We start from the raw sequence: 58,756 nt of genomic DNA on the forward strand, positions 1-58,756 counted from the left end.
AGGCATTGCAGAAGTTGTTTGGAGTCACAACTGCACAGAAGGTTCGTATCAAGACGCACAGCTAATAAATTTTACAGCAGCACGTAGGACTGCACTCTCAGCGGCTGTCGATGAGGGGACATGAGTTCATCGTCGTATAAATCGCGACATACCTCACTAGCATGACCACGTGCACATGCGGAGCTGCTGGAGGAATCAGGAGCTCTGCCCTCGCGGAAAAATTCACCCCACGGCCTGAAGTTAAGAATGGGGAGCTGGCCTGACGATGACAGAAGGATTAACGATGACTACTCGAAGATGACAGACATCTGTCGTTGTCAGCGTTGTCGGCGGTGAGGACGCATGGCACCAATATTAAAAAAATGGCGCAGTTACCTTCATCCCTCGCCAGGCGTTCCGGTCTAACTGTGTGGGGTTGCGTGCGTGCGAGGAGGAAGTCGTAGTCAGTTTGCTACTCAGTGCGCATTTTCTGCTTTCATTTAAAGGACGACTACGCACGTTCGCACAACCATGCGGCATTTCGCGAGTCGCGAGTTCCGTCCGGCGCCATTTAAAAAGTCTGCATCCAACCATCTTTATCAGCGTCGCGCACTTCTGGCGATGCTGAAGGACCTAGATAAAATCATTTGATAGTGTACGCGTTCTATAGGACAGGCCAGTGATTGGCGCTCTCGTGCAGTGAAAAGAAAGTGACCGGGCCATGTATGCCTTACCCCTACGCCCGCTCAGTCATATCTGTGTGCCCATTCCAAATTAATTTATTTTGTGAGCATTCATGGAGCGTCGTCTCTTCTGTAATGGTCGAGTATGCGGCCAAATTTCACGCCACTGCAGGCCGAGAAGCATCCACGTGCGGTGCCTTCGGTCCCGACCGAGTGCAGCGCCCACTGGCGATTAATTCGTCCGCGAAAGGCGCGCACACGGGCGTGCGCGTGGCTCGCTGACAGCTGCGCCCCCCCCCCCCGCCCCTGCTTCGTGACACACAATTTGGGGCGTCATTTTTCCTCTGCTCGTTTTACTTCTTCGGCACGCTTCGCGCTATTGCGCATAACACCAAGGATATAATGAAGCATCCTTCCATATTGTCATCGAAAGGTTATAACGCCCGTCGCCCTTCCGACCAAGGGATAGCCTGCCGGGGAACGGGAAGGCGAAAATGAAAGTTCATGTCCTTCGGAAAAACGGTTTGCAAGATTTCATTTCATGGCCAGGCAAAGGCACTGGCGCTCACCTCTACCTCCCCCCCTCCCCCCTCTCGGCCCGAGGCCGAGAAGAATAAATCCGGCGTTCGCATGCGCCGAGTTAATATCCCCGAGAGCCGTCTCTCTCGCTGTGGAATTTCAAGGGAGGCACGACAAAGGCGCGCAGCGGGCGCGTACCTGTTGGACGTGCGCGCGCGCGAGCGCTTGTTGCTTCTTTTCTTTGCCCTCTCGCCGTCGGCTTTCTGTTATTTGTGCCAAAATTCTGACGATATTTAGCGCGCCAGCCTTTGAGACTTCTGGATCTCTCGCTTCTCTCACCTTCGCACGGCTCACCTCCGCAGCACCTTTGCCTTGTATACAACTCGAGATTAATAAACCGTTCCGAGGTTCCGAGTCGATATGGCCCAGTAGCGCGGGCAATGGTCGTCGGGTCCTGGTATGCGAGCGATTCTTTTGTCTTGGGGCGGCGCAGCAGCGCAAACACGACTAATGCAGGCGGCCTCCGCCGCCCCGCGACTCCGGAGTGCGGCTGTGAAACGTAATGGCGGAGGGCACATGGGAGAGGACCGCCGAAGGAGCGGTCAGGGGCCATCCAGCATCACGCGGAATGTGCACCACCTCGCCTCCCACCGCACTTCAACTCTGCTATATCGCCATCATGCACGCAAGCAGTAATAATCGAAGAGAAAGTCCTTTTTGCGTGCGTGCGTGCGTGCGTGCGTGCGTGCGTGCGTGCGTGCGTGCGTGCGTGCGTGCGTGCGTGCGTGCGTTGATTCTGTTGCCGCATGGACGGCGAGCTTAGCTAAAGAGCCTTCGCTTTCCAACTTCACGAGTGATTTCCAGTTTACGAAGTTCACGCTCCTTTTTTATGTTGTTCTTTGTTTTTCTCGATTGCAAGTGGATGATATGCCAGATGGTGCGCTTGAAAGGGAACCCTTATTTTTGACAGCATAGAGATGTATAACGTATTTATTGATTAGAAAGACCCAGAAGTAACTACAATGAACTCTTCACGCCAATTGCACCCCGACGTAACAGTATACCATCAAGTAGCAGGCATACAGCATATCGTGCGCTGCCATTTTCATTGCCCTAACAATGCAGAAAAAACAACGGCAATATTTTTCATCTTCGCTCAGAGCGTTAAACTGGGCCTCCTCACGCCTGTCCATATAAAGCCAAAGGTCGGAGCCAGAAAGGTTGCTGCGTTTGGTGTTCCTTTGTGAGACGGTCAGTGAAAAACAGCCCTAGAGTGTATGTTGGCTCTTTGATTTCCTTATAACTGAATTATTACGAAAAGTTCTTGTGAGCCTCGGGCTCCTCACTTCGTTTATAGAGAAGCACTCGTCACCTTCACAAGAGCCTCTCTTCTCCAACTCGGTACTTCTGGAAAACATTCAAAGAACTCCTGTAACACATGAACAAACTTCTGGATAACGCTCAGAGGCTTCCTCCGCAGTCTGAAGAATCACACAATTTGCATTACATGCGTGCTGTCTGCAGGACCATCCATTTTCTTACAGGATGTGCAAGACCCGCCAGATTAGCGAGACATCTGCGAAGTTGCCTTTACTGACTTCACCTTTACTCGATCTCGGCGCTTTTTCTCCTATTTCCTGTTTTTATTTTATTTTTTAGAGTTGCTTCACAAAGCCGCGAATGTCGCAGATAATCCGCCGTGGTTGTTTAGTGGCTCTGGCGTTGCGCTGCTAAGCACGAGGTGGCGGGATCACATCTCGGCCGTGGCAGCCGCATTTCAATGGGGGTTAAATGCAGAAACGCCCATGTATCTTGCATTGGGTACACGTTAAAGAACCCCAGGTGGTCAAAATTAATCCGAAGTCCCCCGCTATACACTCGTAATCTGGTTCTATAGAAGTTTCAGTCAAAAAGCTGATCCACATTTTTTATCTAGATCCGAACTGTTATTAAGTGCGGCGTGTCTCATTATCAGATCGTGGCTTTGGCCCGTAAAACCCCAGAATTTATTGAAATTATTAAATAGGCTTAAATCAGGACGATAGTTCTTTCGACCCACGTCGAATATATTCTTTACTATACGTGCAACCACGACTGAACGAAAATGCGATGAACAAATGAACGCACGAACGAATACAATCGACCCTATTTCAGCTGACAATGGCTTCTTGCAGCAAAAAAAAAAAGAACAATTGACACACCATACTGGCCCTGCGAAAGTGGACGTCCAGCGAAGCTGTGGGGAGTTTATCGCATTGTAATAATGGTAATTTATAGTAATAGTAGTAATGCGAGTAATGGTAATTTTCGCAACACGTCGCCTCTGGTCGTATTGCCCTTCGCCACTTCTCGCATTCACGCGGCTCCTGAGGAATCCTAACTAAGCGCATGCCAGCCCATGGAAGTGCTGGAACAACAATGAAATCAATTGCTAAGCTAGTTCTTTTATATACGAAAGGCTAGTGACGTCACCTCCATCGCAAGCTGCCGTCGCCGCGGCAGCTTGCGCAGCAGTAATCTTTACCGCGAAACATATCGGGGGAGCGCTACGTGCTTCGCATTGTTATCAGGAGCGTCTTATCATCAATGATGTGGTTTGGATGCTTGTTTTGTGCATGTTCTTTATTGAAACGAATGCCGTGCTCTATGTTGTACACGTGATACCAAAGAATATGCGCTCTTTTCGCTTTAATCGCTGACGGTTTCCTGTCTCTTTTAACAGTAGAGCTGTTTATTTATTTTATTTCATTTTTATTTTCAAATACTGTTGGCCGTCTTGGCCGTAACAGGGTGGGTACAGCTGGTTTGCACATAGCGTAAAAAAATGTACACACTTTACAAACGTAAATTGGACATGAAGCAATGAATGTTGGAAATACAATGCGAAACAAATAATGAAATACAAAAACAATAGTTTGGCTAAGAAATAGATGTTTCTAACATTGTGACAGTGATATTGGAAGCAGCATGAAAGAAAGACTATTGTATGGATTTCTAGAATAGTGTGACAATGTTTGCACGGCACCACGAAAAATAAATTTCATAAAAGGTTTTTAACGTGTTCTTCAAAGATTTCCATGCTACTCGACTGCAAAACAGAGGTTTAGTTTAGTTCCGCCGTGGAGCGTGACCAGAAAACTCAGCCCAGCTGTGCGCCGCCTCGCGGTTGCCTATCAGCCACCTGCGAGAGCACCGAGCCACGTAACCTCCTCGCACCCCACGCGCGAAGGGCGGATTCGTGACGTCACAGGCGAGTAAAAACTCGGAACAGCCGGCGCGGCGACACACCTCCATGAGTACGTGCTGCTGCTGCCATGGGAAGACAGAAGAAAGTCCAGACGCCTGAAGAAGTGGCTTATCAGGAAGAGCGCTGTACTGCCAAGCGAGAAGCGATGCGTCGCCTCCGAGCTGATTCGAAACACCGTATCGAAGCTGCGGCTGATAAGAGGCAACGCCGAGTCGAGGATCCCGAGTTTCAGTCTAGGCAAAGAGAGAGTCGGCGCCTGAACGCTCGACGTCGCCGAGAAAGCGATCCCGGCCTCCGACTGCTCGAAAACTTCAAGCGTCAAGCCCGCTTAGACAACAACTTTGCCAAGCCTACCATAACCTTGCAAAACCTAGAAACGACTTAGCCAAGCCTACCAACAACTTAGCAAAATCTAGCATAACCTCGCAAAACCTACAAACAACTTAGGCAAGCCACGTAAAAGCTAAATGATCACAAGCTCCACTGTTGACTCCAGCCTTGCACCACTAGTACAAGCTGCGCACGTTTTTTTGTAAGCACCGAAGAAGGTCATACTTATCTAAATTATAGCTACCGCGGCGCCCCCTAGGAAGGTGTACTTAGCCCTGTGTTGTTTAATCTAACACTAATTGCTCTCCTTGAGCACGTGCCAAGCACAGTTAGGCTCTCAATGTACCCAGATGACATCTGCATATGGACGTCTGCAGTAACACGCCTAAAATCGCGAGCGAGAATTCAGAGAGCTGCCACCCAAACTGCTATCTACCTCCGTAATTGAGGCCTGGAAATTTCCTCCGAGAAATGCGCACTCGTGCCATTTACGCGCAAAGCCATGACAAACTACAGCGTAACAATAAATGGCCAAGTAATACCATACGTTCGATTTTACAAGTTTCTAGATGTCATAAGTGACAGGGACTGGTCAAGGAGCCCTCACGTATCATACTTGAATGAACAGTTGACAGGCATCTGCCACCTGTTCAAGTTTGACACTGGCAAGGCTTGGAGAATGTCGACAAGTGCTATGCTGCAACTATACAGGGTGCTTTTTATCGGCTTTCTGCGATACAGCTTGCCAGCAATAGCCAACACAGGCAAAATGAATCTACGCACAATACAAAGTCTTCAGGCTCAAGTGCTCCGGATCTGTCTAGGCCTTCCTCAGAGTGCTTCAAAAGTGACTACGATAGCAATCGCTACAGACCACTTTGCCAAGACCCACATTGAAATTGAAGTACTCAGGACCCATATAAGGCATCTTGCAAGAACTCGTCGCCACCACCTAGCCTCGCTACCAGCGAACAGACCATGCACCTATTTCAGTCAAACGATTACCGCACATGGTGAATCATTGCCAGCTTGTTTCCCTCCTGCTGCGAGACCTTCGATTCCTCCATGGTGCTTGGCTCAGCCAAAAATCAACCTGACAATAACAAAAAAAGCTGATCTAGTATCACCAGCCCTTAAACAGCTCACGTTACTACTTTTGTGCGAGAACTACCATGACTCTGCGCATATTTACACTGATGGATCTGTCCTGACAAACAGCTCCGCTGCGGCAGTCATGATACCAGCGAAAGTTGCAACCATCAAATTTAAGAAGACTCACGCGACATCACCGACGGCAGCAGAGCTCGCAGCGATCCTTACCGCCCCTCGTTACATCGGTGATGAACCGCCACACAAGTGGACAATCTTCTGCGATTCAAAGGCGGCATTGCAATCTCTACTGTCACATTTACAACGCGGACCGCATGAACACTTAGTATTTCAGATTACAGAGACGATGCACCATGTAAGTGATGCAGGCCATGAAATAACTTTCCAATGGCTTCCAAGTCACAGCGGGATTATCGGCAATGAATGGGCCGATCAAGCTGCCCGTTCAGCCCATACTGAAGACCACCGCGTACCAATACCACTTTCTAGAACTGACGCAGCAATGAAACTCCTTGTTGCTCGCCAGTTCATGACGTTGCAAGGGAATGCGCCACATTTCAGGAAGTCTCGACTATATTCGTTTGATCCCGCATTGAGCCTTCGAGTCCTATCAAAGCTAGGAATTCTCGACTATATTCCTTTGATCCCGCATTAAGCCTTCGAGTCCTATCAAAGCTAGGAATTCTCGACTATATTCCTTTGATCCCGCATTAAGCCTTCGAGTCCTATCAAAGCTAGGAATTCTCGACTATATTCCTTTGATCCCGCATTAAGCCTTCGAGTCCTATCAAAGCTTCGTCGTGGAAGACGTCACGCTTTTCTATCGACTGTGGTTGGGCGTTGCTTTTGCCAAAGCCTATGCGTTCCGCATAGGGATGGCCGACACCGCAAACTGTGACCACTGCGGCCGTGAAGAATCGATCGGCCATATTTTCTGCGACTGCCCGCAGTACAGTCCAGAGGGAATCCCTTAATTCGTCACGAACTCAATCAGCTCGACGATCGACCACTATGGGAAGAAGGAATTCTGCACCATCGACAGGAGCTAACGTCACAGAAGAGTGCCGTGCAAGCGCTATTGCGCTTCTTGCGATCTACCGGCCTTTGTGAACGTCTCTAACAGGAACGCCCTTCATGTGTGTCTCTGTGGGTACATTTTTTAACCATTTCCTCTCTGCCCTCTTTCTATCCCCTGTCTCCCAACCCCAGTGTAGGGTGGCAAACCGGAGACTAATATCTGGTTAACCTCCCTGCATTTCCTCTTCATCTCTCTCTCTCTCTCTCTCTCTCTCTCTCTCTCTCTCTCTCTCTCTCTCTCTCTCTAGCGGCAACTGCAGCGTATGCAACCGCATGCGGCGAACGTTACGTGCTTCGCATTGTTCGAACGCGCCTTATCATCTGTTATGTGGTTTTGACGCTTGTTTTGTGCTTTTATTTATTGAAACGAATACTGGGGTGTGTCCTGCACGCATTTTTTCAATCGAGATTTTCGCTTCAGTTCGTGGAACGGTTTTGTGTGGACGGAGACGAAGAAATCCCGGGATTCGAGTCATACAGCTTCGCCGTAAGAATGTTCGCAGCGAACGTCGGTGCGGCTCGTCTCTAGGGTGCCTCGCTACCTCGTCTCTGCCTCACCCCTATCAACGCTACAGGGATGATCCGATCGAACACGCCTGCGTTAGCCAGGCGCGATGAACGCAGACACGCGACCCGCCGGAAACGCGCCTTCCACAACTGCTGCGTCTGCCACCTACGAACTTCGGGTGGAGCTCCCACTGCTCCCAACCGTCCGACCCACCGATCATGGCCTGTGGTTCTTGCAGACGGAAGCGCGTTTTTCTGCGTAGCGGATTACTTCTGACCAACGCGTAACTTTCACATTGTCTCCAATCTGTCTGCGGACGTCATCACCGAAGTTCGTGAGCTTATTGCCACGCCACCGCTCGAGTCTCCTCATATAACGCTCAATGATGCGGTGATTCGGCGGATTTCACTTTAAAAGCAGAAGCGCCCGCAGCAACTTCAGGCGGCCAAAGAGCTCGGCGACCGCATGCCCACGCAATGCTGGATGGATGGACGCTATGAGCGTCCCCTCTGGAACGGGGTGGTGCGCTGCGCCACCAAGCTTTTGTTATTATATTGCGTAATGTCCTAACTATGTTAAAAAAGAAAAAGAAAAAAATACACGATGAATTCCCGTAACCAAACTTTCTAAACCCCTATTGTTAACTTTGTTTCTATATGCCTCCGTTTTGTCGTTTCCCTACTTTTGTTCCACCAATCTTATGATCGCCTCTTACTAATCTCTATTGCAGGCATGTTTACTTTCTCTCAGCTTTCGCTGAACCCAAGGGTTTCAAGAAGGCCAGAGGTGCGTAAATCGACCGCTGGGCAGATATCTTCACATTCTAATGAAACATGTTCCATCGTTTCCCTAGCTTTGCTGTAGCAAGAGCATGCTTCTTCCTCGTATCTCGCTTGTTCTAAGGCATCCTGATCTCGCTTCGAAAAGTAATTAAAAATAATTATGGGATTTTACGTGCCATAACCACGATCTGATTATGAGGCACGCCGTAGTGGGGGACTCCGGAAATATGGACCACCTGCAGTTATTTAACGTGCACCTAAATATAAGTATACAGGTGTTTTCGCATTTCGCCCCCATCAAAATGCGGCCGCCGTTGCCGGGATTCCATCCCGCCACCTCGTGCTTAGCAGCCCAACAACATAGGAAGGGAGGAAAAAGTGGAGAAGGAAGGCATGGAGGTTAACCAGTTTAGCCTAACCGGTTTGCTACCCTATACATGGGAGCGGGATGGGGGGGTGAAAGATGGGAGGAGAGAGAGAGAGAGCACATAACACAGCAAACACATCGTCAGTTACAGTCCGTCACTCTTGCGTGGTACGCGACATCACTGTCACAGCCGCTTGTCCAAGCCCCTATCCTTCATAAACCGAAGTAGTCCCTTCGTCGCCTTCAGCTGCGATGTCTTATGATAATTCCCCAACAACATAGCTACTAAGCAACCACGGCGGGTACTTCGAAGACTAAAGAGCTTCTCTTTGAATTATCATAAGTTGTTTAATCCCTGGGGTGGTATTCTGTAAGAGTCCACCTAGTGGACTGTCCATTTCGGCCGCTGCTGATTGGCTAGCGCCGCTCGTCTCCCCCTCTCTCGTAGAGCCGCATCCAATAAACAGTGTCCGAAATGGACAGTCCACTAGGTGGACTCTTACAGAATACCACCCCAGATTTCGTTTTTTTTTCCTCTTGAGTAACTACAGATGGCAAGTTTCTTTTCCATCGCCGCTATCCATAAGAATAGAGACATTTAGCGTGTCCGCTATTCCGGCAAACCGGGGCGGTTTGGGCGGATTACCGGATGGTTGGGGGCGTAAACGTGAGCGGCCAGATTGGTGGCGCCAGCTGGTGGTGCAAAAGCTCAACCACCTAAACACAGATCCAATTACTATATTCTTCTTAGCTGAGGTGTAAGTTTTCGACAGCGGCGTAATTGTGAACATAATTACGCCGCTGCCAAAATTTGCACCAGCAGCGAAGCATAGTAAAGTAAGTTACTGCAATTTTAGTTCTGTGTTTGCCTGATTGAGCTCTACGACACCAGGCGGCTGCACTAATCCGGCCGCTCACGTTTACGCCCCTGACCATCCGGTAATCCGCCCAAACCGTCCCGGTTTGCCGGAATAGCGGACACGCTAAAGGTCTCTATTGTCTCAGCCTCTCTGACTTTGCGTTAGACATTCTTTGTTGCCATGTTAGTATACCGATCGCGTACTTGCTGGTAAGCTTTCTAGTTTTTTTCCTCTACTGTGAACCAGTGTTTTTCCTGTACGAATACCTGACCACTCTCCCAGCCCCTTTACTTTCTTCCATATTCCTCAGTCGTTCTCCATGCCTTCGCCGCATGCAGCGCACTGCTGGTTGAAAAGGCAAGCACCACCGACGCCTCCCTTCTTCGTAAGCTCTTACAATGGAGCTGTTATGCGTTAAGTTCTGGTGGTTTATGCAGTTTGTGTGCGTAGGCAAAAAAGATGGCGGCCACCCCGGAGCTAAAAGCGCTAAAGCATACACCAAAAACGTATCGCCGGGTGGGCCTCAGCTGCGTTTAATCGCGGGAAGTGTCAAAACGTATAGTTATAAAAAAATATCGTATTAAAAAAGTTAAACTGGAACAGACACTGTTTAGTATGAATTGCGCTTAGACGTCACGGACGCTATAGGCAGACCACGTAACCTTATCTTAGTTCCCTTCCAACCGCGCAATGGGTAGGCCGCGTGCGGTGATGACTGCGGAAGAACAGCTCGCCTACGAAGAACACCGTCGTGAACAGAAGGGGGAACGTGCGCGGCAACGGCGGGCGGCACGTAATACGGACGAAGATTGTGCCACAAACGCCAAGAGGAAGCACCTTCGGTTGGATCACCCCTACCGTCTCCACTCCCATCGTAATTGTGGGTGATTTCAACATAGGCGTGTCTCGGCCAGACGGAAAGTGGTTCGTGACGTTCCTCATGGAAATAGACCTCACACTGGCCAAGAACCTTTCTAGTGGCGCCACAGAACCACTGGCCGTATATCATGACGGCCATAAATCGATAGTCACCTTGGTGATCAAACAATAAATCCAAAAAAGCAAACAGAAGAAGGTTAAAAATCAAAAAAGCATTGGCTATGCAATTTAATCAAACAATAAAAGAACGGTGAAAAAAAAGAAATTTATTGTAGTATGTGTCTTTTATTTTCAATCAACATACTTATTATCAACATATTTATCAGCATATATACAGCTCCACTGGTCATCCACCTTCGCAGAGTGGAATGGCTCTGAATTTTTCTCTGCTGGCCGCTTGCACGGCAACGTTCGTCTGATACTCGCCACCGCAGGGGATCTTGGCATCAGCAAGATTGCAGAATTAGCGGATGAAATCATGCAAATTCCAACATTTCCCATATAAGCCGTCAACGCACAAGCCAGTGAACCGGTAGCCGAGCTGCGCGCAGAAGTGTCAGAAATGTCCCGCCTTGCTGACGCCGTGGCAAATCAGCAAACCCGTCCCCATCGAGCAGCACGTCGGGCGACCGTCGTCGCCGCCGTCCCGGTCCATCACAATATGTTGTTACCATCCTCGTTTCCGTGACGATGCCCGTAACTGCGTTCCCCCGCGCTCTCGGGCTGGATAGGACAACGGCTGTAAGTGCCTCAGCCCCTCCTGCGAGCCGCCCATTTCTATGCTTTGTTACCGCCCGGGGTAACTGGTGCTCGTTTCCTTGTTGGCGCAGGTGGCGATGTTAGCGTCGTACCGGCCACACTCACCAACGTCCACCGACTTCACCACTCTAGGCTGTCAACAACAGCAGTATAGCACATACGGTGAGAGGTGACTGGAAACCGTGCGGGGACTACCGAGCGCTCAACCAGGTAATCGTGCCCGACCGTTATGTCAGGCACGGCAGGTTTACACGGCGCAACAATTTTCTCGAAGATCGACCTTATCCTCGCTACCATTAGGTTACTGCGGCACCAGAAGCTATTACGAAGAGCGCAATTGTGACACCTTTCGGGCTGTACGGACGCCGTCCGGCCTCCAGAACGCCGCGCCGACACTTCAACGCTTTATAAACGAAGTGCTCCGCGGTCTGCACTTCTGCCATGCGTGCCTCGACGACCTTTTCATCCCGAGCAGCACGCCACAGGAACATCGCGATCCCTTCGTGCTTATCTTGGAGCGTTTAGACTACCACGGACTCGTCATCAATGCTGCGAAGTGCGAATTTGGCGTGTCGACCCTGCATTTCCTGGGCCATAGAATCGACGCTTCACGCATTCGCCCACTACCAACTAAGGTTCGGGCAGTCAGAGACTTTCCACAGCTATCCACGTGACACCAACTGCGAGAATTACTCGGCTTGGTAACGTTTTACCGACGTTTCATACCGCACAGTGCGCACATCTTGCAGCCTTTGCACGACCTACTGGTCTCATCTTTGAAGCCAGCGGAGCTGACGTGGACAAATGAGTCACTGCCTGTTTCCAGAAGATCAAGGACGCGCTCAGTCGAGATAAGCTCTTGGTCTACCCGAAAATGAACTCGCGCTTTTGCCTTGCGGTGGACACGTACGACTCCGCTGTGGGGGCGCGCTACAGCAGTGCCGTGAACGAGGTTTGCAACCCATTGCGTTCTACTCCCGCAAGCTAACATCCTACAGAACAGCGCTACAGCAAGTTTGGCCGGGAGCTCTTGGCCGCCTATCAAGCCGTTCGTCATTTTCGCCATTTCTTCGAAGGAGCCGCCTTCTACATCACAAACCTCTCATATTTGCTCTTCAATCCCTTAAGTCAGACTGAAGTGCGCACACAGCCAGAGAACAGCGCCAAATGTCGTAAATATCAGAGTTTACCACAAGTATCCGCCACACTGCGGTTCCAGCATCGTTGTCGCCGATGCACTTTCCCGATCAGCTGTCATGACACTCCAGACGTCTCAGTGTGACAGTGTAGACTTCACGGCCTTTTCCCAGACCACGGAGGGTAAAGCATTTACCACAACGATAAAGCCCAAATAAACGAGAGTTTTGCGTTGGCTCTTAAAATTAACTGTTAGGATTTAACGTCCCGAAATTGCACAAGGGACGTCATAACGAAGAGCTCCGGACTAATTTTGAGCACCTGAGGTTCTTTCACGTGCATTCACCTAATCTAAGTACTCGAATGTTTTTTTCAGCGTTTCGCCGCCGTCGACATGCTGCCGCCGTGGCCGGGAACCGTAAACGGGCGTTCAGGTTACGCGCCGGGTATTCAGCATTCAGCTCCTCTTTCAGGACACACCTGCCCGTTTTGCGATTCCTTTTCACGCTGTTTGTTTCGAGCGGCTCCGTGTGTGACTCACAATGCTATGACAGACTTCTTTCGGGGTGGTTTCTTTTATGACAGTCAACGACCTCATAGCATTGCTTCAGCGTATGTCAGTATAGCCGTTTTCCTCAATGAAACAGATGTTACACACGGAGCCATCTTTGAAGCATAATTTCTCTGGGTACACAACTGTATGCATCCACCGAAGAAAACAGCGCTAAACACACCGACGAGACGGGAAGAAGGCAGGACGAGCACTGTCCAACATACATGTCCAAGGGGTTCTTTCGCGTGCTCGGCGCGATTTCAAACTAACGACCATTACATTACGTTGTCTTGTAAGAAGGTTTCTGAGCTTACTTTGTTCAACTTAGTAACTACTTGTCATCCGCAAAGTGTAAACCTTTACGTGTTACGCTAACGACACGTACTTGCGCGTGGGCCTCTTCGGTGACACGTCTCAAGGTCTGTGCAAAGCTTAGGCGGGCCTTGACATCTCGGTACCTCAGTGCATCGACATACAAGTGTGCGTCAGTGCAATTTACACGCAAGTTGATGGCGTGGTATTCTGTTTGGATCCATGGCCAAACTGTTCCATTAGAAAAACTCGCTGTTTCTTTTTTTTTTTTTTTGACGTCATCGATGGAAGTCTTTCTTGAAACTCGTGTTACGCTCACTCGAAAAATTACTGCGACCTTTTCGCACAACATGGTGCGAAAGAACCGCTGACTGTTTTCGTCGAGGATTGAAATCCACCTGCTTGCTGCAGCTGCATTTAGCCCTGTCCCGCGAGCCGAGCCAGCCGAGTAAACAAGTGCGCGAGCCGATCGAACAAGTCTCCGGATCTGCGTAAATAAAAAGTTCCGAGAAATCGGTCGTTCGTTGACCCAAGGTAAGTGCAGTACGCCCTGAGGGGACCAATGAATACACATGTGTCTGAAGACGCCAGAATAGGTTAATGCGTCTAAGTGTGACTCGACATGTCATGCATCTTAATTTAATCCTGGTTTTTACGTGCCAGAAACAAGATACAATTATGAGCACGTCGTAGTGGGGGTGTCCGGGTTAATTTTAACTACCTGGGGTTCTTTGCCACGCACCCAATGCGTGGTACACGGGCGTTTTGCATTTCGCCCCCCATCGAAATGCGGCCGCCGTGGCCAGAATTGGAACCCGCGTCCTCGGGCTTAGCAGTGATACGATCCCGACCGGGTGAGGTGGGTCGTCACCGCAAGAATCAGGAAACGACGACGAAGCTGGGCATCGTGATGATGAAAAAAAAAGTAGAAAAGAATCTATTCACTTCATTGGTACATGGTTGTGACTCTTACCCGAGTCTCGAGTGGTTCTAATTAACACGGAGTCAGGACGGCCTTAAATAACCCCTTGCGGTCTTGTGATCGTCGACGTCTTTTTGGGGAGCCTTTGGATGTATTAGTGCTTTCGTCAGGTTCTGCCGTCGACGAGCTTCTGCCCTTCGATTTTTCTTCCCTTCGTCCTTCTCTTTGTGTCTGCTCAGGGAACAAAGGCACGACGCTTTTTCCGGAAAGAGGGCAATTATGTCGACATGGGGACGCCCGCTTGAACGCTTCTCACACTTGACAGGTCGATGTCCAGGCCTATCGTAACAGCTTTTTCTGGGACGAGGCAAATCATCTTGTCATGGGAACGTACGCCACCTCGGCGAGTCATGCACATTACGACTCGGCTACGTTCTTTCTAAGCGACTCATGCTAGGGTATGTCAATGCGATTAGAATATTGTTTCGTAACATAAAGAGAGGATAGACTAGGACGAAGGAAAATATTTACCTAATTTACAATGTGTTAATAAATAAATAAATAAATAAATAAATAAATAAATGTGACTATGTCAACATGAAAAAAACATAGTTTACTTGTACTGTCACTTCGGCGAAGCATACTTCTGGAATTGGGAATAAGCCATTTATAGCACGAAAGCAGGGTTCGTAGAAAACACGCAGGGACAATAGGCAGCTGGCAATGCCACCTTCGAAGATCCGCACCAACCGTCTCCTTGAGCTCATACTTTTTTTGCATTGTCTGCTCAGGGCTAGTAATTGTTCGTAGGTAGACTAAAAATATGTAGATACATTGTTTTCGAATGTAACCAAAGACACAACGTAGTGCTTATTGTATACCACGACTGCAGAAAAATAGCCCTGAAACTAGCACTTGCGTAACATAAAATTCGTGACGTCACGTTTGCCTCATTAATGCAGTGGTTCAGTCACGAAATCCAGTGAGTGAAGTTCAGGGTTCATTTTTCCATATTATAATGTCTTCCACAAAACAAACACCCCCCGTGGTTGCCTAGTGGCTACGCTGCCAGGCTGCTGAGCACGAGGTCGCGGGATCGAATCCCGGCCACCGAGGCCGCATATCGATGGGGGCGAAATGCGAGAACACTCGTGTACTTGGATTTAGGAGGAGGAGTAGATTTTAATGAAGAGAGGAGAAGTCGGGCCTCTAGCCTGCTACTTACTTAGATTTAGGTGCACGTTAAAGAACCCCAGGTGGTCGAAATATCCGGAGTCCACCACTACGGCGTGCCTCATAATCAGATCATGGTCCTGGCACGTAAAACCCCATAATTTAATTTTTTAACCAATGCAAACGTTGTTTCCAACGAATAATTTTTAAGTGTTCTCTAAACAATGCAAGTGCAGTATGTGCTATCTCAGCACTATCTTCACATTTAAAAGGCAGATAAAACAGCGGTACACAACGGCGCAGATTGTTTTCCACAGGGAGCGAGGAGAAAATGTGATCAGCAACGTGGTAGCGAGATAAATACATGGTAAGGTAAAACATGTGGGATGTTACGCAAACTGGACAGCAACGTAGACATGTTTCATAATGAGTGTTCTCTGTGTACTTATGGAGAGTAACTCGGAACGCACTCAAGCTACACTATGTTTATTAAGGCTGGCGTTTCTATGCCCACCCCGATGCTTCATCTCTTGTCGGAAAGGAATTGCTTCCTTATATAGCACGGTCGGGCTTGTACTCAGTGGGCAAAGTTTGCAGCCATATCACAAGCTACGATTGCTTCAAATAATAGACAGAATGGCGTAAGTGGCTGTGCTGAGTTACGCATGAAAAAGTTTATCCTGAGAACCCTGCGTCGAGGGCGTGTGGAGCGTTTGACGAAGACATACAGTCCACGTGTTGCTGGACTGCCCACCCCCCCCCCCGAACTTAGGGCGCTGGGCAACCGTGCACTATCATTTGAAACGATACTTGAACTATGGCGTATTAGTGGCCCTCAAATAATAGATTTCATTTCAATGAAATACTTGTTGATTAGTACCGATGTGTGCTCAAAGTATTAGGGAGAATGTGACGTACAGCGACTCGCGTTTGTTGTTATTTCATCTTTTTCAGCCTCCTTTATGTTAGAGCTGCGCGTGCTAAACTGCCCTTTCTATTATTCTTTATTAACTAATTTATTGTTAAGCGAATTTATATTTTTGCTATAAGCGAAATGCAGTACCCCGAGGCTTCCAATCTCTTCAGTTGGAGCCCATTTATTCTACACGTACGTACCTACATAGCTTAAACGAAGCAATGCCGAGTGAATCTTTCAAAAGCATCTCTGTGCAAGTCGCGAACCGCATAAGTCTCCACACGTGGCAGTGCTCGTATGACCCGCACTGTCGTTCCCTCTCAGATAACGCTGAAACATCCAGGCGCGTTTATCACGAGACATGCATACTTTGGAAGGAAAAACATTTCACTCAAAGGGGTTGCTGGCTGTAACGTGAAGCAGCAAGGGAGGTTAAATCACTTCTACGCGCTAGAAACGAACGGCACAGGCGTTGCAGAGAGGACACGATATTTCGCTGCATTAGCGATCCCCTCGGCTGTTAAATTCTGGGGTTTTGCGTGCCCAAACCACGATCTGTTAATGAGGCAGGCCGCAGGGGCGACTCCGAGTTAATTTTGACCATCTGGGGTTCTTTAACGCGCCCCCTCAACTACCAACTCTGTAGCAAGGTTTATCCTGTCCGCTGAAGCCCACAAATTTCCCACACAATCCGCATCGCATGCAGCGAGCAAAGTGGGCGGCGAAGCTGTCTATACTGATCGGCCTTTCAAAGAGCGAACCTTTCCCGCGTTCTTTCTGCGAATCAACTAGGAAATTAATGACGTTGTGCAGCCAGCACTTCCACACATTCTCACATGGCACACTGGAATCACCTATTTTGATTAAATTACAGTAAATAATTACTTTCTATCGAAATCAACAATTAACGTAGGGAATTCCTCCCCATCTTACGAGGATATTACACGTTCATTTAGTAATATCCTTCGTTCAGTATACTCATCGCAAACAAAGGACATTTATTTCGAAATTTTGCAAGCCGACTGCTATGCCCACATTTCAGCTGCAACAACAAATAATATTTATAAAAGAAAAACATCGGTGTGCAAATTACACTTCTGCCATCATTCGAGCTTCGCGCCTCCGGAATGCGCTTTGCAAGCATTGTTTCTTTTTTTCGATTTTTCAACAATAACGACTATATTAGAGATAGACATAAATAACTAATCCCTCTCTTGTTCATTATTTAGAATGAAAAATTCTGCTTCAGAAATGTGTTTTGTTTTTTAACACGAAGGACAGGCACCAGTGTTCTCCTTTAACTCATCCATCACTTTCATGAATGCGATAGATCACTCAATTGAACGTGCGCCAGGTTATTTCTTGTGGCTATGCCGTCTGCGCCATCTCGTTGGCTGAATACTGCTGATGCCCACTGAAGTCGCTGAAATACTCTCTCTCTCTCTCTCTCTCTCTCTCTCTCTCTCTCTCTCTCTGCTTAAAACTTCCGCGACGGAGAACGCGCTGCGAAGAAAAAAAAGAACAACGGAGGACGTGAAGCCAATACCATGAGTCCAGTGCAGTCTAGCTACAGCACCAAATTGTTATTTCATATGCAACAACAGACGATTGCCTTAGGAATGCCAGCACCAGCCTTCAGCCTGCGCCGCACAGGAGGGCGCGTGCACTGTGTTTATCGTGTCTCCTGAACATAGCTAGCTTATCAATGTGCGTTATCAGAGCCCTGGCGAGCTCGAGCGTGGTCTCCGCGGTATGTAGCGTGCATTATATTGCACCGCGTCCAAACATGCGCGCCGAACATTCCGCCCCGCCGCCCTAAAGCGGGCGCCTGTCCAGCTGGTAGACGCCGTCGCTTGGCGGCGTGCGACGCAGGCGGCGAGGGCGAGGAGCGGCATCACGCCAGGCGCCGTTTACGTTGCCGTTCGCGCGCATCGCCAACGTACACGAGCGTTGCGCGCGCTCTCACGCAGGTTTGGCGATGCAGCAACAACAGCCGGTGAAACGCGCGATGCGGGCCCTGCTGCTGGTTCGGCGACTGGCCGGCCACCTGCGAGACAGGCCGGGGCGACGCCACGGGTCCAACCTGAACCAGCCGCTGTCGGGCAACGACTGCCCGCGACCAGGCGGCATAGCCACCTTCATGCGCCTCCCGTACGCGGCGTCGGCGCGCGGTGAGTGAAGGCGGCTCCCCTTTCCGGCCGGAAAACAACCGGAGCCGCGAAATGCGCGCCCTTCGTCCTCACGCGCAGCTGCCTACTGATACGCCACCTTGCCCGTTGTTGTTTTTTTCTTACCCGCCACTTCCTTGCACGATTGTTTACGTGACAGTTCCTTGTGACATGCATGCGCTGAGAAGCGCGGTATTTCTTACGCAAGGAGAATGTTATTGAGAGTATACCCACCTCGGGAGACTAGAAAAGGAGCGTGAACTAAGATTTTGTTCTAATACCGCTGCCGCGTTGTTTAATCGCGTACGTTTTTGTTTACTGCGTAAGTAGAAAAAACAATGACTGATACATACACACATACATACATACATACATACATACATACATACATACATACATACATACATACATACATACATACATACATACATACATACATACATACATACATACATACATACATACATACATACATACATACAATTCAATGATTAAAACTACAAATAGGAGCATCTGGTTAATGCATTTAATTACGGCTTTTCTCGTTGAATTTTTCTCCTAATTTCTTACAATTTGCGAACTTTCCCACTTTGCCCATAACACCGCAATTCACCCGTGCGTTTCTACTGTTACCATCTGATGATAGGTGTGGAATATGGCGCGTGATAAGTGCACGACTTGCGGAAAGCGATGTAAGTGCGTGAAAATTGCACGTGGCTAAAGTATCTAGAGCACAGGTTTGAAATCAAGGCCACAAGCATTTTGTCCACTACGTAGAACTGGAATAGCAGCAGTATATGTATCGCAAAACTCTGTAAAGCAGACAAGGCAAGACCACTGCGGGAAGGTTGGGCACACGCTTTTTCCGACAAGCTAAAGTACGTGCGCATAGCATTCAAACTGCAGAGTATATGTACTTGTAGCCTAAAGGCCTAACTACTAAAATAAAATTACGAGAGATGAGGAAGGCGCGACATTGCCGCATGTATGTGTACTTTTCTCATATGCCTTTCTGAAAGCTTGCCTCCGTTCTTCGTTGAAACAGACATCGTACAAAAGAATCAAATAAAATGAATAGATATAAAAAGATCACCCGAGAACGCTGAAAAACGACGACGAAATGTAAATCATTATAAGTGCCGACACCATCCGGCGTTGAGTTCTCCTACATACTGTGTATTTGAATTTGAACAAAGAAATAATCCAAAGAGCAGAGGCTGGTGTACTGTTTCCCTCTTTCAGAAAAAATCAAGAACATAAGGATCACCGCCCAAGCACTCCGTACAGATGGTTAAATAGCGAAGCTGAAACGTGCGACCCCGGTGGTTATCACTGGGTTAATCACGACGGTTCATTAAACGACTGCTTGGTAGGCTGCCGATTATATATATATACGCAGCTGCTGCTTGCGCTCGGCTGCACGAACCTGTTCTTGTGCCAGGGCTGCAGCATCGGCACGGCGTAGACGAGCTCATTCCCAGTTCTGCTCGCGGCGTTGCTGATCAAAAGCTGCCTGCTCCTCAGGAGTGCGAATGACGCAAGGAATCCTTTCGGAGCTGGAGAGAAACTGCTGTGCTCGCGCTCGGCTGCGACGGAAAGCAACGACGTCACTACTGGAGCAGCTAATCCAACACCACTTAGACAGCACAACACTCTAAAAATAGCTTACACCCTTTGGGGTGTATATGTGCCACACAACAATAATCGTCATTTGCCTTGCTTACGGTTCCTTTCTTGAAAACGCCGCGCCCTCTACTTTCCTGTCGGTATTGCTATATGTCATGCTGATAACGCGCATGCCGTTCGTTACTGGGAAGTATCAGGCTCGCAGCGTTAAAGAAAGGAAATGCGGACCAGACAGATGACGTTTATTGTTGTGTGGCAAGATACGACTCAAAGGATGGAAACTTTTCTTAGAGTGAAGGCCATGACATCATGTTACCTGGCCCGACTGCCATAGAATGTAATGTGGATGCTCCCGAGTAGGCAACATGTTGGACCTCACCGCCTTCATCACGCCAGCTTTGTCAATGGAAATTTCGGGCCAGGTAGCGTGACGTCATTGATCGGAGTAAACAAGCCTTGTGCTGTTGAGGTGGTGTTGGCTAATCGCGCGTCTCTCTTTCCTTTCTCTCTTTTTTTCACGCATGCGCATGAGGTAGTGCCGAAGCAGTTTTCGGCGTATAGGCGACCGACAGACGGACGGACGGACGTACGAATCGGCTAGCCATATACAGCTTCACTGTACAAAGCATCATGCGGAAATCAGGATGCGATGCAGACAACTAGCTATATTGTGCAAGCTTTTCACGGAATTTTTTTTTCAGAAATATTTGTTATAAGAACTTCCTGAGCTGCATCCGCGGCGCTATCGCCGTGTTGTCCTAGAAACTCCGTGACGTCAGTTTCCAAACCCTATTTCCTATTCAAGCATAATCTTCATTTGAGAGAGCTGGTGAGTCATATACTTGAGGAAATCAAAGGCGCAAAGAAAGATGCCGACAAACAACACATACGACGCCCGTCCTGTGGTATGTGTTCTGGGGTCCTATTATTGTATTGCAATATGTTTTCATTCCTAACTCCTGACCTCAAATTTGCGTAACCACCGACGCAAGCATCGGGCGCTGACCCGCAGCGTTGCATGAACAGCCCAATCAAAAGCTCATTCGTTTATAGGCGATCACCTTTGTTTGCTTTCAAAACGAATAACATTGACTACATTGAGCGGTTTTTCTTATTTAATTGACTCACAAGAGGCAAGGAGCGCGCTCAAGTGGAGAGGGTTTCGATGGGGCCGAGCCAGCGCACTGAAAATAGATAACCGGATGAAGAGGGAGGTGCCGGCGCCTGCGATTGGTCCGCTTTCCCTTCTTAGCTTGACGTGGCTTGTCTAACATTGCGGCGGCGTGCAACGGACAGTTAAAAATGCCGCTAAAACGGATGCTCAGCAGAGTTGGCAAAGCAATGTAGTATACGTGCCGAAAGGGCTCGATAACGTTATACGGCCGCGCAAAAAGTTTTGTCAGACAGTTTTAGTTCAGCGTGTGCAACCAAACGGAAACGCATTACGTACGTAAATAATAGCGTTGTCATCACTGCGCATGCTCTCAATGTTATTGGGTTTCTGCGGTTTACGTCCGCTATGATAACGTTTGTTATTTGGCGAGTTTAGCGTTCGAATATTTACGTACGTTAACAAATAGCGTTGTCGAACATGGCGGCACCCATGGCTCCCGCTTCAGCGTGAATTTTCGCGATGGCTGCGCTCTGACTCGCGTTGATGGCCAGTAACTATTGAAATGAGCTTTCGCATTCTCTAAACTCACCTGAAACGTTAGTTATGAGCGCATAGCGTGTTATTTCTGAAATCGTTCAGCGATTCCGGCGCCCGTAGGCCTAACGAGACGCGTCAGCATAGCTATAACAGGATGGTAGCTAATGGATTGTCTTGACTTAAATACCCCCGAAGGTTACGCGGAGCAAAACGTCATTGCTACACAGGATTCGGCTGGGCGTTGCTTTCACCCGTCGCTACGCGCAACTCATCGGCCAATCGAACAGCCCTGATTGTGAAAAAGCCTGAAACACTGAAACACATACTGTGCGATTGCCTAGCATATATATGCTGAAGCGAAGGACATTAGAAAGTTTCCTAGCCAGCGTTGGCAGGCAGCCACTGTCGGAGGAATATATCCTCGGCCCATGGCCTGACACTGCAACTTCAATGCGTGCAACTAAAGTGTTGTTGAAGTTTCTGCAGGACACCAGGCTCGACGAGCGGCTCTAGCAAGGCAACTGTCTCATATACATAAGCATCCACCACTTCTCTTATCATCATCATCCATCAAAGTACTTTCACTCCCCTTCCCTCTTCCCCAGTGCAGAGTAGCAGACTAGAGCGCACTAGCTCAGGTCGACCTCTCTGTCATTCCTATCAATAAATTCTATTCTATATTGAAAGGACACGCACCATAACATACCACACAGGTGATTACGTTTAAGGTACGTAAGGCGACAAACGCTATTCTAAAACTGTCTATTATACGCAAATAAACCCATGCTCTCCGGCAGGTTCGAGTAGCCAGTGCCTGAGCGATCGGTGGCAGCCATGTTTTATTCTTTTCTGAACGGGGCAACCTGCGGCTATTCAGAAAAAAATTCAGTTTTGTTCGGCATAATGCATCTTTAACGTGTACATGTCACCTTGACGCGGTAAGTTCTCGCGGTTTTATGACGTCGCGTGACAGGCAGGTGAAGTGGGTGCACCTTGAAACATTTTGACCAATGCGTTCAAACAACCCACAGGGTTGTTTGAACAGACCAATCTAACGCTCTCCTCGATCATAGCAGGTCACTTTTGTTTGCTTGAAAAACGAATAACATTGCCTACATTGAGCGGCTTGACGTATCTAATTGGCTGACGAGAGGCGAGGAGCACACTCAAGTGGAGAGGGATTCGATGGGGCCGAGCGACTGCACTGAATATCGATAACCGGATGAAGAGGGTGGTGCCGGCGTCTGCGATTGCTCCGCTTTCCCTCACTTAGCTTGCGGTGGCTGGTCGAAAATCGCGGCAGCATGCAACGAAAGCTTCAGAATGACACTACAACGGATCCTAAACTAAGAAGCGTTGGTATAACGATTTCGTAAACGTGCCGAAAGTGCTCGAAAACGTTACACGGCCACGCAGAAAGCTTTATTATGTGCAAATAAACCTATACTTTCCGGTAGGTGCGAGTAGCCAGTGCCTGAGTGATTGGCGGCAGCCATCTTTCAATCCTTTCGGAACAGGGCAGCCTGCGGCTATTCAGAAGAATATTCATTTTTGTTCGGCATATTAATGCATCTTTAACACGTACACGTAACTTTGACGCGGTGAGTTTTCGCAGTTTTGTGACGTCGCGTGACAGGCTCATGGAGTGGGTGCAGCCTGAAAACTCTTGGGCAATAGCCGGGGCCTAATGTTGAAAAGGCGTCGAATCAGAAATAATTATTTTTCTTTCGTTCGGCCGAACCATGCATAATCAGTGTGTACATGTCATGTCAGATTTGGAGCGATCGTGGTTTTCGTGACGTCGCATGACGGGCGTAGTTGGCGTGGTAGAAAAAAGTTATTTTATAGATCGCGGAGGGCTGATTGCAGAATTGGAATAGAAAACTTCGGAATAGCTTTACGTTATAGTGCCCCTTGTTTGATCTCCCAACTTGGGGCGCTATAACGTAAAGCTATACCAAACTTTTCTATTACAATTCTGCAATCAGCCCTGCGCGATTGGTCAAAAACATTTTGGGCCACCCCCCCACTTCGCCTGTCTTTCACGCGACGTCACGAAAACCGCGATAGCTCCCCATCTGATATGAGGCGTGCACACTGATTATGCGTGAGCGGACCGAACAAAAGAAAAACTGTTATTTCTGATTCGACGCCTTTTCGCCATTAGCCATCGGCTATTGGTCAAAAGTTTTCGAGCTGCACCCACTTCACCTGCCTGTCACACGACGTCACAAAACCGCGAAAACTCACCGCGTCAAAGTGACGTGTACGCGTTAAAGATGCATTACTATGCCGAACAAAACTGACTTTTCTTCTGATAGCCGCAGGCTGCCCCGTTCTAAAAGGAATAAAAGATGGCTGCCGCCGATCGCTCAGGCACTGGCTACTTGCACCTGCCGTAGAGCTTGGGTTTATTTGCGTACAATAAAGCTTTTTGCGTGGCAGTGTAACGTTTTCGAGCACTTTCGGCATGTTTACGACCTCGTTCTGTCAGCCCTTTTTTGCTGAAGATTCGCTTTAGCGGCATTATTTCCTTCCGTCGCATTCCGCCGCGATTTTCGACGAGCCACCGCAAGATAAGTATGGGAAAGCGGACCAATCGCAGACTCCGGCACTACCCTCTTCATGCGGTTATCGATTTTCAGTGCACTGGATCAGCTTTATCGAATCCCTCTCCACTTGAGCGAGCTCCTCGCCTCTTGTCAGCCAATTAGATAAAACAAGCTGCTCGGTGTAGGCAATGTTATCCGTTTTTAAAGCAAAGAAAAGTGACCTCCCAAAACGAGGAGAGAGTTAGATTGGTCAGTTCAGACAACCCTGCGGGTCACCGCCCGATGCTTGCGTCGGTGGTTACGCAAATTTAACGTCAGGAAATTGGAATAAAAACATATTGGAATAGTTTTACGTTATACGGCCATTGTATTCTTCGGTCATCTGCACTATCAATGCTAGAGTACAAGGCATGTGTCTTTCGGGAAATTCTTCTTCCGTGTTACAAATCATTTTATTGCGATAGCAATTATATGGACACTCCAAGCGCATTTCCACCGTCGGGGTCGCCGTCGCCGTGAGGTTCCGTATAGAGCCCAAGGGCGATAACAGCATCGCCGCGCGCCCTACGCTGTATGTGCGAGTGAAGGCGTGCGAGGGAAGCCGACGATGACGACTCAATCTCGACCGCGCGAAAGAGAACAAAGCAGTACAAAGCCGGCAGGTAGCGCGCCGTCTCCCGTCTTGCGCAAGCCACCCAACTTTGCGAGGCACCGGGTGGAGGGGCGAAAGAGAGGAGGGGGGCGTTCTACTCCGACTGCAATTACGCATGTGGCGGCTACGCGCGGTCGCCCAGCCGTATCTTGAGAGCGATCTGCGTTGGGGGCAGAGTCTAGGTGCGTCAGCGGCTCGTAGCTTTGTGCGTGCTGTGTGTTCTCGGCGCTCACTTTTAGTTAAAGCGATATATACAGCACGAATGTCACTTCACTCGCTGCTGCTGCCGCGTTTCCTCCCGCCAACGTTTTGACAGCGAGTTTGCGCGGTCATCGAGTCACATGCGTTCATGTTTTCTTGTGCGCGCGTGACACCATGCTTGGTAATTTAGTTAGTGTGCCCCTGTTTACAAGTTTACACAACCCATAAAACTACTATCCTTACTTCATATTGCTATCCACTAATTTGCTATCGCAATCGATGCTTCACCTTTCGGGAGAAACTGCGACTTTTTTGCGTATCCTGAATAGATATTTTGACAAAAATTGCAGAAGAAACTTGCGGGACAGTCTGGCAAGTTATCACATCAAAAACAGGCTCCTGCACCATGGTTAAGCGTATATGCTGAGTCTGTGAGCTCTCTGATCGAGTTCTTGACACGGGCCTCACTTCGAATGTCTACGTTCAAAGTGAATCTTGAATATTCCAGCCCGACAGTATTGTGCACAATACAAATTGATCACGCGCCACTGCGAACGCTTATTGCAAGTGATACTGGCAATAATGCGCGAAACACCGCGGGCCTTGCTGTGTGTGATATTGACTTGCTGTCATTGCTTAGAACATTGGATAAAACAGCGAATTATATTGCATAATTATGGTAACGGTAGCTTTTGCTAGAAACTTCCGTTTCTATAATTTTCCTCCGCCTTGAATAAAAAATTTGAGTATATTTCATCTACGATGCAAGTATGCAAATAGCCGAAAGTCGTCTGTATGACGCGTGTACTGCAGCTAGGCTCCTCTCTCGCGCTTCGATGATGATGATTTATTGGCATCGCCTTTAAAGCTGGGCGTTGACAAATGGTAACCTAGTCTGCTCGAGTGAATCAGGTATGCTTATATCCTTTTCATTCTAGTATTTTTGTATACATCTCCTTAATCTTTTCTCTCTTCGTCAAAACTTCTCTATCTACCTGGTACCACTACCTACGCCTGTAGTGAATCCCATCGAACCGATCTCTTCCCTGCTTTTTTACAACTATACTATAAACCTCTCTTGCTCATCTCGACTGCTGACGGGTTGATGCTTCCGTCCACTTTTAAGTTCAAGCGTTTCTGGAAGGCGTGCGTTACCTATGGGCCTCACGGGGGGAACCTTGGCATTCCATTCGGATGTGCTGAGTGGTCTCCGGATTTTTGCTGCAGCAGACACATGCCTCATCTCGTTGCGAATATTTGCTCCGGCATATTTTGTCCTTATAGGCGACCAGCTCGAGCCTCAAATATCAAGGCAGCGCCCTTTGTGCTATCGTACAGGTTTTCCCTTCCGATTTCTTTCTTCCCACGGCCTGTCCCTCTGGACACGCCACGCCATCCAGCGGCGCCGCCACGAAGTCCTCTACGTGGGCTCCGAGACTGCACCGGTGGAGCGCCGGTGCGTATGAGCCGCACTGCAGCCGGGCTCCTCTCTTGCGTGTCCCTCTGGACATACTGCGCCATCTAACGGCGCACCTCACCTGCAGAGTGCTGGCGTTGCCTCCGAAATGCGTGGCGCTCGGGAGCATGTGAAAACTAAATATTACTACCCCCTCGCCGCGGGCATTCGTAGATCAGCGCGCTAAAGCGTTGGTTTGCAACGTGCGAGGAACCGTGCGGCGCCGGCGCGATTCTGCCCAGCGCCCAAGGAATTTGAAGAGTTTTTTCTTTAACTTTTTCAAACAGGGACAAAGAAGAGGAGCAACACAAGGACGAGCGCTTTCTAACAACTGGTTTTATTTTCGAAGAACTTCCTGCTTAAATACCCACAGATCTGCGCGATCTAGTCAAACAGAGCACGCCTATAGCGCATATATCGTTTGAGATAAAATGCCGTGGACCAAAGCCACCCGGTCAACATAAAAACATCAAGGCGCATGTAACAAGCACTTACGATGAAAATACGTTATAGATGTGATGCGAACAGCCAATTTTCTTTATCCAGCAATGAAACAGAAGGATGGCTGATGCATTATTCCTTTTGTTTTTCAATCCAGTGCGCTTCCACAATTTCTGTCGCTGTTTGATTCCTATGCCTATACAAAATTTCGGTGCTACCAAGACACGGTGAGCAATCGTGTTCTTGACAATGCATGTCCAAATGCGTACCAGGGCGACCTTTCAGACTAGATAAGTGTTCCCTTAGCCTTAGATTGCTCACCGTGAGGAAGGAAAAAGATAGGAGGGAGCATACCGCAACGCGATTGAAGCCAAACCTGGTGGCCCAACACGTGATGGCTCGTCGTACTGCGCAGTTGGTTTTAGTATTCACGATCTGCAGGCAGTGCCACGGCAGGGCAGCTTAACAAGCGCGCACCGAATAAAAACTATACTAGCATAGCTACTGGGAACCAAACGGCCCAGCAAATCTCAAATCTTGCTCCGTGATCTCCACGCAAGAAGTCACGTGGTGGACCACCACTGTGGCTTCACGAAGCGTTCGCTTGCCAAGGCTGGCTGCGCGACGTCATGCTACCTCCTATATTTTTTTTCTTTTTTCTGGTCAAAATAAACAACACAACATTCGCTCATGAATGCGAGGCAGAGCTGCCTCGGAGTTATGAGTACAGTGACAAACAATAACGGCAGAAATTTTAAATATTTAGCAGAATGCGAAGATATGTTAATTTTACATGCAAGATAACAAGAGGGATTCTTTTAGACGTTCAAATAGCTTAATGGGTTTCATATCGTTAGACACAACGTATGCAAAAGAAAAACGATCAAGAAATGTTGCTATAGCATGTTCACTTTGTTGAGAGGCGTACTTAGTTCGACTGCGCGGTACGTTAAACTGTCTCTCCCTGATGTTATAGGCACTACATTTCGCATATTTTTGCATAAATGCGTCGGTGTAACCACGAAGTTAAGCGAAAAACAAGCAAAGAAATGTTAAGCTATATCATATGCTGAAAAGGAAGCAGCAGCATCTTCGCCCATATGAACGGTAGTATGGAATCTTCATTTTGCCTAATCAATATATAGCAATAATAATTAATATTTGCAAAAATAATAACAGTAAATAAGAAAACACCTCTTGGATTGTGTTGCCTTTAATACAAACAGTTTGCATGTCAGATTGCATGCAATTATATGGCGGTCGCTAATAATTTTGCATTTTCGCGCAATGGCAACGTAGCTGCGGCTTATACGTTTGATACAATAGGTTCGTCGGGTTGTGACTGTTTACCAAGTTTGTTTGTTTTCTTGTGTTTGTTTGTTTTCATGGAAAGCAAGCGGTCAACTGTGTGACCTACACTTGCGCTCACTGCAAGCGGAATATATGCGGTGTTACCGTACAACTAAGCTCTACTGCACACCGTCAAAGTCGGCACGGTTACCAGCGTTGCCCGACTTTGCTGTTTAGCCAGCAGAAAAGCGCGTCGGAGGTCCTTCTCGCAAACTTCGAATTGTGCGCGGCGCAGGTCTGGACGTGGCCGTGTACGGGGTCCCCTTCGACTGCGGCACATCGAACCGCAGCGGGGCCCGGTTCGGTCCCCGCCAGGTGCGCTGCGAGTCGTCGCTCCTCCGGCCGCACAATATGGCCACCCGTGGGTATTTCACGCTGTATTACGTACGCGCAACTGCTGTAGTGCCGCTGCTTTCAATGTGCACACGCGCTTCGAACGCGGCGCTTGATTATTCGCCGTCTTTCGACAGCGTCCGCTTATGCCGCACGATTGCGCGGACGAATACCCTCCGAGTTGTGGCACGACGAAAGCGCAGTGTGCGCGCGTTTGGCTCGTACTCTAGTCGAGTGGCCTTCCGCTCAGTTTGGAATGTTTAAATGGTTGTCGAGGACACCCGCGTCATGAATGAACTGCTAATGCAGCTCCGGGTGCGTCTAGGAGAGAAAAGGAGCAGGCGGAATCCGATAGGCGAAGACAGAGTCAACAGAGGCGTCTCGTTCCTTTTTTTTCTTCTGCTTGATTCATTAATTTGTGGATTGCAAAGTTTGACAACAAGCGCATTATGTCGTCGGCTTCTGCACAACGATAAATTTTTAAATTAATTCATTGTGATGATTGGTGAAGTGAAACATTTAATCTATTGAGCAGTTCGCAGGCAAAGACGAGCTAGTCAGTTGGAATTAAATAATAATAACAATAGTAATAATGACAAAACCATAGTCTATATCATATCCAGACGTATGGACTGTATACCGGGTGTCCCAGTTAACTTGGACCAAAATTTAAAAAAAAAAAAAACAAGAGCTCTAGAGAAATCGTACCGACTGCATAGCAGCGGCAGTCGCGTGTACTTGCAGCCTGTATTGTTTTTCATCAAGTATTAATTAATTGATTGCTTTTAATTAGTGAACTTTTAATTATTGCTTGAATTGCAATCATAGCACTTCCAAACTGGTAGGGCACCTCAATTAACCTCAAAATCAAGCATTTGTTTCGTGCTGAAGTGTGCCTGGTTGTTTCTTCCAAGAAAAAAAGTAAAACCCGCGAAATGCACGAAATACGAAATAGATGCGTGCTCGCGCGCCGCTACTCAAGCGCCTCCCAGCAACCTTTGAAAGATATGCGGCTGCATTCGTTTATCGCCGCATCGTACAAGGCTTCGTGATGTAGGATGGCTCGAGAGGTTTCGGACCTAACTAGCGTGGTGCGATAAGCGTCAGCATCTGCGGACTCAAGACTGTTGTGCTCGATCATGAAGCACTCGGGTTAGCTTTAACCTTCGCGTATGATGAAACAAAGATACAAAAGAAATTCGACCAATGTTAAAAAAACAGTGCGCAAAAGAGCGCGAAAGAAGAAAAAAAGCAGCTGTCGTAAGAACAGTAAAGAGCTACTCGGGAGTTTCATTAAAAATAAACCAATAGCACGTAAGGTGTCTCAGCTCCCAACAGAGAAACATCCAAAGGTGCAAATTGTTTAGCCTTTACCCTTTCTGTCTCTTGAACTCCGGAAACGAGGAAAAACAAAGCAGTATTTTTACCTAGTTCTATCTTTGTCGAAAGCCTTTTTTATGTAAGGATAGTATATGATAGTTTGACATCATGAAGGTGCGTTAAGCAGTCACGTTTTACACCAGTTTGGAGCGGTTATTTTCCACTGCCACTTATAACTCGTGCTCAAAACAGATCACCGTCTGAAGCAATACAGTACTTACTTTCCTACACTTGTGCTGTTGCAGCTTTGACTAACGGCGTTGGAATTTCGCGGCAGACTCTGCTTATTTGTGCCTTTAGGGCGTCCGGTGTGGTAGTTTGGCTGCTGTACACGCGACATTTCACGCAGCCCCACAGGAAGAAGTCCAGCGGTGTCATGTCCGGCGACCTTGTAGGCCACGGTACAGGTACGTGTCGGCCAATCCACTGCCCAGGGAAAAAGCTTGCCGAGCCACGCTCGAGACTAACTAATAGAATGCGCTGGGACACCATAGTGTTAACTACCCGTCTCGCAAAGGGCTTCGTGCGTTCTAAGTATTTTCGTCGGACTCCACAATGCCACATCCGGAATAGCTTGGCTACATTCCTCTTGTCGCCGTGCGCCGCCCCCAGAGCCAGGATCATTTTAGCTTTCTGATCATTCGTGAAGGGCATCACTGGCTTCTTGTAAGGCAGGTCACTGGCGTAGTACCACAGGTAGTACCGTTGAGATATCCCGTTGTTATCTACGCACTGACACGTCAAGCAAAAATGATTTACGTAATCAACAACAGCATATGCTGGCTGTACAGATCCGCCAAAACGCATTAGATGTATGTAGGTTGCCTGCGTAAGGTTTGTTTTTATTGCTAAAGGGAACAAAAGGAACGTACGTTCCGGGCGCGCCTGTCAACAGAACAAGATGAGTGCGGAAAATTACAGTCCCAAGTGCGCCGTCACGGGTTTCCGGCTTAACGGGTTCCCTGCGACCAGCTCACCCCAAATTTCGAAGCTTGTGATTTACCTCTCCCGCCTGACCTTGCCGAAGGTTCAACGCAATAGGAGCGCGCTCGTCTCACCGCAGTGAGGGGCGTGATCATGATTGCGCTCTCGGTCTCTGAGCGAAAATAGAATTAGTCTCTGCGCAGATCAAGCCATGTGGCGCATAACTTCGCGTACTGGAAGCTCCGTGTTACACCGAATGCAGGCTAAGGTCTGTACCCTTCTAATTCTCTGCTTTCCTCTCAAGAAAACACTAATAGTGGCCGGTCTGCATTCGATGTCTCTTTCTTTTTCTTTTTTCTTTTTGCTGGTGCCACCGTTGTTGCCTACTGCTTGTGTTGCGCTGCTGGTGATGATACATACAGATGAAGAAGATGCACAGTGGATGATATGTGGAGATAATGAAGTTGAAAGTCAGGCATGTGTTGCGCTCACAGCTACTATAACTTGTTTGACCAGCATTTCTGGCTGACCGATTCCGATAAACGCGACAATAATTTGTGAGGCTGACGTGTTTTCGAGCACTGAGAAAAATGATCAGCTGAGTGACGCAATGCCGTCTGACCTGACCAGTCTCGCATGGAGAATAAAGCCTCCCGACCAACCTGCCTTGTCTGTCTGAGAACATTGTATAATATATATGATTTTATCAGAACTGTTCAGCGTCGGTAATCTTCAACGTTCATACGAGAAAAGACCTGCCATCGCTTGATTCAGCGATGCACCCTTAAAGAATATATATGTTCGACACTGATTAACCAAAAAGTGGCAATCACGTGCGGAGAGTATTTTCGGCTTATTTCATAAATGCGGATTTTTTGGCGCGGTGTCGAGTGTTGACGTGTCCATATCCCACCACGCGATAATCATGATGTTAGCAAGGTCGAGAAGCATATACCGTGGAGTGTGCGCATTAATCGGCAATCAGGTGCAAAATATTTCGGTCAAGATGCTAGCGCGTAGTATCATGCAGCGTAAAAATGGGTGCCTCGACGCCGTGATGAAGGCGCGTCGTTCTGTGTGGTTGCCCCTCGGTCTTTTAAGAATCGTTCACGGATTCTAAACCGCCTCGCATACGCGCTTTACGGACGCAGCGAGGGAACCTTCTGCATCACTTGGCGTGCCGTTGAATGTGGTCACATGGAGAGCTTGGCAAGCCTGTTTCTTTCGCAGGCGCGGCGCCCTATGACAACCTGCAGGTGGCCGACGTGGGTGACGTGCCGGTCACCATGTACGACACGCAGCGCGCCGTGGGCGACATAGAGCGCTTCGTGCGGGGCCTGCTGAGTCACGGCTGCGTGCCCGTGGGCATCGGGGGCGACCACACCACCACCTATCCTGTGCTGAGGGCGATCAAGGTCGGCGCCACTGCATCCTTCGTTTGCCCAAATAGTTGTACATATCGCAGTGCATATACGTCTTGACGTCGCCGTTTTATTCCTTGACTCGGTGCCACTTATATTACACGATGTATACGAGCTTGGAGCTGCAACATCTCAAAAGCGGACAGCGTCTATGACACGGCGCTGACAAAAACGTGAATTTGGTAAGCGACACTGGCTCGCTTGTCACCATCTATTTCTCATATTATAGGGTATGTCCACTTGTGTGGCGTCACATATCAAATCGCAAAATCCTTGGGTCGTGTAGGCGGTGCTGCCAAGCGCTACAGACCACTGTCATCCGCGTGTCGCCTTTGTCTCCGTACACTGAAAGCATGCAAAACTAGCTGCTCCTTCCGTTTCCATAATGCGAAAACGCCCGTGTTCAGTGCATTGAGGGCACGGTAAAGATCCCTCAGCGGCCAAAATTAATCCGGAGTCCCCACTACGGCGTGCCTCATAATCAAATCGCGATTTTGGCACGTAAATGCACATAGTTCAATTCTGCTAATCTTACTGCGTATAGCTGTCTAATAATCTGCTATCGCAACCAATGCCTCGCCTTTCGGCTGAAACTGCTTTTCTTTTTTTCACGCAAACATGAATACATTTTAGCTTGCGCTGTAAGTATTCAGAAAACCATTCCCGAGTTATCGTATCAGTGCTGGCGACAAGAATTGGGGTATGCTTCTCAACATTTTTCTTGCATGACCATACTTTCGCTAATAAATATTCAAATTCAAATTACGTGATCGGAGCTAACCCCCGTGGTCGTAGCAGGTCGCAAACAGACATTTTCTGCGCACACACAAGCTTATTCCCGAACGAAGTTGTTGCACATAAAGTTAACAAGGACAACAGGAGCACGGCCGTAACAGCCCTACAAATCTGCCGCAATAAAGACTACAATGTAATGGGTAAAAAGAAACATCAGGCTGCTCTATTCGTCGCCTTCAGCTGGTAAGCTTGCTGACTATTAAATTTGCAGCGCAGATAAAATGAATAAATTGAAGTTGCAGTCAAACGCCTTGATAACGAAGTTCTCGGGATCTACAAAATCCTTTGTTATGCAGGTCACTTCGCTGTAAAGGTCGTGAATCCTAACGCTCGCAATAGTACAGGCTAAACACGCTCGACAAAAAAGCGAAAAAACCTTTTTGGCATGTAATAAAGAGAGACTTAATGAAATAAGTCGCAAACTTTTCTGTGCCCGCTTTGTATGACAGAAGTGGGACTGCAGCCAACCATGTGCACCTAGGTTCACATCATGCTCCGAGGCGAAACGCAGGAACTAGGCAACGTAGAACTGCAGGTTGTTGAACACCTTCATTATCGCCTCGCTTGCCGTCAAAATTCTTGGTTCGTTTACAGTGTCTTCATCATTGTTGCCTTCCTTAACGTTCGCGTCCCTTTTGCCTTAGATGGCTTTCAAGCCATCGTCGGTAGACAGTTACGACTACATGATCACGTCATCCTTAACTGCAATGTATTATTGGTCACATCCGCTGCTGCCTTACAAGAAGCATCGTACGAGTTCAGTGATTCCTGGAGCAGTGCAGCGGAACAACTTCTGATATCGGCACGCTGGTCAAGTGCGTCGCTAGCGCCGTGGTTAGCACTAGCGCAGAGCGCAGCTCCGTGTCTTCGGTGGAGGGCATGCAGCGCAGCAGCTGCATGTATACAGCAACAAATCAGCCATCTGCGTAGGTGGGCAAAATAAACAGAACTCACTCAGGCTCAATTACAAAACGTTATTTTGTTTAGGAATCACTCGGACTCACCAATATTCTACTCAGCCGGGCTCAATCGGACTCAGACTCACCGAAGTTCTGCTTAGCCGGGCTTACTCAGACTCAAACTGCCAAAATTCTTCTCAGCCGGACTCACTCAGACTCAAACAGGAGGGTCAGTCTTAGTCTGAGTGAGTCTGAGTGAGTCGATTCATGAATGAGTTTGCCGACCTAAGACCGTCGGAGCGCCTAAATTTCTTCTTGTTCGGGCAAATTCGTTCTAGTGTTCGTCGTTGTAGAGGTGTTCACAATACATATGAAAGATAGGAATTTGACCGGGATATATTCATTCGCTGTACAGGTCATTTCGTTGTATAGGCGTTCGACTGTATACTTACACTGCCACTGCAGCTTTGGCCAACGTCTTGTATCGTCTACCCACTCACTGCTCAACGTGGTGACCGAAGTAGTGGCTGTCTGAGCCGTGCCTGCGGCTGCCGTGGCCATTGTAAACAAGCGAGCAAACGCCGATCAAACGGCGTTCAATGTCGGGCGCGACCACCACGTGAGCACATATGGCGGCGCCCATGGGTATACGGTGCTGCTGCAGGAGAAGCACGGTCCCGTGGGGCTGCTGCACCTGGACGCGCATGCGGACGTGAACCCGACCATGATGCACTGCGAGGTGGCGCACGGCACGCCTTTCTACCGGGCCGTCCAGGAGGGCCTGCTGGACACACGCCGCGTCGTACAGATCGGCCTGCGCGGCTCCGTCTACGGGCCCAACGAGGAGCGATGGAGCCTGCAGCACGTGCGTATACACACACCGCTGGCCACTTGCGAGCCGCTGGGCACGCGCGGACAAAACTGGAGATATCAGTTTCACTCGGCTGGACCGCCGATTTCCCGATAAATCCTGTTGATTCCTTCAGTGACGCACTCAGCAGTGTAACGTTGGAAGCTATTGTTAGGCAGACAAGGCGCAGCGTTTCACAGGAGCCCTGTGACGAGGCAAATACGTAGAGGGCTGATATAGCGATGTTCCACCTATGTTCCAGATATGGTTCCGGCCAACGGGCGCGGCGTCGACCGCATGTGCAAAACCGATCTGCTTTTCCATCGCGTACAGTCCAAGGTATAAGTAAACTGGTAGCGAAGCTTCCGTAGAAGCCCACATGTCTAGAAAGTGGTGGCGTGTTGCAACCGTCGCCGCCCTCTGTTGTGGTGACTACTTCTGTCAAAAAGAAAAAGAAAAAAAATGTTGCTGACCGATCCCACGCGCTGTGGGAATCGACGTTATTCGAAGCATTTTGCAGGTACCTGGCTATCCAGCATCGTTTGGCCTTTCGAAAACCGTTACCAGATGAACTAACGTGCTTGGGCATGCGCTAACACTCCACTAAGAAAACAGTAAAAAAGTAAGTGCAACGATAGATATAAGATATAAATGCTAAACAACCAAAATATAGATGAACAGTGATAGTGACCACTCTTAAGGTAACACGCGACACGGTGAAAATTTGCCGAACCAAATGATCCCGCACGACACGTCCTTTCAACGCATATACTACATTACTCGTGAGGGCTAGCTAACTCTAAGCCGAGCTGGACATATTGTGCGTCCTGGGGAAAGCTAATGTATACCAGCACTTGTCCAAGTCTTTGTAACGTCAAAGTTGGCTGCGAATTGTAATACCGATGTAGATGTATACATAATACTTTTGCGTCTGGTTGCAACGCATTCAAACATTTAACGATATACTACGAGCCCCCGGAGAGCAAAAGCAATATTCGGCTCTATAGCGACGAGTCATTTTTTAAAATGTGAGTTCTTTTGGCGTCTCTTGGAGCCCTACGGCTCGCCTGACTACAGCTTCACAAATTAGTACATTTCTGGCTTTTAGTAGCGAATGTCGTTTCAAGTTCGAAGCAGTGTCGCCATATTTTCTTACCAGAATGCCGCCAAAACAACATTCAAAGGCCCCTATAATCCACTAAGAATTTTAGTGAATGGGTTAAAAATTTGCTACGAAGAATTTTACCTAAAGAGAAAATCGAGTGTTGTAAACAAGCATTTTTAATGCCAGAAAGCATCAATTATTAATCTGACATCGCTGTATGTATGCAGTAAAAACCGAAAGAAACTTGCCTAACTATGTCTATGCCAAAGATTTTTTTAACCTTTTAAAAATTGATCTTTACAATATAATATGAGCAGTAAGAGATATGCGAATATTCACTTTATCGCAGCGTCTATTATTAATTATGACTGTGTTCCAATACTCGCCGTAGACGGCAAAGTAGACGGCTAAGTGGACAGCGGCCATCTTAATTCTCGTTCCAATTCTCACGAAGACGTCAAAGTAGACAGCTTCGAGAACGACAGCACGGGGGCTAGGGCACCTCAAGCTGCCTCATTGCAGCTTTTATCTTAGCCCCCGTCATTGTATTTTAGCAATGGAAACAAATAAAGAAAAGAAAAAAGAAAAGAAAGTGAAAAACGATGCAGGCTACCTTCCTGTCCAAACAATATGGCGGCTGTACAGGACCTTTGGAAACTCGACGAGAAGGTCGTCTGCCCACAAGAGAATGGAGACACGCTTTCCTATTCTCTTAATGTAAGTCACATTGTGTTCTTCATAGCTTCGCAGGCGCAAAGATTTAATATACAGAAAGAACGTGTGCTTTTCTCAACTTTTCCTTTGTCTTCGCGTGGTGGCGTCACGTCGCAGAAGCGTCTTCCAGACGGCTCGAAACGCGTTCCATTACTTGGCTTCACAGCTGTTTCCGGCTGTCTCCTTAGCTGTCTACGTAGACTATATTCGATGCTGGCCAGAATTGGAACACACCCTATGTGTATTACAAATCACTGCTGCCATTCCGCTAAAGCAAGATTCAAAGTCCGCTAGAAGTCACTAAACATCCTTGTGAACTCGCAGTAAATGAGCCAAAAAACTTTCATGCAACAGCGACTGAAAAATCCGCTATATCAATTAAAAGCGTATTTTATTCTGCTAAATATTATGGCACCAGAAAGTCCACTAATATTAGAACACTGTTTGGCAATACATTAGGCTGTTACACAAATGAGCAGACAAGGCATCCGGACCGTTCGAATGTTCACGCAGCTGGCGTTATATTTCTTTTTTGTGCCGCAAAAAGCTATGTTGTTTTTTGTTCAGAAATTTTGCCACGTAATTCACAAACCACAGCTGACCTATGGTCAAAAATGTCGAAAGACTAGAGCCAGTTAAATATAGAAGCGAACGAGCTTGCCATGAGCGCTTCTCCTCCTTTGCTATAAATGTACCATTGTGAAATGCTCGAGGCTTCCTTCATTTAGAATCATAAGATCTCTGCACTTGGGTGGCCCGTCAGTGGAGGTCGAGCCCGAAGGAAAGGTAGCCCTACAGCGAGAGTACAGGTGAGGACTAACCCTTGGACCTAAAAGCGAGAACAGTGCTTCCGTTTGCGGACGGTGTAGTCGAAGGGGCGCGCCATATAATCGTGCAGGGTAGCGATTCTGCGCCGCAGCGTGCGGCCGTTCTCGTTTGGGGAGGCCGCTTGCTCGCCGCCATTACTCCACATGCGGCGCCGGCTTGCTCGCGTGCAGGGCTTCCACATCATCCAGGCGCAGGAATGCTGGTTCAAATCTATGGTGCCCATCATGGAGACCAAGGTGCTGCCCGTGCTGGGCTCCGGCCCCGTCTATATATCTTTCGACATCGATTGTCTGGACCCCGCATTCGCCCCAGGCACTGGTGAGAGGCGCCAGGAATTAAGCACGCGCGCACCATTCCCCCGGCAGCCCGCCCCACTTTATTGCTTTTTCGACATTCGAGTGGCTCGCGCGCTTTTAACGCGCATTACTTTATGAATGCCTCCGGGCTCCCGTCCTCCCGGTGCCCTTCCCTTTTCTCTTTCTTTCTTTCTTTCTTTCTTTCTTTCTTTCTTTCTTTCTTTTTCTGCTGCCGCTGGTCCTATATGTTCCTTGTGAATTTGCACCCCCCCGTGCTGCGGCCCATCAATATATAGGCCAAAAGGACGATGAAAAGAAAGTCGCACGGAAGCCCGGAAGCGGCTTGGCGAAATGCGATGACGAGAACGACGACGATATGGGCTTGTAGGAGGGTCCGCGAAAGGGAGCTGAGGCGTTCGCTAATATCGGCCCCAAGATGTCAGCTGCCGTGGCGACTTCACACAGCAGATTCTGCGTTGAATTCGTGTCCAGTTGCCTCTCGTGCTTAATATTTTTTTTTCTTAGCCGAATCATTGAACAGTGTTCTTCACATGCATATATGTATACGCGTATAAGCATGCCCTTTAGGTCTACTTTTTAGCGTCCCTTTCTCAATAGAACATCACTGAAACTGTAGGTGGTGCTGTGCTTGTAGTTAATAAGGTTTTATGCCACTAATCTGTGGAGAAAGTAAACATTTTACTGCAGACCAGGAACTGCGTCCCTGCCTGCAGCGCCATGCGTGGGTTTGGCCTCACTGCGCATGCACAGGCGCCTCAGAGCCTGCCGAGCGCTTGCGCAGTGCAATCGTGCATAACCGACTCTGCAACAATTTCATACGCTTCGTTTTTGGAAAGAGCACGCTAAAGTTGGCCAAATAGTGCCCGAAATTCGGAAGCATTAAAATTAACTCTTTTAAAATTTTGGCACGTCCGTGTGAGTGTGGTGTTGAGGGTTTTATGCTTATGTGATGAGGACAGCGTTGCTTCACCTGCAGTAAGCGCTCAGCGTGCTATGCGTTACTGCGTTCTCTTTCAGGTACTCCAGAAATTGGTGGTTTGACAAGCGCACAGGCGCTCGAGGTCATACGCAGCTGCAAAGGACTCAACATCGTCGGCGCTGACTTGGTTGAGGTAAACAGTGGTCGCTGCATCATCGATCACAACGTCACCTTTATGTAAGGAGAATGACGCATTTCCCCAAGAATAGTAGATTGGGCTTGTTGGTTTCCCATCCTGGTGTTAACAGCGCAAAACACAGAAGGGACGCGAGACAAGAAGACGACACCACAAGGGCTGCACGACCTCTCACAGCGCTTGTGATGTCGTCTTCTCGTCTCGTGTCCCTTCTACGTTTTCCGCCGTTAACACCAGGTGCTTCTCCAAGTATGATCGGCACGAGAGCTAGCTTTAGCACCTGTGGACAACGTGACTCAGTCAACTTCCGAGGGTCAGTCAATCAATGAAGCCCTTAAGTGATGCGCAAAAGTCCTGATTATTGCCCGATTCGCTGTAACAACGAGAAAATGCGTAGCCGAAGCGACGGGCTAACACGCGAAACAACTTCGGAGCACATTGATATGAATCCTGGCACAGAGTGCTGTCGGAACTAAGCGGGCCGCAGGGTTCTTCCCTTGCTCTTTCCATCCACGCACTGTAACATCAGTGTGTGCAGCCAACACCATGCCACAGTGATTCTTGCTGACTGTATAACCATGTGCCGATCGCGCACACCTATCACAGGCCAGGGTTGCATGTTCAGTACTAGATAGGCAGAGACGCGAGCAGCGAATTTGCAAAGACATTATCGAATTCAAGAACGATGCAGACTATGTGCTACCTAGCTGTTCGAACGAAATGCCGGCTGGCCAACCGGGAAGTTCGACGAGAAGTTCGCCAGCATCAAGCTAGCACTCTTCCTGCGTGAAGACCCTTGTGTGTGTTTAAATGTGGTTTGAATGTAACTTTAAGATCACGAAGAACGCTCAGATTTGAAAAAAGGCGATTAAATATGCGCGCACGGCTAGGCACAAAATGCATAATAGTGAATGCTCACCGTTCGGGTTACTTGAAACAGTGGAACTTCATTTGAAGAACACATTAAGAAGTTTGTTGTGGCTTCCTTAGAAAAAGCAAACCAATATGGCGCATACTAACAATAGGTGTACACGGTTTCTGGGGGTACTTAGGGTACGTGAGGGTACACCTTCTAGGGGACCAATAATCTAATGGATTTGGAAAATCTGATTGAGTCCTGTCTAGTAAGCAACGCAAACATTAGGGGGGAAATCAATGGAAAGGGAAACTAACACATAGCATCACGAATTAAACACCAAAACCGCCAAGAAATGATAGAAATTCCTGAACAGCTGAGCAAATATATGACGGTGTCAACTTGAGAAGCCTGTTGGACCCAGCGACACTGTCTTGGACACAGCAAATTACATGCATTTCCGCCCACTCCAGATATCGGTCATATATCACGGGGAAAAAAAGTAACGTTTCATAAATCTATTAATACCTCTTTGCACAATGCAGACCAAAATTATTACGCCGATTATGCAAAAGAAGAATTTCGAAGGCGGTGAAGCTTATAAATAGGTAGAGGTACAATGACTGGAATGATACCTTTCACAAATATGCGAAATTGAAGCCAAGCGCTGTACAGAAGTCAATTCTGCTTAGCAGAAATCCATAGACGATGATCACTTTCGAGATATCCGTACTTAAAATGTGCTAAGAAATACATTTTCGTTCCCGTCAATATTTTCCCAAAAGCGTCTGTCAAGCAGTTCGGGACGATCTTAAACGTCAGTGCATTTCTGGTGGATTTGGGGGAACGATATCTCGAAAATAGCACTAGCTTTAGCATGCCTTTTAAGCATACACGGCTTCACTGCTGCTCGACTTGTCAACACGTGATCGAAAGCCAATAAGTAAAAAGTTAATTGGGGAATATTTTAAGTTGCTAACATTACATTAGGATTTCTCACGCATGTCATCATCATCAGCCTGGTTACGCCCACTGCAGGGCAAAGGCATCTCCCATACTTCTCCAACTACCCCGGTCATGTACTAATTGTGGCCATGTTGTCGCTGCAAACTTCTTAATGTCATCCGCCCACCTAACTTTCTGCCGCCCCCTGCTACGCTTCCCTTCCCTTGGAATCCAGTCCGTAACCCTTAATGACCATCGGTTATCTTCCCTCCTCATTACATGTCCTGCCCATGCCCATTTCTTTTTCTTGATTTCAACTAAGATGTCATTTACCCGCGTTTGTTCCCTCACCCAATCTGCCCTTTTCTTATCCCTTAACGTTACACCCATCATTCTTCTTTCCATAGCTCGTTGCGTCGTTCTCAATTTAGGCAGAACCCTTTCCGTAAGCCTCCAGGTTTCTGCCCCATACGTGAGTACTGGTAAGACACAGCTGTTATACACTTTTCTCTTGAGGGATACTGGAAACCTGCTGTTCATGATTTGAGAATGCCTGCCAAGCGCACTCCAGCCCATTCTTATTCTTCTGATTATTTCAGTCTCATGATCCGGATCCGTGGTCACTACCTGCCCTAAGTAGATGTATTCCCTTACCACTTCCAGTGCCTCGTTACCTATCGTAAACTGCTGTTCTCTTCCGAGACTGTTAAACATTACTTTAGTTTTCTGCAGGTTAATTTTTAGACCCACCCTCCTGCTCTGCCTCTCCAGGTCAGTGAGCATGCATTGCAATTGGTCCCCTGAGTTACTAAGCAAGGCAATATCATCAGCGAATCGCAAGTTACTAAGGTATTCTCCAATAACTCTTATCCCCAATTCATCCCAATCCAGGTCTCTGAATACCTCCAGTGAACACGCTGTGAATAGCATTGGAGAGATCGTATCTCCTAGTCTGACGCCTTTCTTTATTGGGATTTTGTTGCTTTCTTTATGGAGGACTACGGTGACTGTCGAGCCGCTATAGATATCTTTCAATATTTTTACATATGGCTCATCTACACCCTGATTCCGTAATGCCTCCATGACTGCTGAGGTTTCGACTGAATCAAACGCTTTTTCGTAATCAATGAAAGCTATATATAAGGGTTCGTTATATTCCACACATTTCTCTATCACCTGATTGATAGTGCGAATATGGTCTATTGTTGAGTAGCCTTAACGGAATCCTGCCTGGTCCTTTGGTTGACAGAAGTCTAAGGTGTTCCTGATTCTATTTGCGATTACCTTAGTAAATACTTTGTAGGCAACGGGCAATAAGCTGATCGGTCTATAATTTTTCAAGTCTTTGGCGTCCCCTTTCTTATGGATTAGGATTATGTTAGCGTTCTTCCAAGATTCCGGTACGCTCGAGGTCATGAGGCATTGTGTATATAGGGCGGCCAGTCTTTCTAGAACAATGTCCCCACCATCCTCAACAAATCTGCTGTTACCTGATCCTCCCCAGCTGCCTTCCCCCTTTGCATAGCTCCCAAGGCGTTCTTTACTTCTTCCGGCGTTACTTGTGGGATTTCAAATTCCTCGAGACTGTTCTCTCTTCCATTGTCGTCGTGGGTGCTACTGGTACTGTACAAATCTCTATAGAACTCCTCAGCCACTTGAACTATCTCATCCATATTAGTAATGATATTGCCGGCTTTGTCTCTTAACGCATACATCTGATTCTTGCCTATTCCTAGTTTCTTCACTGCTCTTAGGCTTCCTCCGTTCCTAAGAGCATGTTCAATTTTATCCATATCATACTTACTTATGTCAGCTGTCTTACGCTTGTTGATTAACTTAGAAAGTTCTGCCAATTCTATTCTAGCTGTAGGGTTAGAGGCTTTCATACATTGGCGTTTCTTGATGAGATCTTTCGTCTCCTGCGATAGCTTGCTGGTATCCTGTCTAACGGAGTTAACACCGACTTCTATTGCACACTCCTTAATGATGCCCATAAGATTGTCGTTCATTGCTTCAACACTACGGTCCTCTTCCTGAGCTAAAGCCGAATACCTGTTCTGTAGCTTAATCCGGAATTCCTCTAGTTTCCCTCTTACCGCTAACTCATTGATTGGCTTCTTATGTACCAGTTTCTTCCGGTCCCTCCTGAAGTCTAGGTTAATTCGAGTTCTTACCATCCTATGGTCACTGCAGCGCACCTTGCCGAGCACGTCCACATCTTGTATGATGCCAGGGTTAGCGCAGAGTATGAAGTCTATTTCATTTATAGTCTCGCCATTTGGGCTCCTCCACGTCCACTTTCGGCTAACCCGCTTGTGGAAGAAGGTATTCATTATCCGCATATTATTCTGTTCTGCAAAGTCTGCTAATAACTCTCCCCTGCTATTCCTAGTGTCTATGCCATATTCCCCCACTGATTTGTCTCCAGCCTGCTTCTTGCCTACCCTGGCATTGAAGTCGCCCATCAGTATAGTGTATTTTGTTTTGACTTTACCCATCACCGATTCCACGTCTTCATAAAAGCTTTCGACTTCCTGGTCATCATGACTGGATGTAGGGGCGTAGACCTGTACGACCTTCAATTTGTACTTGGGCTGCTGAGCACGAGGTCGCGGGATCGAATCCCGGCCACGGCGGCCCCATTTCGATGGGGGCGAAATGCGAAAACACCCGTGTACTTTGATTTAGGTGCACGTTAAAGAACCCCAGGTGGTCGAAATTTCCGGAGTCCTCCACTACGGCGTGCCTCATAATCAGAAAGTGGTTATGGCACGTAAAACCCCATAATTTAATTAAATTTTTTTTAATTTGTACCTCTTATTAAGTTTCACAACAAGACCTGCCACCCTCTCGCTAATGCTATAGAATTCCTGTATCATCATCATCATCAGCCAAGTTACGCCCACTGCAGGGCAAAGGCCTCTCCCATACTTCTCCAACTACCCCGGTCATGTACTAATTGTGGCCATGTTGTCCCTGCAAACGTCTTAATGTCATCCGCCCACCTAACTTTCTGCCGCCCCCTGCTACGCATCCCTTCCCTTGGAATCCAGTCCGTAACCCTTAGTGACCATCGGTTATCTTCCCTCCTCATTACATGTCCGGCCCATGCCCATTTCTTTTTCTTGATTTCAACTAAGATGTCGTTTACCCGCGTTTGTTGCCTCACCCAATCTGGTCTTTTCTTATCCCTTAATGTCACACCCATCATTCTTCTTTCCATAGCTCGTTGCGTCGTCCTCAATTTCAGCAGAACCCTTTTCGTAAGTCTCCAGGTTTCTGCCCCATATGTGAGTACTGGTAACACACAGCTGTTATACACTTTCCTTTTGAGGGATAGTGGCATCCTGCTGTTCATGATTTGAGAATGCCTGCCAAACGCACCCCAGCCCATTCTTATTCTTCTGGTTATTTCAGTCTCATGATCCGGATCCGTGGTCACTACCTGCCCTAAGTAGATGTAGTCCCTTACCCCTTCCAGTGCTTCGCTACCTATCGTAAACTGCTGTTCTCTTCCGAGCCTGTTAAACATTACTTTAGTTTTCTGCAGATTAATTTTCAGACCCACCCTTCTGCTTTGCCTCTCCAGGTCAGTGAGCATGCATTGCAATTGGTCTCCTGAGTTACTAAGCAAGGCAATATCATCAGCGAATCGCAAGTTGCTAAGGTATTCTCCATCAACTTTTATCCCCAATTCTTCCCACTCCAGGCCTCTGAATACCTCCTGTAAACATGCTGTGAATAGCATTGGAGATATCGTATCTCCCTGTCTGACGCCTTTCTTTATAGGGATTTTGTTGCTTTCTTTGTGGAGGACTACGGTGGCTGTGGAGCCGCTATAGATATCTTCCAGTATCTTTACATATGGCTCATCTACACCCTGATTCCGTAATGCCTCCATGACTGCTGAGGTTTCGACTGAATCAAACGCTTTCTCGTAATCAATGAAAGCTATATATAACGGTTGGTTATATTCTGCACATTTCTCTATCACTTGATTGATAGTGTGAATATGGTCTATTGTTGAGTAGCCTTTACGGAATCCTGCCTGGTCCTTTGGTTGACAGAAGTCTAAGGTGTTCCTGATTCTATTTGCGATTACCTTAGTAAATACTTTGTAGGCAACGGACAGTAAGCTGATCGGTCTATAATTTTTCAAGTCTTTGGCGTCCCCTTTCTTATGGATTAGGATTATGTTAGCGTTCTTCCAAGATTCCGGTACGCTCGAGGTTATGAGGCATTGCGTATACAGGGTGGCCAGTTTCTCTAGAACAATCTGACCACCATCCTTCAACAAATCTGCTGTTACCTGATCCTCCCCGGCTGCCTTCCCCCTTTGCATAGCTCCTAAGGCTTTCTTTACTTCTTCTGGCGTTACCTGTGGGATTTCGAATTCCTCTAGGCTATTCTCTCTTCCACTATCGTCGTGGGTGCCACTGGTACTGTATAAATCTCTATAGAACTCCTCAGCCACTTGAACTATCTCATCCATATTAGTAACGATATTGCCGGCTTTGTCTCTTAATGCACACATCTGATTCTTGCCTATCCCTAGTTTCTTCTTCACTGTTTTTAGGCTTCCTCCGTTCCTGAGAGCCTGTTCAATTCTATCCATATTATAGTTCCTGATGTCCGCTGTCTTACGCTTGTTGATTAACTTAGAAAGTTCTGCCAGTTCTATTCTTGCTGTAGGGTTAGAGGCTTTCATACATTGGCGTTTCTTGATCAGATCTTTCGTCTCCTGCGATAGCTTACTGGTTTCCTGTCTAATGGAGTTACCACCGACTTCTATTGCGCACTCCTTAATGGTTCCCATGAGATAGTCGTTCATTGCTTCAACACTAAGGTCCTCTTCCTGAGTTAAAGCCGAATACCTGTTCTGTAGCTTGATCCGGAATTCCTCTAGTTTCCCTCTTACCGCTAACTCATTGATTGGCTTCTTGTGTACCAGTTTCTTCCGTTCCCTCCTCAAGTCTAGGCTAATTCGAGTTCTTACCATCCTATGGTCACTGCAGCGTACCTTGCCGAGTACGTCTACATCTTGTATGATGCCAGGGTTCGCGCAGAGTATGAAGTCGATTTCATTTCTAGTCTCACCATTCGGGCTCCTCCACGTCCACTTTCGACTAACCCGCTTGCGGAAAAAGGTGTTCATTATCCGCATATTACTCTGTTCTGCAAACTCTACTAATAATTCTCCTCTGCTATTCCTAGAGCCTATGCCATATTCCCCCACTGACTTGTCTCCAGCCTGCTTCTTGCCTACCCTGGCATTGAAGTCGCCCATCAGTATAGTGTATTTTGTTTTGACTTTACCCATCGCCGATTCCACGTCTTCATAAAAGCTTTCGACTTCCTGGTCATCATGACTGCATGAAGGGGCATAGACTTGTACCACCTTCAATTTGCACCTCTTATTAAGTTTCACAACAAGACCTGCCACCCTCTCGTTAATGCTATAGAATTCCTGTATGTTACCAGCTATTTCCTTATTAATCAGGAATCCGACTCCTAGTTCTCGCCTCTCCGCTAAGCCCCGGTAACACAGTACATGCCCGCTTTTTAGCACTGTATATGCTTCTTTTGTCCTCCTAACCTCACTGAGCCCTATTATATCCCATTTACTACCCTCTAATTCCTCCAATAACACTGCTAGACTCGCCTCACTAGATAGCGTTCTAACGTTAAACGTTGCCAGGTTCAGATTCCAATGGCGGCCTGTCCGGAGCCAGGTATTCTTAGCACCCTCTGCAGCGTTACAGATCTGACCGCCGCCGTGGTCAGTTGCTTCGCGGCTGCTGGGGACTGAGGGCCGGGGTTTGATTGTTGTATTCATATAGGAGGTTGTGGCCAAGTACTGCACCAGGGTGGCCAATCCTGCTCTGGTGAGAGAGTGCGTTACCGGTTCTGGTCACCGGGATCAGGCCGCACTCCAGGCCTGTTTGTGCAATTTTCTCAACACACGTTTTTTTTTTTGTATTTCCCGGTGGAGAATTGCGCGGCACCGGGATTTGAATCACGGTCCTCTTGCACTGGAGACGGATACTCTACCGTCCCCGCAGGAGTTAAATTAAAAATTGAATTATGGTGTTTTGCGTGACAAAACCACTTTCTGATTATGCACGCCGTAGTGGAGGACTCCGAAAATTTCGACCACCTGGGGTTCTTTAACGTGCACCTAATTCTAAGTACACGGGTGTTTTCGCATTTCGCCCCCATCGAAATGCGGCCGCCGTGGCCGGGGTCCGATCCCGCGACCTCGTTCTCAGCAGTCTAACACCATGACCACTGAGCAACCACGGCGGGTCCCGCAGGAGTTGTACGCCTCATTTAACCTACAGTGGTGCCCTATTTGATCAGTCAAGGTGGACCAATCTGAGCTCGGTTATACAGCATGGATGGCACTCGGCTAGAGAACCTGGTATTTATGACCTGCACATGTGTGCCCACACATAATTGAGGATATATAATTTTTTTTTAGGAGGGTTTCCGTACAGTGATAAAAGGAAGGAAAATACATTAGAAGAAAAAAAAAGAAAAAAAGGGAACATAACATGTGATTTGAACTCGTGATCCTTCAATGTTGCCCGGAAAGGTAGCTCAGTCGGTTGGTTCGTCAAGCCAACGGTTCCTTTCAAACGCCAAAGCTCCTGCTCCGAGCCTCATACTTATGTGGAAAGGGACTGATGTTGTCCGCGGCAGTCGATTTTTGCTGATTCTGAGTGGTTGGAAGGCATAATTTCTTTGAAAAATGGCCGCCAGAAGAGCAGCGTGAACACGAGCGGCTTTATAGACTAGGAAAACTGCCTTAAAATATTTAGACTTGAGGGGAAGCTTCGTTAACAAACTATAACACGGCAATCAGCACTCGTATACGACGAGAGAAATTATTGAGACGTGGGAAATTCCCTTGAAATAAATCTGGTTTGCGAGACAAATGCTTGTATGTATTGAATCTCTTAAAAGATGAGGGGGGGAAATATGCGCTCACCGAGAGGGCATCTTCAGCACGAGACCACCGCGAGGCACCTTACTGAGATGTAGAGAGCTTCGCGGCCGGAACGAAATCTCCCCTCTCCGCCGGCCCAGGGTGGAAAACGTGCTTTCCGATCGCTCAAGATTGCGCGGATATTGTATAGCTCTAGCGTCTAGGAAAAAGCTTAAACAGGTGCGGGGGCGGCACGCATAGCGTGGGAAGCTAGCCGCCGGAATAGCTATCTCAAGAACTGCTGCTGGCGAGGGCGAAATACCTTCGTGTAATTATAATAACCCTAATAGGACTTCTTTCAAAGAAAAAAAAGAGAAGAAAAAGAAAAGGGAAACGGCTCAGAAGGCTATACTACGAGAGCTATGACTGATACTTTTCTATATATATGTATTCATCTCATCTATGGGATCGCATGCGCGCGCTGTTGGTTTTAAAGCGCAACCGTGGTAGGGAAACGGAAGGCGATATAAGCATGCGTGTCCTGTATACTACCTGTATTCTGTATACTACCTGTACCTGTAATTCCTGTATACTACCAGCTATATCCTTATTAATCAGGAATCCGACTCCTAGTTCATGTAATGTCCGCCTATTCTAAAAATCCACGTAAAAAGGCGGAGCGGCGCCGTCTGGCACATTCGACTTTTGGAAAGTCTGTTCGAAAAGCAGATGGTTTATATGTTGCCACCTGTCATAAAAACGGTTTTCCAATTCATGCTATTACGTAATCGGTCCCTTACTGCGCTTTGGAAGCGATACGTTAAAAGGGCCTTTAATCAAACGCCACCTAAATGTTTTCCTTGTGTGCGCGTACCATTTGCAGGTTTCACCACCGTACGACACAAGCGGCAACACTGCACTGACGGCCGCTAACCTGCTCTTCGAGATGATATGCGTGTTACCAGGAGTGAAGTGCCTGGATTAGGAGCCAATGAAGAAGAAAAAGAAAAGTTGTGCCATTGCACAGCGTACATTGGCCATTGTGTATGTGCTGGGTGCAGCATAAGTGACACGATCGATACTCCAGACGTTATTGTTAGTCAATAAACTACGCGCACACAACGACCGCTTATTTTACCATTCTCTTGTGCTTACACAATCCAGCCTTATGATTTCTACAATAAGGAAATCTTACTCTGTACAGTCGAGAGCCCCATGAAAGACAGACTGCTGTATAATGTACCTAGGAAGTTCCTCAAACGGCCTCGTTCCTGGACCTGACAGCATTAACCTGAAATCACCAGAAATATTGAATATGTTTACCATGGTCACGTCTTTAATGCAGCGAGATACACTGACAAAAAAATGCGGCAGAACCCATTTCACGATGACTGTCGACGGAAATGGGATTAGCATTCAAGCAGTGCAGTGACACCGTATTGCTGAAGTCACATTTATTTAAAATTTGTAGTGGTCATGCATTCTGAGAAGTTGCTTCGGCGGCACGTGACGCACTCTGTCTCCAGAATCGGCTCGCTTTGCTATGACACTCACTTGCCAAGGTCATTCGTGAACATGACGACGACGCAGTGATGATGACGGAACGACGTCGCTGGAACGACAGCGATGGTGTGACGACGACGGCATGATGACAGTGATATGATGATTCTGGAATTCTGATAGTCTAACGACGGCAGCGTGACATCGACAGCTTGAGGACAATGGGACGACAACAGGCGTACGACGTTGACGGCATGACGACAACCGGATGACAAAAGTGGAATGGCGACGATGGCTTCATCACGACATTATGACGACGGCGCTATTACAACGGATGCATGACAGCTAGCGACTGTCTGATGACGATGGCATGACAAGGGCGGCAAACCACACTTGAACGACGAAGACATGATTATGACAGAATGACGAAGAAGGAACGACGACGGCATGACGGCAGTGGGATTACGTTTCTAAAGTGATAACGGTGGTAAAATGATAGCGTGACAACAACGTCATGACGACGTAGCATGACAACGGCTTTGTGACGACGATAGAATGCCCACGATAGCATCACGACGAAGGTATGACAATGAATGCATAACTTATACTGTATGACGACGACGCAGTAATGGTAATGTCACGACGCCGAATGGTATGAGGACAATGGGATGGCGACGAATGCTTCACGATGTTGGCATGACGACGAATGTATTACAAAGACTATGTGACAACGGTGGCGTGGCGACGAAAGCATGACGAGAGCAGAATGACGAAGCTGGAGGGTTGACGGTGAAACGACCACGACGGCCTCACGGTGACGGTATGACAATTAATACATGACGACTGTGTGACGACGATGGCGTCACGACCACGATGACCACGAGCACATACCTAGCGGTCCAAGCTATTGGACAATTTGGGCCATTGGATCGGCGTAGAAGGTGTGACGACGGTGGAACGAGCACCACGGCACCACGTATACGAGCACATACTTAGTGGCCCAAGCTGGTAGACAATTTAGGCCACATATGCAGGCTGTTTTACGCAAGTCTGGCCAAACATAAAAAAAATCCACGCGCGAGTTACGAGAATGCAACCAACTTGGTATTGTTCGCTGTCCTCTTGAACAACTCAAAGTATGTTTTGCTAAGAGCTTAGGTAATTAATCAACAATAATCAGTTAACAAATTTTGAAGCATTGATTTAAACACAGAATCTTTCGTATAGAAATTGTAGACCTTATTGAGAAGTGAGTGAATAAACTTTATTTCGGAGACCAGGCTGTCTATTCGCGAAGGTGGGAGGCCACCCTGTTCCAGGTAGCCGTGGCCCAGTGCTGATAGCCTGGACCTGTTCACCAGCCAAAGCTGGTCCTCAGCTTTTGGGTTTGGCAGCTGCGCCTCTCACTGGTCTTCTGTTGCTGTTTGGATAGGCGCTGTCCGCGGGTTCTTTTTTTTTTCATTTCCAGACCATGTGGTAAAAGGTGTTTGGTGCATTGCAGAATTGGCAGTCTCTTGTAAATGTTGAGGGGTACATTGCGTGTACTAGAGTGCCTTGGAGGTAATTGCCCATCTGAAGTCGGTGTTGTATGACGGCTTCTGCTCTGCTGAGCTTGTAATGTGGCGGTGGATATTCCCTCTTGTTCTTCTTGTAATGTTCTATAGTGCTGCAGTAATTTATTTTATTCATTTCGTCTGATGACGGACGCCGGGCAAGCTATTCAGAAATATCCAAATAATTTATTTTCGTGCTGATTGAGAAATATCCAAATAATTTCTTTCCGTGCTGATAGCTGCTGTGGTTCTAATTTTTCAGGATTGCAAAGAAAGCGCGCGATGTTTGAAACCATACCACGTGACTATGCGCATACGCGCAGCGACTTTAGTGCCCTCAAACACTCTAGCAACGCAGAAACTGGAGGCATGAATAGGCCGCAAGCAAAAAAAGTCGCAGTTTCGCCCGAACGGTGAAGCATCGATTGCGATATCAAATCAGTGGACAGCTATGCGAAGTAAAGATATTAGTTCTGTCAGCCGTATAAACTTGAAAACATAGGCATACTAACTAAATTAACGAGCGTGGTGCCACGCGTGAACAAGATCTCACTCGATGACCTCGGAAACTGGCTGCCAAAATGCTGCAGTGAAGAAACGCGGCAGCATCAGCGAGCGAATTGACCTTCGTGCAGCCGCTCGCATCTGCGCGAGGTACGCCGCGAAAACAAAGCGCAGCGCGGACGATGTACCCGCCGCAGATTGCTTTCAATGTACAGCGGCACGGCGAGGCGCGCGCGGCCGCCCGGGCCGCATTTTTAGAATTGCTATTGGCCTCGAGCTCCACCACTGGAAAAGCTGGCGCCACCGTCGGCGTGACGTGCTAGGAGGGATCACGTGGACATAGCGGCCGCGTCGGCTGCTTCGGGCGCGCCGAAGCGAGCTGAAAACGAGAGTTCAAATTCCCTCGTACGCTGCGGTCCTCATTTAGTGGCGAGATTTTCCCGCTTCGAGTGTCTCCTTTACAACGCTTGAAAGCACTACAATAGGTAGTGGGATCAAATCCCGGCCACGGCGGCCGCATTTCGATGGGGGCGAAATGCGAAAACACCCGTGTGCTTAGATTTAGGTGCACGTTAAAGAACCCCAGGTGGTCGAAATTTCCGGAGCCCTCCACTACGGCGTGCCTCATAATCAGAAAGTGGTTTTGGCACGTAAAACCCCATAACTTAACTTACAATAGGTAGTGGCTGCCTTTGAAGGCGCACAACATGGTAGGCTACTGCTCGGTGCTGCAATGCCGGACGCACGCAACGGAGCACGGTGTCAGCCTTATTCACACGTAGCCGCAGGACAAGAAGCTGTGTGAAGCTTGGCTCGCGAAATATAAAACCGGCAAACAGTCATCGGCTACAACTCGGGCATGCAGCAAGCACAGACTCGAGGAAGATTTCTGCTACGGCGCCCGGTCTGCGATGTTCTGAAAAAGCGCACTGAGACGCTCGCCCGAGTCCGCTGCCCGACTAATGTCATGGCGGTTTGGTCTATGAACTTGTCGATGCTTTAGAAAAAAGCATGGCATATGGTCATGTTTGTGTTATGAATTAATGCACTGGATTACAAAAAATGAGCAGCGGGGAATTGCACGCTGAGAACACCGATAAACATACAGTGCGACGCAACTCGAGAAATAGTATTGAAAGTTCAAAGAATTTAGAAGAAAAAAAAGATTGAATCGTCGCGACGGCTCATCACAGTCCCCGTAGGCGTCGAAGTCTCCACAATGAAATTATTTTTGAACAGCTCTGATAGCGCCCACGCAACAATGGTTGCTTGTATACTGTCAAATGCTCATATTCTGCGGCCTAAAACTCATGGCACGGTGCGAAAACGCGCGCGCGGAGAAAGCGAAACAGTGCGCGGACAAGCATGCAGACGCGCAGTCGGTCTCTGCTAATCTGCGCGATCGCTGCATTGAGGCTTCATTCTATTACGCTCCATTTAGTTATACGAACACTATAAGAACACATTTCAGATAGTTTGCTCTCAGCGTTTACCTACCTTTCACGCAAGAAGCCGGTTCGGGAGACTCCATCGCGGCGACCGCGCGCAGTGGCGTTCACTGTACGTATTCGGTAAGGAGATAGCGTCTGTAAACGATTGTGTGCTTTCAGTTTGCCCAAGATTATTATTTAGACAGTAAGAAACTTCGCTCGTTTCGAAAGTACTTATAGAAATGTCCGGGAGAGCTCGCGCGTGGTGTTTTCAGTGAGCGCTGACAGCAAAACCTATGAGGAGCGCGCCGCATGATCCCTCATACTACGCCAGCGAGGCGCTTCCGATAGATGGCGACTCCGTAACTCCTCGCCGCCAATAGTAGGTACGGCGGGGCGTGGCACTTTTGACGGAGCTCGACGTTTCTGCGCAGGCGCGAGTAAGAGCGGGCGCGAGAGAGAAAATCTGGGGGCTTTTGCTCCTTGAATATATGACTCGGCCTAGGCACTACGGAGGAGGTTTCTTAGCGCGCGTTGTATTCGTTTGTCCCCTAGACATGCCGGCATTGCGGAGTGCGGTCGAGTTGGTTTATACGCTCCGCCGCTGGCTGCCCGCGCGGTGAGGCAGTGGGCGCGGACGCTGCTTGGTGATCGCTGTGTCTGAAGAGACAATGTTCTGTCTGGTGCTGTAAAAGTCGCGGGTCGCTTTTTTCGTCGCGGCGATAGATCGGATTTTTTACAAGCACTGCTCCAGGAGGGCACATGTAACCGGCAAACGGAGGCCTCAGGAGAGCACCTGAGGTTATATTAAAGCAGGCGGCGCAGGATCTCCGGGGCACCCAAGCGTTAGCGGGTGGATCAAAGCTGGAAGCAGGGCGGCCCGTAGGTTGGGGCCGCAGAGGCCGAAGCGTGCCAGGGGGCGTTCGCATAAAAAATTGGCTGTCCGCGATAGTGGACAGCCGATCTTATACTCCCCTGGCACGCGCAGGCCTCTGCGAGCCCCAACCCACATGACCAGTCCGGCTTCTAGCTTTGATGTCCCCGTTCCGCTTTGGTGTCCTGGAGGCGCCGCCAATAATGCGAACTAATGACACGTTGTTTTCATTAGTAAAAACATGATCGAATAAATATAATTGCCTCGAGCCGCCAACTTGCGGTGGTAAGTTCAGCACTATCGCGCCCCGCGACTTGCGCTGGCACGTCTAGGGACAAGCGCATACAACGCGCGCCAAGAAACTCCTCCGTAGTACCTAGGCAGAGTCGTACTTTCAAGGAGCAAAACTCCCCACATCTCCTCTCTCGCCACGTGTCTCTCGCACCCACTCTTACTCGCGCATGCGCGCAAACGTCCGTCGTCTCCGCAAGTGCCGCGTCCCTCTGTACCTACAAGCAGTTGGAAATACGCGCCCGGGCCACCCGGAGTAGAATGCGCCCCCTCCCTGCACTCCCTCCGAAGCCTTGTGCGCGACGCAAGGCGGCACGCTTCCTCCCAGCTTTCCGCCGTTGTGTGCGCGAGATTGAGCCGCTATCGCCAGCTCACCCTCGCATGCTTTCACTCGCACATACAGCGTCCGGCGCGCGGTGACAATTTTATCGCCCTTCGACTTTATACGTAACCTCACGGCGACGGCAGAAATGCGCCTGGAGTGTCCGTATAATTGTTAGCGCAATAAAATGATTGGCGATGACCGCGCCCGTCGTCTCCGATACATTGTCATCTGCCACCAAAACCTCCTCGCCCTGTACGCTGCCTGCCAACAGCAATACTGGCAGAGCTTCAAGAACTGCGATGCGTTTTTATAGCCTATCTCATCGCTTCAACCGACAGGATATTTCGGCAAAAGTGGACCGTTGTATTTGTTCCGTCTCAGTTGCTCAAGGGCTGTTCGTGACTTCGGTCTGAGTGCAGCATCGATCGTTCGTTCGTAGAAAGTTTGAGGGCGCTAATCATGTTGTAATCATGACGCGTATTCATGTTGTACTTTTTCAAATCTTTTATTTTATTCATGTTTCTTTTTCAATTTTTCAAGCCTTGAAAAATTAAACCACAGCAGCTATCATCACGAAAAAAAAATTGGAGATTTCTCAACAGCCTCTGCAACTTCCACATTGAAGATGATGCGTTTAAATTAATACTTTAAATGTTGCTTAATTAATTCATGTTAATTAATTACCTAAACTCATAGCAAAAATTATTTGACTTGCTCAAGAGGACAGTGAACAGTACTAACTTGGTTGCATTTTCGTAAGTCATACGCGGATTTTTTTTTCATTTTGATCCGACTTAGCTGAAACACCTTGTATAGTCTGCGTAAGAGGATGGATAGATAGATAATAGATAGATAGATAGATAGATAGATAGATAGATAGATAGATAGATAGATAGATAGATAGATAGATAGATAGATAGATAGATAGATAGATAGATAGATAGATAGATAGACAGACAGACAGACAGACAGACAGACAGACAGACAGACAGACAGACAGACAGACAGACAGACAGATAGATAGATAGATAGATAGATAGATAGATAGATAGATAGATAGATAGATAGATAGATAGATAGATAGATAGATAGATAGATAGATAGATAGATAGATAGATCAAAACGCATGAAGTAAGCAAGAATGCTTACCGAATTAAAATAGAGAAAAGCAAGATGATGGAGGAGGATTGGTGGTGAATGGTAACAAAATAGGTATATCAGGGGCATGGAGGATACTTATGTCGCACAATTTTATGTAATTCTCTTCTGTCAGAAGCACAGGAGGCAAGCACGAATATTCAAGGAGCTGCGACATTTAAAAGCCACCACGGGTAGAATAATCTGACAAAGATAGAGATGAGCAAGAGAAAGCCAGAGGATTGGTGGAGAAGGGCAACCGAATATATCTTTCAGTGACATAGAGCAAATTTTGTTCACTTAATTTCCTTTAAATTCCTTCTGCCCAAAGACACTAAAAAACACATACATTTAAGGAATAGGTAGATTTTAAAGCTGCCACGGAGTAGAATAATATGCATAAGTTAGAGATAAGCAAGAGCAAGCTGGAGGAAATTTATGTCATATAATTTTCTACAATTCCCTTCTATCAGAAGCACACGAAGCAAGCACATGTTATTCAAGAATCCCTGACATATAAAGGTTCGCCATGGGTAGAATAATATGCATAATATAGAGCTAATATTCATGTTTGAGAAACCACCAACTCGCCCAAGTTTCTCTTCTACAGTAGATATAATATTCTTTCACGGCAAGGAGGCACCTGTCGCCCTCATGATACAAAAGGCAGCCTCTAAATATATATCTCGCAGTCGAGGAACATCGAATTGAGCGGTGTTTGCGAATAAGCTCTGAAAAAGATTCACTGGCGCTGTATCGAATGTGACATCACATTTTATGCAGCCCCGCAGTCTCGCTATGTCTAGGCTGGAAACGCGGTGGATCAGACTCCTTGATCAAGTTATTTAAACCGCGAAAGCCGGCAAGTTTATAATGCACTGGTAAATATTTTAGTGAAAGAAAGATAACTGGAAATTTATGTTACAAGAAGTGCCATATGTTTTCTGAGTAACGTTTACTCCCCTTATGACTGCAGCTTTCATGACGTACCGAAGATTCAAATGTTTGGATGCGATTGTAACATATCATACATGCTCAGGTAAGAACGCTAAATAGAACATATGAGATGTGACCCCTCGTGACAAGACATCTGGCTCCAAGACATGCAGCACTACGCGACAAGAGCTTATATATTAGCCATGCTCTGAGCTGCACAACTCACCATGATTGCAGATGCATCTTATTAAGAAAACTACGGACAATTGTCTCGTGCATGCAAGATCTCTATCTGCCTATACTTGTGTGGCTGGGGAAGCTGCACACTAATGCTAACTGAGGATAGCAAATTTAAGAGACGAACGAATCTCATTTTTCTCGCAGTATTGATGGCAAAAATGTTCGTTTTACCGTCTAGAGACCAATTCTGCTAAAATCAAGAAAAATTCTGTCTTTGGCCATGAACAGAAAAAGCGTTTTTCTTCTTTTTTTTAGATGAAATAATCTCTGTTTCCGACGAAAAAAAGCAAGGGACGAGAAAGTGGCACGACACGGGCGCTCGTATCGTGTCTCTTTCTCGTCCCTTGCTTCTTTTTTCGTCGGAAACGGAGATTATTTTTGCGCTATTTTTCGTCAGTATGAAATATACCTACTCGCCCAGCATTCAGCACTTCTGAAGCTTTCTGGCTGCTTCCATGCAGAGGCAACCAGTGAAGTTGCTTGTGGTTAAAGAAGAAAGAAAGCATTCACGCATTTCAATGTCTCGTGTTTGTGCTTCAAAACTCCGTCAATTTAAATTTAGCATTGAAATGTTTCTAAAGTTATTATTTACACCTATACGCCAGATGACTCTAGATGTGAAAGCTAAGTTTGCTTTTGGCACACATTTGCTCCGAGTGAACTTTAATGCAATCTTGTTCTCCAGGATAGCAGATTTTCTGCGTGTATATATGTCTGCAACTTTTCGTAGAAGGCGGGAAAAACAACAGTGGACAAAAAAGCAACGTCATGTGCCACAGTATTGACCTGCACAGGAAAATTGCAGTCGATTGCTCACGTATAGTGCCGCTGTAAGAAGCGGCTCGGCACGGTCCTTACACGTTAGTCGGCTCAGCGCTTGGGCCAGAAACACGGCATACAAGTTATACTCCGTCGGCTCCTGACACCAGTGGCGTAGCCAGAAATTTCGTTCGGGGGGGGGGGGTGGGGGGGAAGGGCTCACTTTGCAGCTCGGCCTCCTCCTCATAGAAATTATCGAGGAATGAAATACATTAAACATTAATAACAGTCGCGTTGCCATTGCCAAAGATACTGCAAACGAATTCTTGAACGCTACGCACTGTCAAGACAAGTCAAATATGAATTTTTTCATAAAAGAATATACTCGTAAGTCTCAAAAATTGTGCCCGTAATAACTGATATCAATGCTTCTACGTTTTCTGTATATTTAAGAAGTAAAGCAAATATCACACGAACTTTAAAACTATATCAGTTTGAAACCAGCAAAGCAGTGCATGGCGCTGATATGAAAAATGCAAAGGTCATGAAATGAACAAGTTGAGGACAAATATTTAAAAAAAACTTTGTTAGCCTCCCTGCCTTTCTCACATTTGCATCTCTCTCTCTGACATTCAAGAACCTTGTTTACATTTTTGTACGCATGCAACGACCAGGGAAAAATCTCACTGACGCTGTCCTTTGTTAGAATGTATTGCGCAGGAGCAGCTGCCACCGGTCGTGTATTGTGAGTAATTGCTCCGAAATTATAGTCGCAATAGGGAGCACATATAGAAAGAAGTTTGCAAAATATGCGAGGGCGAGTCAAATGAAAGTGAGCCAATGCAAATATATGACAAACGGGGTACTTTATTCAAAAGTAGTCTCCATGAGCATTTAGACATTTGTCCCGCTGACTAACGAGTTGCATGATTCCCGTCTGATAAAACTCCTTTTGTTGCTGCTTCAAAAAGTCTGTAACTGACTTTTTTCACGTCATCGTCTGACTTGAATTTAATTCCCTTAAGCTGTTTTTTTTTTTTTCATATGCTCCAAAATGTGGAAGTTTCAAGGCGACAAGACTGGGATGCATGGCGGATTTTGAAGCGTTTCCCACTTGAACTTTGCCAGTTTCGTATTAACCACATCAGCGGCGTGGGGACGGGTATTGTCGTGGCGCAAGATGACCCCATTCCTCAATTTTCCACGTCGTTTGTTCTTAGTAGCGACAAGCAGCCGATCCAACGTTTCACAATGTCGGAAACGATTAATAGCCTCTCCAGGTTTAACAAATTCGATACAGCAATGGCCCCTGACGATCGAAAAAAAAAGTCAACAACACCTTTGCGGCAGAAATGACGACATTTGCTTTTCTTGGGGGCGATGAATTCAAATCTTTCCACTGTAAGATTTGCTGTCGTGTTTCAGGCTCGTAGTAGTGGCACCATGGTTCGTCCCCGAGCACAATTGCAGACAAAAAGTGTTCACCCTCATCGTGATACCGGATTGGATGAGTCAAGAGCGCCGAATCTCTCCGCCTTCTGGCGGCAGTTCAAAATCTTGGGAATCCATTGTGCACACGTGAGCCGA

At 47.6% G+C, this 58,756-nt stretch overlaps 1 protein-coding gene across 2 annotated transcripts; it reads left to right on the plus strand.

Annotated features, from left to right (window-relative positions):
• The first annotated feature begins 17,956 nt into the window (after positions 1 to 17,956).
• Positions 17,957 to 48,746, plus strand: LOC142557781 (guanidinobutyrase-like). 2 transcript variants are annotated; one of them, XM_075669905.1, is made up of 7 exons: positions 17,972 to 18,284; positions 28,446 to 28,571; positions 32,078 to 32,262; positions 34,627 to 34,827; positions 37,630 to 37,777; positions 38,794 to 38,888; positions 48,504 to 48,746. In XM_075669905.1, exons 1-7 carry the CDS (start codon positions 18,092 to 18,094, stop codon positions 48,603 to 48,605), a joined length of 1,050 nt encoding a protein of 349 aa, XP_075526020.1. In that variant the 5' UTR covers positions 17,972 to 18,091; the 3' UTR covers positions 48,606 to 48,746. The 2 variants fall into 2 exon arrangements, with proteins under 2 accessions (XP_075526011.1, XP_075526020.1); XM_075669896.1 differs by lacking the exon at positions 28,446 to 28,571 and having other exon boundaries at positions 17,957 to 18,284.
• The last annotated feature ends 10,010 nt before the right edge of the window (positions 48,747 to 58,756 follow it).

The sequence above is a fragment of the Dermacentor variabilis genome, chromosome 1 (genome assembly GCF_050947875.1).
Source record: "Dermacentor variabilis isolate Ectoservices chromosome 1, ASM5094787v1, whole genome shotgun sequence".
In the NCBI taxonomy this organism is placed as follows: domain Eukaryota; kingdom Metazoa; phylum Arthropoda; class Arachnida; order Ixodida; family Ixodidae; genus Dermacentor; species Dermacentor variabilis.

Bases quoted from the DNA above. Each gene is read 5' to 3' on its own strand.
- LOC142557781 (XM_075669905.1), top strand. From the start codon at position 18,092: ATGCAGCAACAACAGCCGGTGAAACGCGCGATGCGGGCCCTGCTGCTG. The intron at 32,263-34,626 runs GTCGGCGCCACT...GTGCTGCTGCAG, and splicing joins CTGTGCTGAGGGCGATCAAG to GAGAAGCACGGTCCCGTGGG. The intron at 38,889-48,503 runs GTAAACAGTGGT...TACCATTTGCAG, and splicing joins TCGGCGCTGACTTGGTTGAG to GTTTCACCACCGTACGACAC.